Raw genomic sequence first — 72,089 nt, 5'->3', positions numbered from 1 at the left:
TAGGAATTAGGAGATGGCTTTTCTTAAATAATTGGAAAGTTAGTTTAAAAAGGGAGAGAGGGGATAAAGCGAGAGATTTTATGAATGTTTTAAGTAAGGAAATTTTAAAGATTGATGACTTGGTAGTTTGGGAGAGGTGGGAAGGGGGAGGGAGAGAGAATCAAGCAGAGCACTATGGTGGGTTTTCATAAGTATTTCATACTACATTTATAATTAATATAATTATTGAAACTATATTTATGGGTTTGGCATGGGTGAATTCGGAGCAGGGATCACACTCCCTGTCCCAATCATGAATTTTACATTAATTCTTATCTTTGACCCCGATCCCCGTGTAGAAAGCGTTAAAACCAAAATACCCCACTAAACTTTCTTTATTTTCTTTTTCCTATAATTTTCTCTTAAATCCTAATTAACCCAAAAATACCTTCAATATTGTTCACTTGTGACGGGAGACGACTGTGAGGCGTCGGATGTGAGAAGCAGATCCGGTCTCCGTTCATTTGCTGACTCTTTGCTTCCATTCATCTCCGCCATCCCTCGTGGTTGATGTTGTGGTTTGTTACGAAGGCCAACATCTGACGAAGTCGGTGAAAGGGGTCTTTGTACAAGGGACCCCCACCTCCAATCCATCTATATCTTTCTCTTCGATCTCTATCTCACTCTTTTCTTTCTCGTAGATTTTTTTTCTCTTTCTCTCTCTTCTTCTCATCCGCTCCCCTGTCACTATCAAACCAGCGTTTGAGCCTTTATCTTCTTCCTCTCGTCCTCTCTCTCTCTCTCTCTCTCTTTCTATTTTCTCCATCCCCACCATTTCCCTCTCTCTTCCTCACCCCATAGAGGCAAAATGTCAATACGAAGCATTGTGCATTGTCCTCAACCCTAAATCAAACAAGTTGTACCGGCGGCAATCCCTCCCTCATTCTAACCCGAATACAACTTATATCTCTCCAATTCTCTCTTGCGCTCCCTCTCTTTTCTCTATCCTCACCATCCCTCTCTCTCTTCCACCTAACTAGAGCCGAATGACCGACTAGTCTTGCTAGTCGTATCCTTCCTTGATGCAGCAGTAGAGAGCGTAGCATTGATTAAGTCGGAACCAAAATCCGATTAGAATGATCATGATAGTGATCATTTGAAGCGTTGTTCCACTTGTTCTTAAGCAAACTTCACAACAGGAAATCCCCTTCCTCATTAGCGTCTTGAGTTCAACTTTTGTTATGGTCTCTGTCCCAATACGATCTGTTCAAAACAATGAAATCTCCCCTATTGCAGCACCTACTTCAGATCGGAATCGTCTAAAGCCATCCCCTATTCATCAATCATCTTTAGGCTCACACACCATCAGGTAAGTCTAGTTATCTTCCATCTGCATCCAGTCTTCATTTTCATTTTTTTAGTTCATTTCTCATGTATCACACTGCTATGGGGATGAGGTTGGTTATTGGGTTAGTAATGAGGATGATGTTGAGTCAACTCCTAAGAAATCTCCAACACCATATCAATCCTTCCAAGGTTTAGTTTTCACACTCACCCTTCATAAGCCAACATCCTATGAAGCTTCATAGGATTATATCAGCATCTCATCAACAATAGAGAAGATATGAGTGGAATGCCAACGCCCACCATCTATACTATTGTCGTTTCGATGACTTCAATGGAGAAGACAACGAGCAATACAAGGTGTAAAGAAAAGGGTGGATTGGGCATTTAGAAAACTTTAAAAAATTAGATGAGAATCTTTTTTGAAGTTAACTAATGGAACACTAACGAGAGGGGTCTTTGTCTAATGGCCAAAGTACAAGAGGGTTTTTGTTGCAAAAAAAGCGCAGGGGGTCTTTGTCACAGACCCATAGTACAGGGGGTCTGTGTAATTTATCCTTTATAATATATTCGGGTAGCTAAAATGGGTTAAACAAAAGGTAAATGGGTATTGTTGGGTAAAATAGTGAAGGATAGACATGTGTCTGAGGCTCTATGGAGATTTTGTGTATACGGGTCAATGAGATTATCTGAAATAGAATCTTTTTGGATGAGGGGCAAAACTAAGGAATTTTTGAACGAGAATTGACAAAGTTTAATTTTTGGGCATTCTAGATGTAGGTAAGGTGATAAGGCAAAGGGTGTTGGTGTCCCTTAAGGATAAAGGATGACCGGAGGTGTGCAAATAGGATGGGTCCTAGTGAGGAGGGAGGTATGACACTACAAGGGAAGGGAACAAGTACACTAAGTAGCAATAACTCTCTTAATACTCTTGAGATAAATCTCATAGAAACGCTTTTGAGTCTCTCCCTTTTTGTAATGGGAAATGTAGAAAAAGAGACTTTTCTTATACGAGAAGTGAACTTACCTAGGCTTGACCACGTGTCCAAAAAGGATCTTTTGGTATGGGGATTTCCCATCCCTTGGAACTCTCACGTGGTACATTTCTGGCTACAGCCTTTCGACGCTTACTCGCAGTCGCATGTTAAGAGTAAAGCTGTTCAAGCGATGACATGGCCTACAATGGTAGAGAGGTTATTGCAATTGCTCGTGAGGAGAGCTTTATTCATCGAGGCTTCGAGTAAAGAACATATTTGTAATCTCCGTATCTTAGGGTTTTTTTTTTGAAAGGTGAATCGTCATGGGCTTTCGGGGAGCCGCTATGCCACAACAGCTCCACACATGCGTCGTGCCGTTAATACACCCATATGTTGGACACTATAGAGTTGCTCTCAATATGGAGTGAAAGCCAAAGATCATGGGAAGGGTTTTTGGCCCACAGTTCCAATGTCTATGGGAGAGAGAAATACGTATGACTTAAATCAAGGGTTGGGAGCTTCTTTGCTTTTATGGGCGCTAGAATAAGCCCATTATATTTCCTTGCCACAAGCCGAAGATGGATAGCGGCAGTCAACTGCCACTAAAAGTGTATATATATATTCTCTTTATATATATTGTTTTAATTTGCAGCAAATAAAAATCATGAAAAAACTATTCCCGTCCATCCATCCATTGCGCGATCAGACTGCTCCCTGTTGGAGGATGATATGGCTTCCAGTCGAATGGTGAGCTAAGTTAATTTGCAAGAAATGATCAGAGAACCCGGGGTGGCTAACCCGGTGATGTCGCTCCGATGCTTAAGTTAGTAATCTGATGCGAGCTGAAGAGCTTTGAGAGCTTAGAGAGCTAGAGAGCAGAAAAATCACGCATACCTTATGCCATTGGGGTTGGTGCCTTTATATACTGGAGTAGTCGTGGGGCACACGAAAGAGCTCCGGGATATCTGGGGTGTGGAGATAGAGTTCACTCCGCTTCCGAAGGAGCAGTATACAGGTAAGGCTTATCTCATTCCACTTCCGATTCAGATAGAGTTAGGATAAATCATCATCTTAATCCCGAAAAAGTCGGGATTTGTTAGCTCATTGTGATCCCGAGAGATTCGGGATCCGTTGGAGAGACCTCTGGAGTTGGTTACGCGGGAGTCAGTTACGTGGCGATTCGAGTTGTTGGTTCTGAACTGGTACTTCAGTCTTTTAGTTCCGAACTGGCTTGAATACCGAGGTGAGACTTGCGCCGAGGTGGCCCTGCACCGAGGTGACTGCCTGAGCTTAATTGTTGCGAGCTAAACTTGTCAGGCTGAGCTGTCATCTCTTGGTCAGGTTGTGTCCACGTGTCCCCTCTTCGTTAGGTAGGGGCCAAATCACCCTTCATCAATTGCCCTCCACTCCTTGAGCCAAGGGCCTCAACCCGGTGCGGGGAGTTCATGACGAGTACAGGTGGATTTGGCACGAGGTCTAAGCGGTCTGACGAGCGAACCATTGGTCGGACTAGCTCAGCCACTTGGCTCAACCAGGAACAACCCAGGTCACGTCAGGTGTACACCCGGACGTGAATCCGTTTTATAAACTTCGTAGATGTCAAAACATGCGCTAAACCGATTTCAACCTCGGGGGTTGTGCAACCGATTTTCCTAAGAGTCGTTGGATCGTGATGATCTCGACCGTTGATTCCCGGATACAATGGCTATAAATAGGGGGCAAGGGACTCATTTTCTTCGCCACAAGTCTGATAATTCGCATTCTAAGGTCGCACTCAAGTCCTTCAGTTCGGTGTCTTCCCGAGGTCGTCTTCCTTTCTTCAGTTCGGTTCCTCTTTGGTGAGTCTTCCCTATCTCTCCTTTTCGATTCCGTGTCTTTCCATGTCTAGCTTTAGTTTCGATAGCCTTTTAGATGGGAGCGGTGAATCCGCTGGAGCCGAGGTGGGTACCTCGGCTCAAGCCGGTCTTTGTCCTACCGAGGAGGTTACTTCGGGTCAAGATGTGGTCCGCGGTCCTCCCGAGGTGGACTCACCCCGGGGGGAACGAGAGGCCTCTGGTGACCTGGCTTCCACCTTGCATTGAGGTTGGTTGCTAGATAACTTTGGCCCGTCAACGATGACGGCGAACATGCTCCTGTCCCTAGTAGCCCGGTATAAGTTTCCAAACAACTTAGTCTACAGTATCCCCCTAGGCAACTTCCCTTGGGAGCACGGTCACGATGAGATCATGATCTTCGAGGAACGACTTTAATCTGGTCTTTGTCTTCCACTTCACCCCTTGATAGTCAAAGTCATAAAGCTTTCTAACATAACCATAGACCAGTTGTACCCGAACTCCATCTGCAATGTAGTAGGAAATCTCCCTTTTCCACGACTACAACCTTCCTCTCGAACTTGACATCTTCTCCTCCATTCTTTGTATTAAAAAGAACTTGTCCTGTGTTCTGCCCAAATACAGGCGAACTTACTACCTGTCACCATGTCCGGGCTACAAACTCTTGCACGAGTTCCCGAACAAGGTCCCGATCTGGAAAATGTGTTACTTTGTTGTCCACAACACTGAGGGGTGGCCTTTCCCGACCCATTGGAGGGCGGCCATCCAAGACCCCGGTGTCAGGTTGGACTTGAAGACAAGGGAAGTGCTCCGATCTTGGGCGGAGATCGGCTTGAAGTTCGTGGACTATGTGACCAAGGAGAAGCTCGTGCAGGCCGGTCTGAGTCCTGGTAGGTTGCCATTTGTTGTATTTCCTTTGTTTTATCTTGGTATTGTTTCTGATAGTTTGCTTTGGTTGTAGCTATCATGGACATCCCCGTGACTGAACTCTTCGGGAGTATGAAGAAGGAGAAGAAGAAGCGGGCTTCAAAAAGAGCTCGCATTGAGACTCCGCCGGCTGCTGTTCCAGAGCCCGAGCAGCCATTTGTCACCGAGCAACCTCCCATGATTGACTTGGTCGAGGAGGAATCCGGGAAGCTTTCCCCACCTCGTTCACCCGAGGAGGCGATGTCTTTGGAGCCCGCCCTGCAGCTACCACTTCTTCAGGCAATGATGACACATCTCGGAGCATTCTGACTCTGAAATATGGCTTCCTCAAGAGCAAAAGCGCGGTGTATGCCGAGGAGGTTGCTAGCTGGGCCGAACTGCCGGTCACTCAGCTCGAAGCCCGAGCGGCTACCCACAATCCTTTGGCTCGAGCTAGGTGGACTTTTAGTCGACGAAGTATAGCTCTGTTGGTGACTTCCGCTTGCCCTTTTGCCTGGCGTGTGCCACCGAGGTGAAATTTTGCTGAATTCCCATTTCAACACACCAACTTTAAAATTTTATATCCTCGAACTGCTTCCTATTGTCGGAGATGAGTACCCGAGGTAGCCCGAAGCGACACACTATGTTCTTCCAATAGAAGTTTTGTACGTTGCGGGTTGTGATTGTTGTTAGAGGTTCAACTTCCACCCACTTTGTGAAACAGTCTACTGCCACGACCAGAAATTTCCTCTGTCCTATCGTTGGCGGGAATGGGCCAAATATGTTGATTCCCCACAGTGCGAAGGGCCATGGGCTGGTGAGGTATTTCAGTTCGGCAGCAGGTTGATGGTGGATGTTAGTGTGCCTCTGACACTTGTCACACTTATTGACGAGCTCAAGTGCGTCTGCCTTCATCGTGGGCCAGTAGTAGCCCCGCCGTAATGCCTTCTGTGCGAGAGCCCTGCCCCCCAAGTGTCCACCGCACAAGCCTTCATGGGTGTCGCGGAGAATGAACTCAGCCTCTAAGGGTCGCAAGCAGCGCAAGTAGGGGAGCATGAAGGATCTCCTGTACAGCTATCCGTCTATCATGACGTATTTAGCCGATTGGCGCTCTACCCTTCGGGCCGCATTGCATTCTGCAGGGAGGGTCCCGTGAAGCAGATAACTCACGAGCGGATCAATCCAGCTCGGCTCTGCTTGTACTACAGGAGCCACCTCTCCTGCCCCCCGCCCCCCCGAGAATGCTAGGCTGAGGTAAGTCCTCTATGTACACGGTCCACATGGTGTTAATGCTTGCGCTGGCTAATCGGGACAAGGCATCGGCCTCAGCATTCTCAGATCTCGGGATCTGTCTGATGAAGTAAGAGATGAAGCCGCATAGGACCTCCCTGACTTTGGACAAATAAGCAGCCATGGTGGGGTCGCGGGCTTCATACTTGCCACCGACTTGGTTGACCACGAGCTGAGAGTCGCTGCATAGGACAAGGTGCTTAGCTTTCACTTCCTTTGCTAGAGTGAGCCCGACAACCAATGTGTCGTACTCTGCTTCGTTGTTCGGTACTGGGAACTTGAACTGAAGTGCGTATTCCTGCTTCACCCCACTTGGACCGTACAAAATTATTCTTGCACCGCTTCCTTGTTGGTTGGACGAGCCGTCAACGTAGAGGATCCAGGGCTCCTCGTCCCAGGTTGGACCAGCTCTAACCGAGATTGGTGCCGCACAGGTTGAAGGTTCGACCGTGTGCTCAAGCTCAGTCAACTCGGGAGTTGTGGTGCTGAACGTACATTCTGTCACAAAATTGGCCAAGGCTTGGGCTTTAATTGCTGTCCGAGGTTCATACCGGATGTCGTACTCACTGAGTTCGATAGCCTACTTCGTCAATCTCAGAGGCTTGTTGGTGAGGATGACGATGGTGTGGGCTTGGAAGTATGGACAAAGCTTGCGAGCTGCTATGACTAGTGCATATGCCAGTTTCTCGATCTCCGGGTACCTTGTTTTAGCATCCTGCAAAACTTTGCTAACATAGTAAATGAGTTGTTGGACCCGATCTACCTCTTTGATCAATATCGAACTGACCACCTCGTCACTCGCGGAGAGGTACAACTTTAAAATATCCCCTTCCTCGGGTCGGGTTAGAACTGAGGTATTAGCTAAGTATCTTTTTAGCTCGTCGAAGGCAAACTGACACTCTGTAGTCCATACGAACTCTTTACTCTTTTTTATACCTTTAAAGAAATGTAGTCAACGATCCACCGATTTGGACATAAAACGGCTCAGAGCGGCTATCCGGCCATTCAGCCTCTGAACCTCTTTTAGTTTGTTGGGTGGTCTCATATCTAAGATGGTCTTTATTTTTTTCGGGTTGGCTTCGATGCCACATCGGTTGACTATGTAGCCCAAAAATTTACCCGAGGTGACCCCGAAGACACACTTGTTAGGATTCAATTTCATATTATACTTTCGTAAAATTTCAAAAACACTTTGCTATTTCGTTTAACAAAAATTTTGAAAATTGGGTCTTCATGACCATGTCATCTACATAACACTCAACTTTATTGCCGATTAACACTCAACTTTAAAAGGTTGCCCTGACATTTTTTAATCCGAAGGGCATGACCTTGTAGCAATACAACCCGAGCTCAGTTATAAAGGTCATCTTTTCTTCATCAGTGGGGTCCATCCTGTTCTGGTTGTAACCAGAGTATGCATCCAGGAAGCTCAGCAACTCATACCCCGAGGTCGCGTCCACTAGGCGGTCGATCTTGGGTAGCGGGAAATAGTGCCATTTACCGTTGGCCTTTTTTACCAAAACTAGTTTAGCTACCCAGCTCGGGTAATGGACGTCCTTGATGAAGTCTGCCGCTAAGAGCTTCCCAACCTCTTCATCGACTATGCTCCAGCATTCTGGGGCGAGGTTGTGCTTTTTCTGTCTAACTGGCCTGACTAAGGGATCAGTATTTAGCTTGTGAGTTAAAATTTTAGAGTCTATTCCGGGCATTTCTGCTGCGGACCAAGCAAATATATCTAAATTTTGAAGTAAAAAGATTACCAGATAAGAGCGAAGTGGCTCCTCGACCGAAGCGCTGATCTGGAAGGTCTTAGCTGGGTCAACGGGCGAGACCGGGATGTGAACCGTCTCCTCTATTGGTGTAGCTCGCTCTTCAGCATACTCCGTTGGTCGCTCGAGCTCGATGTCAGCCGCTAGTTTAGCTTTCCCCTTTAGAGCGGCTACGTAGCATTTGCGAGATTCGAGTTGGTCACCTCGCAAAACCCCTACTCCATAGTCCGTAGGGAAATTCATTGCCAGGTAGTAGGTGGATACTACCGCACGTAGGGCGTGCATAATGGGCTGACCTACTTTGGCGCTATAGGGAGAGGGGGTTGCGACTACAAGAAATGTGTGCTCGAACCTCACAACATTCGGCCACGTTCCAACCTCTACGGGTACTAAGACTTGCCCTAGAGGTCTGACCTCCTTGCCGCTGAAGCCTACCAGGGGGGTATCTATCGGCTTTAGGTCGCTTTCCTGGAGCTGCAACTTGTCGAATGTGTCCTTGAATAATATGTCCACCGAGCTACCTGAGTCCACCAGGATGCACTTGACTTCAAAGAAGTTTAGCCTCAGCTTTATCACCAGGGCGTCATCGTGAGGTTACTGAATCCCATGCGCATCATCCTCCGTGAAGTAAATCGGGTCTTCAAGTCGGGGTTGCTTTGGCGGGTTCTGCTCCTCACTTTCTAGTTCGCGGGCTGAGGTTCGTCCGGCTACTTAAGTGCACCCTGCGATGGTGGACCCACTGGTAATCATATTGATTATCCCGTGGATTGGTCTCTCCTCGGGCAGTTGTCATGGCGACTGCTCTTTCTGTCTATTGCTGGATTCGGGGACACTCCTTCTTTGGTTCTCCTGTTGGTCTGTTTGCCGATCTGCCTGGCTTCTTTCTTCTTTGTACGAAAATTTTCATATACTTACGATGGATGAGCTCCTCAATCTCGTCGCGTCGCGAAGATTCCTACAGTTCTTTGTACTGTGCCCGTGGTCTCTGTGGAAGTGACAGTAGACATTCTTGTTTCTAGTGGCGGGATCTCCCCTCACCCTAGGAGGCCACTTGACAAAGGAAGAGTCTTTGATGGCCATCAGGATTTCTCTTCGCTTAGTGTTGAGGAGTGTGTAGTTCGTCCTTTCAACAGGTGGGGTCCTGGAGAGCTGACCTGACTTGCGAGATCGCGAAGGAGATCAACTCCCAGACTTGTTTCCTCCCCTGGTCGGGGACTTACTCTTTCTTCTTTTATTTCCGTCATTACCTATGTTGTCACCATCTCCTTTTCTTTTCTCTGTTGGATTGTCAGTCTTCGGGTTCATCTCCTATTCGGTTCCGATGAACTGGTCAGCGAGCTTGAGGAATTCTATGATGTCTTTAGATTTGTTGGCCACCACATGTCATTTGAACTCTCTATGAATTATGCCCCTTTTGGCTGTCGTGAGTCTCACCGCTGGGTCTAGGTCGGGGATCTGTAGGCAGGTGTTGTTGAACCACTTGATGTAGCTTCTGATGGACTCCCCTTCTCTTTGCACTACGTTAAGCAGACTCCTCTGCAACCTCGGGCACTTCTTGCTGGTGATGAAGTGCGAGGTAAATAATTCCACGAACTGTGCCCAGCTCTTGATTGATCCTAGGGCGAGGTTCCAATACCAATTCCGAGCTACTCCCTTGAAGGTGGTGGAGAAAGGTACACACATGCAGGACTCGTCAGCCCCAGCTAGGTGCATTTGGGACTGGAAGGAATCCACGTGATCATTAGGATCAAAAGATCCGTCATACTTATCCAGGGGAGAGATCTTGAAGTCCTTGGGCATCGGGGTCGCCAAGAACTCGAAAGACAGAGGGGACGACCCGGAGAGTAGAGGAGCGGTCTTTGTAGCTACCGAGCTTGCCTCCTCTTTACCTTTCACCTGTTCCTATTTGTTCATTTTCGCGAGCTGGATGTTCAATACTGAAGTTCGACGTACCTTGTGACGCCTCCGTTGCTGCTTCTTTATCGGTTCTGCATTGGTGCTGCTAACCTCGGGATGCTCTGGTATTGTTCTGCCGCGAGGTAACTCCTGGTTCCTTATGGAATTCTGGGACTAACTATCGTGGGTGGAGGGGCCTTGCCTTGAGTTCGCACCCAGAAATCCGAACTGATCACCTGCGAGCGATCCACCTTCTTGATGCGAACGCCGAGGAAGAATGACCCTGTTGGGTTGAGTGTCCCCGGACTTGCTTCCGAGGTTGCCTTGTGAAGCAGGTCGAGTGATTTGACCGTCTTTCCTCCCATGAGGTGAGACTTGACTCCTGGGAGGAACTGGGACCTGGGAAGTCTCTTCGCCTCGGTGGAGAGATCGAGTGAAGTCCTGATTCACGTGAAGTCGGTTCTGGTTCTGCTGGAATTGTTGGACCTGCTGCATTTGGACCTGGATGGCCCACACGCAGTGCACAAGGTCATTGAACTGAGATTGTCCAACTCCGAGGGGAACCACAGACGGCTCAGCGAAGGTTCTGCCTACCACTAGAGGGAGTGGGGCGTTCATCTGCGTGGTGTTTTGTGGCATGGTCACTGTTGGGACCCCAGCCACAGTAAGCGGTATGTGAACTGGCCAATGCACACTGAAGGAAGCTGAGGTTGCCCCCCAGAGACATTCATCTCATTGCCCTGTCCGGCGTACCTGGAAGATGCCATTGATTTCAGTGAAAAGTTGATTGTGAGGATGGCTTTTTGATTGTCTTCCCATAGACGGTGTCAATTGATGTTGCGCGATCTGACTACTCCCTGTTGGAGGATGATCTGGCTTCCAATCGGACGGCGAGCTAAGTGAATCTGCAAGAAAGGATCAGAGAACCCGGGGTGGCTAACTCGGCGAGGTCGCTCCGATGCTTAAGTTAGTAATCTGATGCGAGCTGAAGAGTTTTAAGAGCTTAGAGAGCAGAAAAATCATGCGTACCTTGCGCCATTGGGGTTGGTGCCTTTATATACTAGAGTAGTCGTGGGGCACACGAAAGAGCTCTGGGATATCCGGGAGCATTTGCTGGAAGCAATAGATAATTTGGCCCAAGATGATGCCTCTGAGTATTAGAGTAGCATAATATCCGTGTTTGGAGTAACTTATCATCTGAATAGTAGACACCTGGGACCACAATGCTAGGGCAGAAAGCGAGCTCTTCATTCTCAACAAAGAAGTTGTCAATGTCTTGTTCAAGACCAAACAACCTATTGGTTGCAGGGGAATAATGTCATCCGGCTAGGTCTTGGTCACATCAAGAGGGTCAAAGTCATACATGTCCTCATGATCAGGATCTATCATCTGGATAAAGAGTTTCCACTCAGGATAGTTCCTAGCCTGGATTGAATCATAAAGGTCCTTGGTTGCATCGCTATGATTGTCTCCTCCAACCAACACAGCCTCATCATCCAACAAACACTTGACCCCACAAGTAGGCTTCTAGTGGAACTTCACATAATGTGCTTTCCCAGCCTTGTTAATGACGGTATAAGTGAAGGGATGAGAGATCCATCATATGGATGGCCGAACCCTGTAGGAAGGTAGGGCGAAATTTCAAAATTTTCTCTCTCTCCCATCTGGGAATCACATTCCCTGTTTTAGAAAAACTGCATTTTTCAAGGATCAATCTTGAACCATGAACCGAACCAAATCTGAACCAAAATAGTAGGAGAAGGGTATACCTGATACGAATAAATAATATCTTCCAATGGAGGTGTTCATGCCCAAGGAAGGATCCAAAGACTGCTCCCATTGAAGATGACACAGTGCAGGATGGAGCAGAATCAGTAGTCTTCTACCAAAAAACCAAATCCTTCACCAAGAATTCGCTGGAGGGTAGGTGAGCACGACTCCCAGTCGGTTTTTCACCAAAAACCAATATCAACAATGCTTCTTGATTGCTCCTATAACAATGGAGATCGAACTGGCTATGGCGGCAACTGGAGGAGAACGCAGGGAGTAGATGGCGCAGCCACACTGTTGTTGTCTTCTCTCTGTGTGATCTGAGATATGATCTCTGAGGTTTTGGGATGTGATGAATGGTTCACCCCCTCCTCCTTTTATAGGCTTAAAGAGATCAGCTCCTAATCCCATTAGGAGTTTCCTGATTCAAATCCTTATTTGAATCTGGACTCTCTTTAAGTGATAAGGATAAGTCCTTATCTTATCTGCAGATTAGATCAGCTCTCTCCTAATCTCATTAGGAAGTTTTCATATCTAAATTCAGATCTGGACTATCTGAGTGGATAGGGTAAGACCCTATCCTATCTGCTGATATAAGCCGGAGTCCCAGACTCTCCACGTGTTTCTCAAACACTTTCTGTGTGAGTGGTTGAGTCAATGGGTCTGCTACATTCTACGCTGACGCTACCTTCTGAATCAGGACGTCCCCTCTACCAACAATCTCCTACAGTACGTGGTACTTCCTCTCGATATGCTTTGACTTCGAGTGGGTCGTGGCTCCTTAGCCTGAGCGATAGCTCCATTGTTGTCACACAACAACGGAATGGGTGATGTGCTGGACGGAACTACTCCCAATTTATTAACAAACTTTTTCATTCACACGACTTCTTTGGCAGCTTCACTTGCGACAATGTATTCGGCTTTGGTTGTGGAGTTTGTCGTGGACCCCTGTTTGCTGCTTTTCTAGCAAACAGCACACGATCCTATCGTAAAAACATAACCAGATGTAGACTTTCTATCATCTGGATCCGAGTAGAAATCGGCATCAGTATACCCCTGGATTTGTAGTGAGCTACCATCGAATACCAGACAAAACTCTTTTGTCCTTCGAATGTACTTAAGTATATTTTTCACAGCGGTCCAGTGCTCCTGCCCTAGGTTGGCCTGAAATCTGCATACCACACTCACTGCCTAAGCAATGTCAGGACGAATGCACAGCATGGCATACATGATGCTCCCTACGGCTGAGGCATGGGGAACGTCCTTCACGCCCTCAATCTCCTCAGAAGTCTTGGGAGACATCTTCTTGGAGAGAGTGACTCTGTGCCTGAAAGGAACATTTCCCTTCTTGGAGTTCTCCATGTTGTATCTCTTGACAATTTTATCAATGTAAGCAGATTGGGGTAATCCTATTATCCGCTTCGATCTATCTCTATAGAGTCGAAGACCCAGTATATAGGAGGCTTCTCCAAGATCTTTAATGGAGAATTGCTGTGAAAGCCATACTTTCACCGTAGTTAACATTCCTACATCATTCCCAATGAGTAGAATGTCATCTACATACAGAACCAAGAATGTAACCTTGTCCCCACTGGAATTCCTGTAAACACAGGGCTCATCCGGATTCTGCTCAAAGTCAAACTTTTTGACAGTAGAGTCAAACCGAATGTTCCAACTCCTAGAAGCTTGCTTAAGTCCATATATGGATCGATTTAACTTACATACCATGTGTTCCTGACCCGCAGCTATAAAACCATGTGGTTGCTGCATATAGATATCTTCAGTAAGATCTGCATTCAGGAACGCAGTTTTGACATCCATTTGCCAAATCTCGTAGTCATGGTATGCTGCTACAGATAGCAGGATCCGAATGGATTTAAGCATGACCACAGACGAAAAGGTTTCCTCATAATCGATGCCCTCTTTCTGAGAATACCCTTTCGCCACCAGATAAGCTTTATAGGTCTCAACCATACCACTGGGGCCCTTCTTTCTCTTATAGATCCATTTGCAACCAATTGCTTTTACCCTGGGGGGCGGATCTACTAGAGTCCAAACTCCATTGGTCTTTATTGAGTCTATGTCAGGTCTCATGGCATCTACCCACTTCCAGGAATCTATGTCCAACATATCTTCCACATAAGTCACGGGATCCTCCTCACTAGTCATAGCTTCCACCAGGTAACTATCCTGCTCATAGCCAAAACGGACTGATGGCCTGAAAACCTAGGTAGATCTTCTAGGTTGGTCAATGCCTAGAACTTGTGGGACACCTCCCACTAACCCTGAGCTCTCTTCATCAAGAACAACTTCTTGACGATGATTGTTCAGGATATAGTCTTCCTCCAAGAAATGGGCATTCCGATAACAAAACACCTTCTGTTCTCCTGGTTCATAGAATAGGTAACCCATAGAGGCCTTGGGGTAGCTTATGAATAGGCAACGGTTGGTCTTGGATTCCAATTTATCCGCACTCGTTCTTTTAACGTGTTCTGGACAACCCCTAATCTTCAAGTGTCAGACACTTGGTTTCTTTCCGGTCCAAAGTTCATATGGAGTATTCGGAACCGATTTGGTTGGAACCCGATTTAGCACGTATATCGTAGTCTCTAATGTGTAACCCCAAAAGGATGTGGGTAACTCTAAGTGCACGAAAAGTGACGGGACCATATCCAATAAGGTCCTATTCCTCCTCTCTGAAACACCGTTAAGTTGTGGGGTAGTAGGATGAACTAACTGTGATACTATCTCGTTGACCTTCATGTAGTCCCTGAATTCGTTAGAGAGATACTCGCCACCTGAATCCGATCGAAGGGACTTAAATTCTCTCCCTAACTGTTTATCGACCTCTTGTCTGAACTCCTTGAACTTTTCAAAGGATTCGGACTTGTGTCTCATTAGGTACACGTAACCATACCGAGAATAATCATCGGTGAATGTAATGAAATACATGTGCTGGTTACGAGTCCTAACACTCAGGGGACCACATACATCAATATGTATTACGTCAAGCGTGCCTGTACATCTTTCAGGCTTACCGTTAAATGGCCGTTTGGTCATCTTGCCCTGAAGGCAAGGCTCACAAGTGGGTAATGCCACAGGCACGTGGGATTAACTGTATCATGGATTCTTTTCTTGGGGATATCAGCCGACGTAGTTTCGGCTATGCTAGTTTCTAGAGAAAAATGTAGAACATAGAGACCATTCTCAAGTTCTCCATATGAAATGAATCTGTTGTTTCTTTTAATAGTAATCGTATTATTAAAAAAAACAGAATATCCATCCGCACACAGTTTTGAAATAGAAATGGGATTTCTTCTCAAATTTTGTACATAAAGACAATCTTTCAGCACAATTGATCATTCTCTAAAAATTAATTCTACAGTTCCTATGGCCGCCGCTGCAACACATGCAGAAGTCCCCAAGTAAAATGTCACATCTCCTTCACTCAGCCTTCTGCTTACCTTGAACCCCTGCAGTGATTACATGCATGAGTTGAAGCCCCGGAGTCAATACACCAAGACACAGAAGTTACCAACAAATTGGTTTCTATGACACAGAATTCAAAATTACCTTTCTTAGATTCCAGGTATTGAAGACAGTTCCTCTTCCAGTGGTCGGTCTGCTTGCAAAAGTGTCAGGCATCTAATGCCTTGGGTTTCCTCTGTTTCTTGGGTTTGGTGGCCTTCTTCTGGGGCTTTTTCTTTGCCCTCCTCTTCTTGCCCTTTTTGCCAGATTCAACAAGCATGGCTAGGGGCTCATCCTTCTTGATCAGTTCTTTGGCCCTCTACAACATATTGATGAGTTCCTGAACGGTGACATTCAACTTATTCATATTATAGTTCATGAAGAATGGTTTGAAGGACGGAGGCAAAGAGTTGAGAATGGCATCTATCTAGGTCGTATGATCCAGTCTGGATCCAAGAGCCCCAAGTTCATTGATGTAACCCATCATCCGAAGACAATGGTCATGAACTTGCAGCCCCTTGGACATCTGCGCGGTCATGAACTGTTTCAAGACCTTTTTTCGAGTAGAACGATTATACTCTTCGTACATTGTCTTTAAACTATCCAATATGTCCTTCACAAGTTCTATCTGATCAAACTACCTCTGTATCGGATTGCCCAGAGAGGCACTGATATAGCACTGGGCGAGGTAGTTTTTCTCCTCCCATTCTTGATAGTCCCTTCTCCGTGCCTCAGAAGCCCTATCTCCCGGACGTTCCGGGGCAGGATTCTTAGCCTCCTTATCCAATTTTTCAGAGGTCAAGACCAGTATTAGGTTATGATACCAGTCGGCATAGTTTGGGCCCTTAAGCTTATTGTCGTCCAAAAGCTTTGCAAATTGTTCATCTTCCATTTTCTAATAAAATAGCAAACATTAGTCCACAACCTAATTTGATTCATGTTATCTACATAGATATGGCTTTTAATTAATGTTTCGTTCCCATTTGTTCATCTCTGAGATTTCCCTCCTATCTCAGTGACGGAGACTACAAATTGTCTCTAGAAATGTAGGAAATCACAAAGGGTGCATGGAGCCAACTATTTTAGCTGCATAACCCCACCACCTTTCTGTGAAGGATCATATCCACTCATCGTATGAGTTTTCCCTTTGGCCTCTGTCAAACAAGGTTCAATGCCATTTTAGGTTAAACTTTTCTATCCAGTGAGTGCTCACCCATTATATTCGTGAACGCCAAGGTACCGTGAGAGTCTTCTATTTTCTAGTAAGGTCCTCCCACATCGGTCTATGACGCCCCTATCATCTTATGAAACACTCAAACAGATCCAGCAGCAAATGGATAGCCCAATTTTATGGTGTTTCCTCATTATTGAATGACCCATTTTCATGCTAATGATGGAAGGCCTTTAGAGAGTTTATTATATGAATCTCCCTATCACATGCACTCATATTTCAGAAGGGAACAAAAGTTATGCTATAGTTTGATTTAGGTCAAACCAAAGTGGCTCCCACTGACTTTCATAAAGCCAGATTTCTGGTGGGTCCTAAACGGCTAGAGTTCTGCACGTATCCTTTTCAGGGGTGTGGGGTCCACCACTAAGGGAGATCATCCAATGATCTTTAGGGACACCATGGCAAGGATATGCATTCAGCCATAGTGTGCGCAAAAGCCACTGTCGTATCAGCATGGGCCAAGTACTTATGGCCCATGTACGTTGCACATCACACATCCATACATCACATGCAGGGATAAAATTGATCCAATCAATTAATATCTGTAAAGCCCATTATTAAAGACCATTTTTATCCATAATTTTACCAATTAATATTATCTAGGTATATGGGCCGAATAGGGTTAAGCAATTCGGCCCACATAGCTCATATGCAATTAGTGGGATTTTAGCACTTTTAACTCTTTAAAACTGGGCCTTACAGGTAGACCTATTCATGGGCCGGGCTAGGTCGGGCTCGAGCTGGGTCAGGCTTTCACTTGTCACTAAGGGAAATATGCTAGGCCCGAGCCTGAGCCCAGCCCGACCAACGAGCCTATAACTTGGGTCCGAGCCTGACCTTGATAAAAAGCCCGAAGCCCGAGCCCGAGCCCGAAGCCCGACCTAATAAAAAAAAATTCTCTATTCAAATTAGAATTAAAAATTCAGATAGTTTTTTTCCTATTTAAATGAACAATGGGCCTACAAGATGGTTTTTTTCCCATTTCTTTTATATTTTAAAACACAGTTTTACATTCTTAAATCAAAAAATTTATTCAAATGGACATAATCACATTAGTCACTTTAAGTCTAATATTAGGTCGGGCCGGGCTATTTTGACAAAACCCGAGCCCAGCTCGAATTTATTGCGGGCCGGGCTTTTTGTCCCAAATTTAAGCCCGCGGGCCTATAACCACGTTCAAGCCCGTCCGGGGGCCGTCGGGCCACCCGACACATGAACATGTCTACTTACAGGTGTGGGCCGAATTAAGTCTCTTAATTAACCATCAATCCCTTGACCCAAAAGTGGGAAATTAGGGCTAACATCAGCCCCCATCGAACCACAGATTCGGTCCAACCAGTTTGGACCAATCTGGTTCGAATGGGTCTAGGGTTTGATTTTTAATTAAAGAATTAATTCAAGAAACGATCTGAAATTAAAATTTACTGATTAAAGAATCAACAAGAATCAATCATAGGGTTGTTCGCACATCTCCATCCTCCAAAACAAATGTCAGATCACAGTTTGCAGTTTCACAAACTGCAAAACGCAGATAGCGATTTTCCTATCTGCGAAATCTTCTTCTCCAGCGCATGCAACTTTGATCTTGAATAAAATGAAATAGAAAATCCCTAATTTTCTATTAATATTACATCAGATCGAATACCTATACATTCAGTCTCAAAATTAAAAAAAGTATATATTAATTACAGACCAAAATGAATAGAAATGCGAAATCGCAGATTTCCTACGCCAATCAAGATTTCGATCTCCATTTGTACGAACAACCCATAAATCAAGAAAATAATAAATAACAATTCTAACTGAATTCCAGATTTTTGAAAATTAATTTCAGATCATTCGCCCTTTAAATGGGAACCGATTTTCAAGAAAAACCCTAATTTGCGCAAATCGGGTAGAACGCCTTTTGCCCATTTGTGCAGGTTCAGATCTAGTCTATTTCGGTTCAAGATTTGAACATGGATCTGATACCACTGAAATGATGAGAGATCCATCATATGGATGGCCGAACCCTGTAGGAAGGTAGGGCAAAATTTCAAAAATTTCTCTCTCCCATCTAGGAATCACATTCCCTGTTTTAGAAAAACTGCATTTTTCAAAAATCAATCTTTAATCAAGAACCGAACCAAATCTGAACCAAAATAGTAGGAGATGGATATACCTGATACGAAGAAATAATATCTTCCAATGGAGGTGTTCACGCCCAAGGAAGGATCCAAAAAATGCTCCCACTAAAAATGACACAGTGCAGGATGGAGCAGAATCAATAGTGTTCTATCAAAGAACCAAATCCTTCACCAAGAATTCGCTAGAGGGTAGGTGAGCACGACTCCAAATCAGTTTTTTTACCAAAAACTGATATCAAGAACGCTTCTTGATTGCTCCTATAACAATGGAGATCAAAGTGGCTATGGCGGCAACTGGAGGAGAACGCAAGGAGAAGATAGCGCACTCACATTGTTGTTGTCTTCTCTCTATGTGATCTGAGATCTGATCTCTGAGATTTTGGGATGGGATGAATGGTTCGCCCCCTCCTCCTTTTATAGGCTTAAAGAGATCAACTCCTAATCCCATTAGGAGTTTCTTGATTCAAATCCTTATTTGAATTTGGACTCTCTTTAATTGATAAGGATAAATCCTTATCTTATCTGTAGATTAGATCAGCTCTCTCCTAATCTCATTAGGAGGTTTCCAGATCTAAATTCAGATTTGGACACTCTGAGTAAATAGGGTAAGACCCAATCCTATCTGCTGATCCAATCCCAGATCCGCCCCTCTCTTTAATTAGTCCAACTAAAGCAGTTCGAAATGGGCTTTAGGCCCAAGAAGTCTAAGTGCTCATTAACCTTCCCAACTGCTGCCCAATTGAGCTTCTTTGTATGGCGGGGGACCCAAACATTGATCTACACATCAACCACATGGGTTCAACCCAGCCTCTGTTACAAGGCCTGGCCGAATTTACTGAAAAGATAGTGAACCCCCTGAAGCCCATCACATGGGCTCCTAATGGGCCCAACACTTACACTAAGTGGTCCCTGGGCCAACCCACCTTATAAAAACCCAGGGACTATGGGCAGATGCAAGATTAGCCCATCAGGTATTACCCTCAATGGTCTTACACTTAACCTCTCAGCGCATAATGATCAAACACTACCCGACAAGAGAGGACTTCTCCCTCGGCTGCAAGGAAAAGTGCTGCACTTTCTACTCACATGGATCCCGAGAATTAAGACCTTTTGCAAACATTTTGAAACCATAATATATTTATTTGTATATCTGTATATAAATATATTTTGCAAAACTAATTTCAACGATTGAAATCGGATGCCGGTAGTCTTGGTTTTCATCAGAGAGAGTGCATCCCTGATCATTACCTTTGTTCGACAAAGGGGTTGATCCTATCACTATGATCACCCACTCAGATGAATTCTCAGACTGTCCCAACATACCTTGGTTTTGACCCCCTCTAAAGATCTCATTGATTGGCATATCAAAGACAGCCCAATCCGACACCTACTGCAGTATCATAATCGAGTCTAGGGGTCAGGTGTAACTTTCCAGTTTTGCACACTAATTACCACGGTCCAGGGCAATACTAGAAATCCAGTCCGGTTCAGGGTTTCAAGTAAACCTACACTGCATGTACCTCAAGTCTCACCCTGGCAGCTAAGACAGGCCACCCCAACACTTGGCGGCACATTAGTGTCAGCATTGGCAGGATAAATCTCCACAGACTTATCCAACTGCTGTGAACATTCTAAACTAACACGAGTCTCATAAGTCTCCAGTTTAAGGGTATTACACAAAAACACACCACTATATATATATATATGCATCCCATGTGCAACATGCGTCAATCTTATTAGTTATTACCACTAGTATAGCAAGTAGCAACATGACTACTTCTACTTCTACTGGCTTGGGTCTATAAGTGTATTATTTTCCTATTATTAGCAGGCTTTTCAAAAGCACATTTTTCTTTCTTTAATTTTTTCTACTTCCCAAAACAAAATTTGAAATCCACAATAGATCCCTTGTTTTATATTAACTTGATAGTTATTGAACCTATACCTAACCCAAAATAAACAAAAACAAGCTAATAATGTACTCATGGAGACATTACAGTGTGCAAGAAAAAGCAATGTAATTCTCCTAAGAGTAAGAAATGACAGACATTGGTTTTCAGTCGATAATTAAATTAGGTTAAAAAATTCAAGCTCATGGTGTAACCAAGCACTCACTCTGGGTGTGAGTCATTATATTTTCTCAAACCCTTTATGGTATCAGAGCCCATCAGACCACCGTCTTCTCAAATGGAAAATTTAGTAACCTCTACAACTATTTCCCAAAGCCCATCAACTATTTTGTTTAGAGATCACAGTGGTTACCCATTTTGAAAAGCCATCGACTAATGGGCTTTGCTAATGGGACCTTTAATTTTCTCGTCCTTCCAAGCTTCTGTCAGGAAATACTATCCACTGATAGTTCTATTGGGACAACCTTTATCAACCTACAATACACCTCCTGGGAGATCCAAGACCAACTTCACCGAGAATGTGCTGATGCAGGTGATTGACTGCATCACTGCCCAATGCATCCAAGTCCTCAGTTCGCACAATGCAGCTTCATTATGAATTATGCACTCTGAAGAAAGGCGCTGCTACTATAGCTGAATACCTTGGAAAGATCAAAGGTATTGTTGGCAATCTTGCAGTAGCTGATCAACCATTGTCGGTGGCAGATTATATTCTTTCCATCCATGCTCTCTGGCCTAGGGCCTAATTTTGAGTCTTTGTAACTTCTTTTACTACACGTCTGGACCAAGTCTCAGTTGAAGATGTACAAGGCATATATGCTTATGAATCATGACATCCGACTTGCATATTCAAAAACATCTATAGATGCAGGTTTCGTATCTGCTAACATGGCAACCCGAGGATGTGAATCTTATGGCAATAAACCAAATCAAAGTAAGCAGCAATTCTTTAAACCTAAGAATGATAAGAATTCCTCTGCCCCAAGTGGTGGAAAGACATATCCACCTTGCCAAATTTGTAGAAAGATGGGCCACTTAGGCTATGTTTGGATAAGCTTCTGTTCTTGAGCTTTAGGCTGTGGTAAACAAAAATGTGACAGAAAATGTTTTAAGTGATTATAAATGTTTCTTTTAAAGACATAATCCAAAGTCAAAACACTTTAAGCCCAAAAATACAAAGCCTAAATTTGGGGCTTTGTGTGTTTTTTTTAATCAGTAACAGACCCAATGATTAATTTTAGAAAAAAAAAATTACTTTTCCTTTGTTTCCAAAGGCAGCCAGCCCCAAAACATCTATTTCAACCACAGAATGTCCATCAAGGATTGATTAACAATAGTGCAAAGTAAACTATAACCAAACTCCCTTGAGCTTAGAGTAAGCCACAAAGATGAGCACTATAGTCACATTTGACAAAATATTGTATCTACCAAAAAAATTGCTTCTCCACAGAATCGTTGGACTTAAAACCCTACACCTATAATAAGCTCTACCATTCTTTCACAAGTATCAAAAGGCCACAATACCTAATTTTGGTCACTGTTCACTATGAAAGTTGATTTTAATCCAACACACATCAAAGAATTTCTAGTCACAATGTCACATATTGGGAATACAGTCCTCCTGATGTTGGATTAAACAAAACTTTTAACTAATAAAATATATTTCTAGATCCATGACTCAAAACCAAAGGACCATAGACCTGGACTGAAGAGATATTATGAATAGCAATCAAACTTGAACAGCAACATGTGTAGAAGGAGATTCCCTCACATATACTACTTAACCTTCAACCAAAGAAAGGGTGAAAGATAATGCATACAGTGAGGTTCTAACATTGTCTGTGTTCAGCAAGTATATGAAACAATTAACGGTTTGAACACATTATTCAGTGACATGAACGCGACTCAGTTAAACAGGAACAGGAACGTGTCAAAGCATTTAACATTTTAGGGTTTCTTCATCATTCCATCTAACTATCAGAAACGAAAGCAAAAGGAATATGTAATATACGACTACCAATCTGATAGAAAACCAGACGCTACCAAAAAAATGAAACCCTACATGAATTCAATACCAACGCTTAAAACAATAACAACATTAAAGACATAAAAATGAATATGTGCTCAAGATCATTTACATACTTGCAAAAACGCTGAACAATAGAGACACACTCAAGATCAGCTGAATTCAAGCAATTCCCCAGCCAAGGAAGCTATGGGTGTCTTGGTAGGGTTTCTGGTCCTTCACCTATAGAATGGGTGGACGGGTCTGGAGGAGGTACATGAGTTACGATTCTCTGTTGTTTTCCCCTTTTTTAAGTTGTAGTTTATGTTTGTCATTGCTATTAACTATTATTGTTTGTGCAGGTTACACCACTCTGCTCTTCAAAATTTATTGTTCCCCTAGCCATTTTAACTTAGTTGATGGCGGATCTATGGTGGATAACCAACACAAGGGAAAGAAAGCTCCCACTTGAGCACCCTGCTTCTAGTGTCGCACCTATGGCAACATCCAGTGACCTAACAGATGCCTCTATAGCCGCTGTCCAGCTTCGAAGTGCCGATGACCTGCGGGAAGGTGCAACTACAATTCAGTATGCACCATGAGATCCCCTTAGTTGCAAGCAAAGGAAATCGAGGCCATGATGTTGTTGCGATGGGGCTAGAGACGAAGCAATTGTAGGAGTCGATTCCTCGCGATTTTGTAGAAGATACAGCGTCAAATGTTGTTGGTTGTACCGGCGAAGTTATCATCTGGACCATGTTGTAGTTGTCATCGACTACAGCAACAATGCGCGAAGATGGCAATGAAGTCTCATCATTGGATGATGAGTATTCTCAAGTAGAAAAGGAGCTTCAGGAATAGTACAAGAGGAATGAAATGATTGCCATGGCAGTCGGTATCAAAGATCTACTAATGGCAACGAGGCGTGGATCAGGTTGAAAGGTTAAGCCTTGTAAGGTGTTAATCAATTCAGTACTTTAGGGATCTACCATGTTCTCAGGAGGGTCTCTTAAGGGTCGAGAATCTCTGTGTTTAGGGTCTGCTTTTGAGAGTTTGAATATATCTAAGCATCGATTAGTGCAATTGTAGACAACTTAGTGTTGTGATTGAGCAAGGTGTTGTTGCGTTGCGAATTTTAGTAACTAACTGAGTGAGATATCACATAAGCTTATTGTGGCATTTATGTATTGCTCTAGTGTTTTGCAACTCATAAGGATGGTGGGATGTTGCAAGAGTTATCGCAGGATTTATGTGGTTTGTTAGATCATGTTGCCCTATGATTTCGATTACTAATGGCCTGGTTGTGGGCAATGTAGGTTCACTTGTGTTGTTGTGGTATGTATTGCCCTTGTGGCATGTTTTGTGATGGTGCACTTACACAGTCACTAAGGAGAATGACATCCCTATCGAACTTTGTTAGTTATTAGTTTGTGTAAACTGACAATCATGGCACACTTTATGGTTGATGCTATTTGTATTTGCTTAAGGTATGAGAAAGAGACAATTAATGCGTATTTTGCGGTGTCTAGGATTGGCTATGCAGGGCTTTTAAAAGCAATGTGTAGTGCGTAGGACCAGTTACCCAAGGATTTGAAAACAAATTGCGGTGCCTAAGATTGGTTACCCAGGGCTTTTCAAAGCAATGTGTAGTACCTGGGCTCGTTATCCATTCACTCATACCTCATAGCAGCCAATTTAAGCACAACTTTCAAACAAGTCCATTTGTTAAATCCAGGCAGAATGAGGACAACTCCCTACCATTTCCTCTGCTCTTTTCTTTTGATAATTTTGTTTTATTCATTTCTATATTTTCAGAAAAAAAAAACAACAAAGAAACAAATTAAACAATTGGGAACACATGACAATTCAAGCAATTCAAACCTCATAGTTGACTTAACACTTTACCTAAGCATTTAGGATCCTACTAGCCACAAAACGACTTGCTAAAGCAACAATAGCCTATGGAAGCCTTATTGTAAGCATAGTGTGCGGCCCAATGAACAACTCTAGCCACACAATTGGAACTGATCCTAGGGGTCCATAATCTCAACTCACAACACCAAGACATGATTGTGACCAAAACGTGCCCCATTCAGAGGTGGTTTCAAGTTTAAATGGGAATTATAGATTGGTCTATCAGAGGCCAAGATCATAAACAACTCTTGCTTATTTTTAAGTCAATTTCTCAACTCACCTCATGAGCTCAAGATCGATAGGAATGAAGGAAAAACTCAAAACACAAAGACACCTTTACAAGAGTAGTAGAGATAGAGGACCATAAGTCTTTTCCCATTTTCTTTGATAGGTAATAGGACAATGACTCGGAACCCAACCAAACACAATCTATCTAATGAATATAATCCAGGGCCATCTAGCACTCAGAAAAGTAATTCACATAGAGTTATGGGCAATATTATAATAGTAAGCCCCAACCAAAATCACTTACTAGAAATAGGAGTCCAACCCATGAGATTATTTTAAACTGAAATCAAAGCCATAATGGCTACTATGCATGAAAACGCCCTTGAAAGATGAATAAGATTGCAAGTCATGTTATTTGTTAAAATGCTAAAAAAGAAAGTCTCAATGTAGGCAATAATTTGAAACTTACATCCTTACAATCAAATCGAAATGGAGAGTAGCAACATCTTGTGAGTTTTAAGGCAATAATTTGAAACTTCTCCATAGTTCAATTTAAAAGTCTCAATGTAGGCTTGACACTATGAAAGAGATCTAAGTTTTGGAGAAAGTGAGTAGGATGCGATGAGAATAATGGAGTAGGGAAGCTCAAAAAGGGAACTTTAAGGAGTGATGAGATCGGGAGGTCTTTGTAAACACAAAGAATAACTAGTGGCAAAATGGTAAAGTCTCGGTATGATTGGCATTAGATGAATATCTCTCCTTATCACATTAGGGACCCTTCTATTTACAGGCAAAGGAGAGGGTCAATTTTGCACCATTGATATGGTGACATGTGTTAGGCTGCAATTCATGGAGCATATTCACTCTAATCCATGCTTACAGACATCTAGGGTGGGAACACAGACATTAATGACTTTTTAGTCACTTTTTCCATTTGATTTTGTAAAAACTGGGCCTAGTATTTATTAGGTATAAATGCCAACTAGCCCCCAAAATTCTAAGGAGTTTTTGAACAAAATTAGCCCCTAAAATTCTAAGGAATTTTTTAAAGAAATTAGCCCCCAAATTATGAGGAATTTTTTGAAAGAAATTAGCCTCTAAAATTAGGGCTGTTCATAAGAAGGCCCAACCCGATCAACCCGAGTCGGTCGGGTTTTCATCAGTACGGGTTGGTTTCGGGTTGTGCAAATTCCTAAATCGATTATTCGAGTCGGTTTCGATTTTCACACAAGAAAATCGAAACCGAGTCGAACCGAACCGACTTAGTTCCAAGTTCAAACATGAAGTTCAAAAGCCCATTAGGCCACCTAGTTTTTGAATGGTTGCAAGAAACTTTGGATTAGTGAATAATGATTAATGAACAACTTTTGTGATTAACTTTTCATTTAAATTTTATCATAGGAGATGGCTGAAATGATGTTCAATTTATGACTGTTTTTAAAATTAGTAAGATTTTATCACAGGGATGAACTTAGAACCGAAACCGACCCAACCGACCCAACCCGACTCAAACCGACCAGGTCGGTTTCGGTTTCTATGTCAGGTAACCCGACCAAGTCGGGTCGATTGAAAAACCACAATAAACCGACCCATGAACAACCCTATCCAAAATTATGAGGAATTTTTTTAAAAGAAATTAGCCCCCAAATGAGAATTCTTTTTAACAAACTAGCCCCCAAAATTCTAAGGAATCTTTTGAAGGAATTTAGCCCACAAAATTTTAAGGGAAGGGGGTCAGAAGGTGTGTTTCCTTGGTTACGGTTGTAGGGTTAATTTTGGGGGTTCCCATTTGTTTTGGGGGTGTGGTTGTGGGGCATGGTAGTTATCCTTAGAGGACTTGGAGGGTCACAGTCGCAGTTAGAGTTATGCTTAATCCTTAGAGCGTTTGTGGGGTTATGGTCACGTTTGTTGTAGTACTTAATTGTCAGAAGATTAAGGTCTTGGTCACAATCATCGTATGCAATTTGTTGGATCTAGGCAGGGTCGCAATCATAAATGTGTTTTTAGACTGTTTTGTTGGTCTATTTTCAAAATTTGAATATGCACATGTCTTCCTTGCTCTAGCCTTGCAATCCTATGATTTTTACTACAGATGGCCTTTCAAAGGGTAGGTTATAGGAGATTTGAGTATTTTCAACCCATTGATTCTGAGTATTCGTGGAAGCATAATTGAAAGCATTCTTTTAATGGTTGGTGTAAGTATTGGTTGAAGTGGGTGAAGGTTAATGACAACAAGCTAGACTTTTGGGTTTTGACTACCTTCCTTGCCATTCTTTTGTTACAGTTTATTTTTCCGTGCTATCCTAAAAATTTTGTTTAGAAGGGACATGTGATGGCCACGTGCATCTTGTGTTCGTTTCCTGGTTTACCATTTAGCTGTGTAAATTGTGCAATCATTTTTATGTTTGTTTGTAAACGGTTTGTTGGCTTGTGGGTTAAGGCTAGGAATCTTGTTTTTCACACTATGAGTTTTTAAAACTAGACTAAGAGGATGGAGAAGAAAATTAAGTACTATCGTGGGTTGACAATATTTCCAATATTAACTGTGAGAGGTTTACGGTTGTATTGGATGACCGGGAAAAGTTTATCACTCACCCTTATGTTTGTGCTGTTGAGTGTTCTTATTTTAGAGCACAAGTTACCGGGGATCAGCCACGAGTGATGGAGATGAAGGAGATGATGAGATACGATATGTTATGTTGTTGCCTTGCATCTTTCCTTTTATTAATTATACGGTTGGAGTTGGTAGTTGGGTTGGTTAGGTTGTTTATTGACCAGACCGTATCATGACTCAATTTGGATATGATTAAGCGGCTTTGTAGAGGTGTGACATTGTTTTTACTCCCTTCGTTATAATTTGCGATCAACTACAATGTTTTCCAAGTCTTTAGTCATTTTGGATGGTGTCAATTGCTCGTATTAGTTACCTATCTTTGCACTATCATGGCTACTGGGTTGAACAGGTTTTATTGCTATTAAGCAACCTGTGGTGCAAGTGACTGTTGATGCTATTAGACAGTTGTATGCCCTTAGCTCCAACCAGATTGATATACATTAAACATTTATTGTAAATGAATAAAAGTACATAATTGATTCATATTATATCTGGTATGTTTCTGTGTAATTACCCTTAAACTGGACACTTATGAGACGCGTGTTAGTTTAGAATGTTCTCAGCCGTTGAATAGACCTTGGGAGGTTTATCCTGCTAAGGCTAACACTAATGTGCTGCCAAGTCGGTTGAGATAGCTTGTCTCAACTGACAGGGTAAGACCTGAAGCACATGTAGTGTGTGTTTATTTGAAACACTGAACCTGGACCATTTTCCAGTTATGCCCCGAACCTTGGAGACTGGTGAGAAAACTAGAAAATTACACCTAACCCCTAGACTCGATTATGATACTGCACCGAGTGTCAGACTGAGTTGTCTTTGATATGCCGATCAGTGATATCCTTTGGAGGTCAAAACCTAGGTATGTTCAGAGTAGCCTGAGCATTCACCTAAGTGGGTGATCATAGTGACAGAATCAGTCCTTTGTCGAACAAAGTGAATGATCAGGGACTGCATTCTCTCTTATGGAAACCTAAGATGCCGGTAGTTTATTTCAAACAAGTTTGAGATTTGTTTTGCAATATATATATATAGGCAAAGAATTTAATTCCTGGGATTCATCCGCAGAGAGTGCGACACTATACCTTGCAGTCGAGGGAGAGGTCCTCTCTTGTTGGACAGTGTTTGATCATTATGGGTTGATACATTAAGTGTAAGACCATTTAGGGCTTTTATACCTGATGGGCTAATCTCACTTAAAACCATAATCCTTGGGCCTTCATAAGGTGGTTGGACTCGATGACCATTTAGTGTAAATGTTGGGCCCATTAAGAGCCCATGCAGATGGACTCAGGGGTTCACTGTGTTCAGTAGTGAATTCGGCCAGGCCTTGTAACAGAGTCTAGGCTGAACCCATATGATTTTTGTGAAGATCAATGTTAGGTCCCACACCATACAAATAGAGCCAAACTAGTCAGCAATTAAAAGGGAAAGTGAGCCCACTTACTTAATGGGCTTAGGGCCCAAGATTAATATGATTAATCAATATGGGTGAATCTTGGTTTAGATTAGGAAACTCCTAATCAAATCCAAATAAAGATTTGAATTAGGAAACTCCTAATCAGATCCAAATAAAAATTTGAGTTAGGAAACTCCTAATCAGATTAGGAGATAAGCTCTTTAAGATCTATTTAAATAGAGGAGGGTGAACTGCAAAAATGTTACACACTACTTTCAGTTCTCCCTCTCCGTCTAGTCTTACCGCCATATACCTTGTTCGATCTCCATTCTTGGACTAATCAAGATTGGATCTTGATTCTCATTTTTGCAAGAAAAAATCAAATCTGAATTCATGCTTACCTCCCTTGCTTGATCCTTGTTGAAGGATTGCAGTTCTTATTGAAGAACTACATTGCTAATCCTACTCCATCTCAAACTGCGTCATCTTCAGTGGAGGCAGGATTTGGTATCCTCTTTGGGTGTGAACATCTACTTTGAGAGTTACACGTGTGGATTCCGTATCAAGTAATGCTTTCTCTTATTTTGGTTTCAGATCCAATCCGGTTTTGATTGAGAACGATCTTTGAAAAATATAGTTTTTCTAAAACTATGAATGCAATTCTCGAAAGAGAGAAAGAAAATTTTTGAAATTTCGCCCAGCCACCCTGCATGGTTCGGCCATCCATATGATGGATCTCCCTTCCCTTCAAGTGAGAAATGGAATTCGAGCAACAAGGGTAGTAAGGGTGATGTTGTTAAAGTTGGTCTTTTGGAGGGTGAGGAGGCGACACTTACTAAGAATGTGATCAGAGATGGATTATTGGTGTTTGAGCCATGGGTCTCACAGATTGTAGAGAAAGGAATGTCTATTTAGTCTGCGTTCGAAGTTGCCATAGGTGAGGATCTCATAGCAAGAGTTGCAATAGGGAAAGGGAGGTCTGTGGTTAAGACTTTATAGATTATGATAGAGTCATTAAAGAGGTCGAAGAACTCCCTTGATGATGGGTGATGGATGAAGGAGATATTACTTTTAACAAATATTTAGCATTTGTTAATAGTTTGTTTGCTTTCCCAAGGTCCTATGTCATTCTTGTGTTCCTGTTGTCATGTTTCTATTGGGATGATTTCTTCTGTAGTTGTCCCTTGTGCTTGTGGATAATGTTCCAAATGTAGAATATGTTGTTCCTCTTTTGGTCGTTCTACGTGATGCAGTGGATTCTTTTGGGCTAGAGAGTGTGATGAGAGGTATGAGAAGTTTATTTCTCAACTAGAGTCTTATGGCTTTGAGAACTTGAGGGAATAGTTTGAAATAGTTGACATGATGCATCAACCTATGAGATGGTGTACTTATAGCTGTTGTTGAGGAACAGCTTATAGTCTTACAACTATTCCCTCAAGTTGTTGAGGAACAACATGGCATCACCTACAAAAGTTGTTGTAAGACTATAAGTTGGTGTACTTATAATGGCATCATGGCATCATTATATCGTGAGGTCTATTTGAGGTTTTGTTTGATCTCCTTTACCATTTGGTCATCGACTTGGTTTTACTAAATCCGATTGGTCATCATGACATGATTATTGGAGTTGTCCTCCAAGAGCTGAAGTCTACCTATGAGTTTGATGATATTACAGATTTTACATGTGACTTTGAGGATTGTGTATTGTTAGTATGATCTACGAAAAATTTTAGAGTGCTTTGTAGTCCCAAGGAGGTAGATTTGTCTCTACTTTTTGAAGGGTTTATCTCGGGTTCTATGAGTCGCATATTTTGTAGTTTGTGGTGAAAATTGTTTGACATATCGAATAGGGATTGTCACGAGCCAATGGGGGGACCTTCTCATTTTGGGTTTCTCTCTTGGGTTAGGGCTTTGGTGGACCTATAGTCTCACGGATTTAAGATGGATGATCTCCTTGTTCATTTGACTATTGCTTGCTTTCAAGATTATTTGGCGGATTGGTTGGCTTATTCTTTGGTTCAAGCGTTTCTTCTCAAGTAGAAAATGTACCTTGGTGAATAGATTACCTTGCTATAGGTTCGTTTGGGAGATGTTAAAGCAAAACTTACTCTAGAGTGTGAAAATTTGTCTGAAAAAAGGAAAAGCATGTGGATCAAGTAAAGGTCTTTACAGAAACTTGTTCATCCACAATTGGTCAAGGCTCCTGACTGTTGTGTTATATGTGTTGTATATTGTTTTGTATTGTACATTTGGATTTTACATTGCCATTAAATATGGCTTTTGGTTGTTATTGCATGTTATGAGTAAATTTTTGTTCAAAACTCATGTCGCATGGCATTTTGTTTAAGAACTTTAAGTGAAAGTTTTTGTAATGTGTAATTTGTGTTATTGAGAAATGTTTTTGTTACCTTATTTGTGAAGCTTGTCATTTGTTTTAGTTAACACATCGTTAGTGCCCAAAGGATTACTGTCGAGCTGACCCCCGCCCAAAGTTACTAAATGTTTATGGTAGCTTGGTGCCCTTTGGTAAATAGTGCTTAGAGGATTACCATCAATCCAAAACCCCCTAGAGTTGATAGGTCTTTGGCAACTTAATGCCTTTTTGATAACAATGCCTAGAGGATTACCATCGAGTTGGAGCCTCCCAGCATTATTGGGACTTTGGTAGCTTGGTGCTTTTTTGACGATAGTGCCAAGAGGATTACCTTCAAGTTGGAGTCCCCCGAAGTTAGTATGTCTTTTTGATAGCTAGGTGCCCTTGTGGGATATGTAAAACTGCAAAAGGGTAACACCCTCGAGTTGATTTTGTATGTAAGAACCCTGTATAGCACCACTAAAGGGTTTTGTAAAACTTTGTGCAATGCCACGGAGGGGTAATACCCTCAGGTTTATTTTGTATATAAGGGCCCTATGTAGTATCGTAGAGGGGTGACACCCTCGGACAAGGCTAAGTTTGTAAAACTTTATGCAATGTTACAAAGGAGTAACACCCTCAGGTTAATTTTGCATATAGAGGCCCTGTCGAGTAGGGCTAAGTTTCTAAAATTTTGTACATGGCTACAAATGTTAGTAAAATTCGATATAAGTATAATTGAACTATAGTACTATTGTGTGATACTTGAGGTTGCATATTCAAAATGTGTTTTCATTACTTATGATTAATACAATTCAGCCATTGTACACTTAGAGTTTCATCCTGTTATTTGGTGACTAGGTTTTGAAATACATAGTTTTCGATCCGTGTTACTGCTTCTCTGATGATGCATGGTCTCTGCCACCCTACGATGAATTTTTGGATGATTTTCCTTGCCTGATGTGTAGGGCCACTTTTAGGATTAGGTTTCCTTCTTTGAATTCTCTCATTTTCACCAACTTATTATAATGTGTTGCCTGTGTGTTATTTGATTTATTCAAGCTTGCTCTCTTCTTTCATTTGAGTAGGCCTGTAAACGGTATTTGGAAATTCGATTCAGAATTTGAGATTCAACTTAAATGAATCGAATTCGGATATTCGAATCAAATAAACAATCAAATTCGAATTTAATTTTCATACCGATTATTTAATCGGATTGTTTTTGAATTTGACTTGATTTGATCCGATATATATCCAAGCCGATTGTAATTACATATATTAATATATTATATAAATTTACATGCATAAGCCCATTGTACCTATGTTTCTTTAATAGTTTAAGGGAATAAAGGTAAAATAATTTTTCCCTACACACATTCCAACAAATCTTCTCTGACATTAAAAAATCTAGCACATCCTCCAACAAATCTCCTTCCCCAAAAAATCAGCGAGTTGTCCAATCCTCCAACATATCCCCTTCCCCAAAATATCAGCGAACTGCCCAAGAAATCTCCTTTCTCATTTGAAATTGGAAAATCCAATAACTCAAGTGAAAGTCCCTAACCCTCATAATTGCCTTCTTCTATATTTCTCCTCTGTGTATTCTTTGAAGAGCCAAAATAGCAACCGGAGTTGAGAAATCTTGCCATTGCAACATTCATTCACAAAGTTTAGTTCTAATATCTTTGCACAAGCAAAATGGTGAACGAACAACTTGGAGAAACCTCTACTGCTGCAACATTCTTCACAAATATTATTAGCAGATTTTCAACAAAGATCGATGTCCACATTGAGGTAATTTTTGTCTAAGATGCGATTGTTGTCGACGGAAACAAGGAGCATTAGCAGCAATGGTAGATCAACCAATCAACTAAGGCCAAATTCCGACTTTTTTTTTTGCTTTATCTTTTATAAATTTTCTAGTGTTTGTAGCTTTTTTCATTTCTTCTTTTGCTTAATCTTTACTATGGGAATGGTTGTCGAATTTAGGTTCAGTTTTGTCAAAATTGTAGCTACCATATTTTGATTCTAAAGTAATATTTTTGTATTTTATTTCACAAACAGAAATAGGTAGCTTGTTTTTTGGGTTTGGAACAACGAGATGTGCTCATCTTTCATTTATCCCCAATTTCTTTATTTTTATTAGAATTAGATTTTTATGTTTTATGCCAAACCTAAACAGTTGAATTCGAATCGGTCAAATATTCGATTATTCACTCAAATTTGAATTCAGTTACTGATTTTAAATATTCGATGGATTTTGAATCGAATTCAAATCTTTATTTATGCAATCGAATTCGAAATCGGATATATCTTGATTCGCTTCGAATTCGATCCGTTTACACCCCTACATTTGAGTACTCTAGTTGGGCATACAATGCTTCACCCATGACTTCTGAGCAGTTATCCCTTCCTCAATGCTATGCAATTCTTATAGACATGAGTAATATTTCTACGGTAGGACCACCTTTTGCCCATAACAAAGGTTATAGAGTGAGGTACCTATTGCTTTTCCCTTTGCTTGTTTTGTAGGCCCATTGGGTGTTTGGCAATTGGTCTGCCAATTTCTCTAGTATCCATTTACTACATTCTTCAACATTTTCAGTATAGTCTTATTAGTTTCCTCTGCTTGGTCACTTCCTTGTGAGTAATAAGTGATCGGGTGCCTTAGTTTGGTGTCATATTGGTCTAGTAAGTCAGAGACTTCAGAGCTTTTGAAAGATAAAATAGTGTCTGCCAACAGTCTCTTTAGTACCTCGAATCTACATATGATGTTCTGTCATTGTGAAGTTTGACACATTGGAAGCGATAACCTTTCTAAGTGGCACTTTTTCTACCCATTTTGTGAAGTAGTTTGTAGCTACTAGTATCCAACAGTATTCACATGAAGGAGGTGTTATTTTCCCTATTAGGTCCACACCCCAAGTGTGGGAGGGCATGGTGTGATAATGAGGTAAGGGGGCTAGGGTAGTTTTTGTATTAGTGGTATATGGATTTGATATTGTCTACACGTGTGGATATGTGCCACAAAATCTTGTAGCATTGTAGGCTAGTAGAATCCCATTTGAAGGATGTGGTTGGTGAGTGTATGTTGGCCTAATTAGTGGCAAACCCCTAATTGTGTACTTCTTGAATTTCTCTTTTTTTTTATAATTAAAAAGGATCAATTTCATTAATAAAAACTAGTGCAGTTACAAGTTTCCTTTTGGAGAGGGTTCTTCTTGAATCTCTTCTCCACATAAGCATTTAAGAAGTTTGGTTGTGAAGGACTTTCTTAAGAGGACCCCATATATTAGGTACTATCTTATGGCTTTCATCACTAGATTTATCATGGCTTTTCTGGGGTGGATTTTATCGTTCTGTGGATTGTTATTTGTTATTTTGCTCCTTCAAATTGTATCCACTCCACAAACCTAGTGTTTCTAGTGAGTCCGCAAATCTATACTTTGCTTTGTTGATGTATTGGAAAGTGATAGTTAGGTCATGGCAAAGTTGGTTTATTAGGGTCTTGCAAGGCAGAAGTGTGATTTCTTTCATGGCCATATCTTCATTTGATTATTGGATTACTAGGGTTGAGTCTCCATGCATTGTGATTTCTTTGCCCCCATGTCTCATGCCAACAAGAGTCCTAGTGTCATTGCCTCATATTCAATGGTGCTTTGTGAGACATGGAATTGTAGCTTGATGGTTTTGGCTATATTTGCACCATTAGGAGATAGTAGAATTCCTACTATTCCAAATTTTGCGGTCACGGCTACATCAAAAACTAGTTTCCATCATGCTTGCTCTACTAGTGTGACTACGAGGAGGCCTCTAAGTATGTCTTCACTTATTTATTGGTTGTCCACAATGGGAAACATTGCTAAAAGGTCCATGAGATCTTTGAACTTTATGGTTTTTTGTTGCACAATTTTTATTAAGAACTCACTTAGCTGCATCAACCATATAACCATTTGCCTTGACAAATGAAGTCTCTCCACAAGGTACTTGATTGGGTCATTTTTACTTACTAAGATGGTATTCTGCCCTAGTAGGTTGTGTCTAAAGTTTTGAACAATGAAGATTAGGGCTAGTAGGTAGTGTCTGTGTAGTTCAACTCAGCTCCTTTCAGCATATGTTTGCATAGTATTGGCTTCTCCACTTGTTCTTCATTTCCCTAGCGATGAGGCACTCTATGTTTAGGGTTGGCAGCTATGTATAGTAGGAATGCTTTCCTTCTATGGGTGGAGTCATTATTTGGGCATTGGTTAGGGCTTATTATATTCTTGTAAAAGCTTGTTCTTTTTTCTCTTTCCATTCAAAGGCCTTATTTTTCTTGGTGAGTTCCATTAGTGGTTTAGGCCACAGTTGGCATCAATTCTCCATATTCTGATTCTCGAAATCCTTCCAAGAAAGAATGGATACTAAGAATTCTCATCTAGAGAATCTGGAAGATTTGTTTGGCATAGTTATTAGTTCCTGTTTATTAGAATCAGAATCACATTTGGCATCACCATTTTTCTTCAGATAAATTTTCTAAATGAAAAACACATAAAACCACAAGTCCACTAGAATTCTCCAAACTTATTCCATGGGAGTTTCCTTTTTAATGTCTACTCCTTTTGTGTTATTAAAAATTAATCTGATTTATGGTCTTACTAGAATTCTTAATAGTTGTTAGCATCTCCAAAAGGAATAGTTGTAGGAAAGAAGGATGTGGATGTTGGAAGGTATTTAACCATGTATAATCTTCTTTAACTCTTCACTTCCCTATCTAAGCCAACAATGTCCTTGTTTGGCATATATTTATTGCTATTTTGATGGCAAGATAGTTAGTTAACAAAATGATCTTGATATAGCACAAGTCTGAGGTTGTCTTTGGATTTGAAATTGGAGCTGGAATTTCATTGGTCAATTTTGTTAATCTTAGGATAATGTCATTTAGATGATTTTTTAAAGCATGGTATTTATTTAAGCTACTAAAATTCCTATTGTAACCTACTTAATGAGATTAAACTGAGAAAGAACATTGAACTTTGATTGGGAAAACTATACCCACTTGGGAGAGATTTTACACGGTGGCAATGTGATTTTTAGCTTTGTGAGGTGGAGCCCACCTAGAAACCAACAAGCAATGATAGATTGTCTGGCAAAATAATCTGGAGAGACAAATTTGATCATACAACTATTCTTGTGGCCTTAGTTGTAGGAGTTGGAGCTTAGAATATATTCAAATGCCTTAACTTTTAGCATGATCAGAAAGCTTTTAGATTATCCATCTGATGACCTAGGATCTATAATTGGGATGTGGCATGATAGAGTTAAGTTGCTAAAAATCTTTATGCTTGTTTTTTGTTTCTTGAAATTATTTATAAATATGGTTTAGTAATAGCTTGTTTTATGCCTTTAAATCCTTCAATTGTTATAGACTAGCAACCAAAGGAAGGAAAATACCCTAGCATACTAATATAACTTATCTAGTAACATCAAAAGCAAACAAAACAATCAAGTTTTAAGCCTTTAAAAAAGGGTAAAAGAAAATGTAAAAAGTTTACACATTCAACTTTTCAAAATTCTATAACATCACTCTTTGAACTACTTTATCCCTGAATAGTGGACATATTCAAAATTCTAAATATACTAGTATATTTCAGCTTAGTTGTCTAACAAGTGGATCTTGTAGTGTTGAAGGCATGAAAGCAAGTCTAATTAACCACCATTTGCTTCCACTTTTTAAAATTCCAAATGTTGCCATTAGTGTGAAAAAACATCAAACTATAGAATTCAATCTTGTTCATTTGGCAATAAAATCTTGAGAGGATCTCTCTCAAGATTAACCAATCACCAATTCTTCATATCAAAAATACATTGTATGATTTTCTCTTGATTGTTCAATTGTGCATGACCATGCTCCCATATGTTGTATAATCAAAGGTTGCCATGTAAATAATCAGTCCTATAATTTTTCTCTTTGTTTTGGTGATCAATTGATCATGTCACCAATCTTCACTACAGAGGGGCAAGGATTTGGCTTGTTGTTATGGAGGACCTGTTAAAGATGGGGATGCAAAATGAAGTCTCAACAGTTCTTTTCTTTGCAAAATACTCTTCAACATATCTTTCTTTTGCCCGGCAATATGGTAAGAGAACAACCAATGTTACATGATTTGTCTCTATTCTCATTGTAGCTGAAGCGTTTATAAGGGCCAATTGGAATGTGAAATCATAAATTGGCGGATCCATCTCCATGTCTTTTTCTATTTCATTCAGTATCCAATGTTATTGTGGTTAGGTTTCTTTGAACTTCAAAATATTCAGGCGGTCATGCCTTAGGGCTCAAGGTCAGGGTCATCACTCATCTACTATGTGTTTGGTATAGCTTCCATTTATTAAATAAGCGTTTGTACTTGAGTTGTCGTCAGAACCGAGAAAAAGTGGTTGAAAATGTTTTTATGGGATTTGTTGACAACTAGGCGCCATTAGGTGCTACATCAATGGAATAGTAAATAAGTTATTTTGCATTGGGAAGCTTCCCCTGGTTTGCACATAAATCAAGACAACAATTTATCAATGAATATGCATACGAAATAGCATAATGGGACAAATGCTGATTTGGCGATGACATGGTACTGTTTTTCAAGTAAATGGAAGCTATACCAAACACCGTCCTAATAATTTTTGTTGGTGCTGAATTCCCTAGCTACAGGAAAGAGGAAACCCTGTCAATGAACTGAAGTAGCTGCTGAAGCTGAACTGGTGGCTAGAAATGAGACACACGACAACTTTCTAATGAAGACAGATGAGGTCTGGATGAGTTGAGTAAGTGAGGCATCCACGCGAGACAATTTGAACTCAAATATATGCTATAGCTAATAAGTCCCAGCTGGTCATCCACTCATAACTCAAACAAAAAGTGGATGCTACAAACATTCGTGAACTTATGGGGCCTTCTGGCAGATATTAATTTGATGATTTGATTCACGACTTAAAACCAAAATAAATAAAATAGTTTCATTTGTTTTGTTTTCACTTTTGGGTGTTGCAGGAATATAGCCAGCTACCTACAACCTACCCATCTGTCACACATGATTTCCCCCAATTCTAGACCTTAATAAGTCCTATATGTGAATCACCTTTTGTTTTTGGATGAACCGACCACTAGTGAAAATTCTAATAGCATGCTTATAGCTAAGTTGCCACCTGGAATCAAATAAACCTCATTTCATTTGATTGCACACCACACCACTAGATTTCTTTGAATTGCATTTCAAGATTCCAATGCATTGCCATCACTCATCAACACCAAGGACCTGTAAAGCTGCAACTTCTAACTGGGTTTTGGGGCCCCCCATAACTAGCAATTTGTATTCCACATTGAAAGCAAAGGTTCAGTGGTTCACTTATCACTCTCTCTTCTATAGTTTATACCTAGCTCAATAATTGAGGTGGCTATCTCTACACCAAAACTTCTAGGTAATGGTGGCTTCTTTTGCCATAGATATGTTATTATCAAGTTATTGACTTCTAACTACCTGTTTATTTTGTTTTATTTCTAAGTAGCTCCTGCAGTAGATCAAAATAATAACAATGAAGATTTCTATGTTAGTTATGAGTGGCTTGCACCTTAGTTCAAGGATGATGATCTCTCAGAGCATTTGAGAGTTTGGTGTTAGTTATGTTATGTACGTGTTAGTTATTAAGGTACAAGATGAGGAGGCGAGAAGAGGGAGAGAGTTTGGAGACTACAATGTATAGTACACGTGGATTAATTAGAATAAATTTTAATATTTTGTTATTAAAACATTTAAATAATATTTTAAATTTTTATTATTTAAATAAATTTGTCATTGAAATTTTTTATTCATAAAATTATAACTTATATTGTTATTAAATAATTTCATTGTGAACTTCATAAAAATCTAAAATTATTAATAATCTAAACACTATTAAATCCATTATATCTGTTTCTTTTTTTAATAAATATTTTAAAGTTATCACATAATTTTGCTATAATATTTAAACAATTATTAAAATCTTTAATTCAAACTTTCTTTAGATAGATATAGATAAGTTTTTTTAAGTAAAATAAAAAAATAATTATTAATTATTGTTATTGATAAAAATAGTTTTATTAATATAATAAAACTAATATAAATTTAAAACTAATATAAATTTAGACTTAATATAAAACTAATACAAAATTATCAAATAATTATTAGTTTTATAATTAAATTTTATTAATTCAAAACCAACTTAGGTTTCATTGGAAAATAAAATTTTATATAGTTATTTAAATTTCAGAAGGAATTTAAATTTAAGAAAAACTTAATATACTTAAATAAATCAACTTTTACTATAATTAATAAAAATATTAATTTTAATTATAGTTTAATTATTTTAATATCAATTTAAATTCCATTTAAAGATAATAAAAATATAAAGAACTCCTAGTGTTTTGACCTTAACAAAAATCTCTTTTATTGTTTTGAAAAAAGGTGCAAATATCTTCCTTTGTTAGCATTGCAAATAACAAATGTTAATATAATGCATTAATTTTACTTCACTTTAGCCTTTTTACCTTGATTTGTCCAAAAAGAGAAAGGAGAATTGTTCTTTGAGAGTTGTTTGGTAAGATAAAGTTGAAACTTTAAATTATGTATGATAGTGCATTAACAATGATAAGAGTATTTTGGTAATTTTAATGTCTTTTGAAAAGCCAAGGGAAAGGAGTTATTTGTACTTTTTTTGTCTCAAAACTATAGGATAGTCCTTTGTTAGGGTCAAAACTCAAAGGTGGTTTTTTAATAAAAAATATTTTTCAAAATAATTAATCAAAATTAGCAATAGAATACAAAAAATAATACAATTTTATCTAGAGAAACCAATTTCTCACGCCGGTGATGTTTAGCGAATGCAACACCGGAAAAGTTGAGATCAACACTCGAATGCGACGCTGGAATTTTCCCTATTTATAATCTCTAACCTAAAGAAAATCTTGATGTAGAATGTCCTGTAAAGTTAGGGCTTCTAGTTTTTTGATTGTGCGGAGGAAGGTAAGAGCTTCTGGTTTTCTGATTTTGGGCCGCGACAACAGAAGTAGGAGAGCAACGATGCTCATGCGGAGTTCCAACGGGATTTGGAGGAGTTGATGCGTGGTCACTTGTCGTTGGTTCCGTGGTGGAAGAGTAGAGATTCTGGTTTTCTGGTTTTTTTATTTTGGGCCGTGGAAACAGAAGTAGGAGAGAAAATGCTCGTGTGGAGTTCCAGCGGGGTTTAGAGGAGTTGATGCATGGTCATTTATCGTTGGTTGCGTGGTGGAAGAGCAGAGCTTCTGGTTTTCTGATTTTGGGCCGCGACAATAGAAGCAGGAGAGCAACAATGCTCGTGTGGAGTTCCAGTAGAGTTTGGAGGAGTTGATGTTGGATTTTAATCTCATAAGAGATTAAACCCAATGGGTTTGATTGGTCAATTACATGAGAAATTGCACCTACACACTTGATTGAAAAATTAGCTTTTCTCTTACAAAACCCAGTTTTGAACTTGTCCCACATTGGAAAATTATAAGCTTTGTTTTCAGTATTTTAATAGGAGCTGATTTACACTCCTTAGAAATAGTAGAGGAGAGTATGGGGGTTTGATATCGCGCAAGGGTGGCTTTGGTTTTGGTGCGATGCTGACCGTTGATCACCGTTGATGAGATCAATGGTCACAATTCGATCGAGTGTGATCATGAGGCACAATTCAAATTTAACAGTCATTAATTGTTAACTACTTTTTAAACAGTCACAATTATTGTGACTGTTTAAGGTACCTTCTTTGAACCAGCACCTACCTTTGCTTCATACCTCTTCATAAACTATTTAAGAAGCATGAATCAGACTTCAAAAACACACATTTTCGAAATCCACTTTCTCTCTTTCTCAGTTCGATCTGCTACAGTCTCACAAAAGGTTTTTCAGAGATTCTTCAACTTTGCTGGTTGCATATTCTCGCCCAAGGCTCTGTTGTATCCTGGGAACGGATTTGCCTGTAACCCAACAACCAACTCAGTGAAACTGAGTGGGGGCATATAATGTTCTAAAGACAATGTCTTCAGACGCGCCTCATAACTTCTCCTCTAAAGTTACAGTGACCTCATTTTCCCAACAGTTGATGTGTGGTCATTTCACTCATTTGTCGTTGGTTGCATGAAGGAAGAGCTTAGCTTCTAGTTTTCTGATTTTGGGCCGTAGCAACAGAAGCAAGAGAGCAACGATGTTCGTACGGAGTTCCAATAGGGTTTGGAGGAGTTGATGTGTGGTCATTTGCCATTGGTTGCATAGAGGAAGAGCAGGGCTTCTGGTTTTCTAGTTTTTTTATTTTGGGCCGTGGCAACAAAAGCAAGAGAGAAATGATGCTCGTGCGAAGTTCCAGTGGGGTTTGGAGGAGTTGGTGTGTGGTCATTTGTCGTTCCTTCAATCTACATGTGAAGTTGGTTGCAAGTGACACCAAAAATGAAGAGAAGTCAAATATGTTTGGAGTAGTGTTGTGGTCGAGGACTAGATCAGGCAAGTTGAACAGTGCTTCTTCGTTTGTGGATGGAAACATTGATGAGAATTCTCCTCGGTGTCATCTGACGTGATGGTGAGAATTGGGGAATGAGAAATTGGAAATTCTAGTTGGCTCTGCTTGCCCTGGTCTTCTGTTTCAACTTTGCAGCTTGCTGGTTGCTTGTCAAATGTGGTTGCGGCTGCTTTGGCAGCGGCAACATGGATGTCTTTGTGTGATAAGCTGGCCGGATGGGGAAGCTCATAAACCAGCTTAGGGAAATTGAGGAAAACTGAATTGCCTTTGATAGCAAGTGCAACAATATCATGGGCTCGGGCAGCCATCTCTGGAGTGGGGAATGTCCCAATCCAAATTCTTGATTTCTTTCTTGGTTCACGGATTTTCGACACCCATTTGCCCCAACTACTTATCCTCACTCCACGATAACTAGGGTGATTCCCGTTGTTACTACTAGTCTTCTGCCTCCTCCTAGTTTCATTTCCAATTTTCACTTCTTGGACTACTTCCTTCCTTCTGAGTTATGTTCAATTCCGTAAAGGAATTTAGACAAAAAAATGTCGTACTTTGAGCATATTCACAGTCTATCATTCATGACTGTTATTTCTAGAGGAGGGCTTCAGACTTTGGACTTTGGAGAAAGCAAGAGAGAATTTGTTCGCCGTTCACATGAACAATCCGATCTCTTTTCTGTCATTTCTTCAAAGAGAATGGGATGGAATGGGCTGCACTTATTACCTTTGTTTCGTCAATAAACAGTTGGGGTTGAGTGAAGCATGCTGGGAATGAAGAGCGGGAGTTAACGCCGAGTAAAACGGTTGGAGTTGAGTGAAGTCTCCTCTCCTCTCTCATTCCTTGAACCTAGATATCATGTGAAAATAGAAAGGGAAAAGGGTAAAATGATCCAATTTTTTTTATAAAGGTTAGTTTTGGTATTACAAAAATGTTTAAACTGCACTTGATATCACGTGATGGTTTTGACCGATGGTGAATTAATGCTGGGTACTGGATTGTCATAAATTAAAAGTTAGGGTACTAGATTGTCGCATTTTAAAGTTCGGGTACTAAATTGACACTTGGCCTAAAGTACTGGGTACCTATCAGGGATTTTCCCTTATTTTTACTAAAAACCAAAGAATGAGTGTCAATAAGTGAACTACCGAGAATGTGCCCAGCCTAGAAACTGTCAGCCTATCCTATTGGGCCCCAACAGCCAAAGTTAACCCCATTATGGGAGGACAGCGGTTCGGTCTAATTCTAATTCCGTCACAAAGAAAAAATTCATTGATTTGGTCAAAGAACTATCCACCCATACGGTTGAACCGCTGAATCGTTCAAACTGCAAATGGTGGCGGTTCAGACGATTGGGCTTAAATTTTCTTTTGGTGGACGTCGACCGGGGGGGTATGGCAACGTCCAACTTTATATGACACATTCTGAATTTGCCAAAACCCTAGAGACTGCAGAGTCGGGAGAGAACAAAGAGGGGGAACGGCGGCAGTAGAGAAATCAAGGGGGGAATTTCGATTCAATCTTGGGTTGATTCTCGATGGAGATCTGGAACCAGATCTAGTACAGATGCTGATTTTTGCCGATGCCAATGGAATTCCCGGAGAAGAGATGTTTTCAAGAAGCTAGAGGCAGTCAAGGGTTTCTGTTGCAGAGTTGACGAAGGTGGCATCTGGGCGAGCATCAGTGATCAAACTAGCAAGTTGGGGCGTTTCATCTTTGGATTCACAGGTAATTTGCTTTTTAGTTATGTTTTACAAGAACGCAACTTTTGGTGATATTTTTGGGCCTTTTGTTCTTAAATTTTAATACGATGCAAGTTTGATCAATGGAACTAATTTTCCCAATTCCATATTTCTAATATGACCTTCTAATTTGCTAGCTCATTCCTCTTTCTGTTAAGTTTTTTCTTGTAAATTTCACAAAATTTTTTGATGGTTGGTGAATCCTTGCTCCACCCATCCACTTTCCTGTCATTTCATTGTAATACCATGTACCTCCATATTCTGAACTGCTCTGTCTCACTTGCATGTTGTATGAAGTAGGAACCATGAAGGACAACAAATTTCGGAATCATGGAATGGATAAAAAAGTACTGAAATAGTACTGTTTTCTGTTCCTTACATTTTTATGCCATGCTTGTTGGAACTATGTGTAATCGAAAATAGTGTATTATAGTGTTGTTGCTACTCTGTTCTTTTACAGGAATGAAGTCTGGCTGAATTTGATGGCTAGCTTTTTTAATAATCATTTTTATTGAATGATATTCTCATAGTTTAATTTTTAAATTATTTGTTTATCCTATCATAGTCCGACTTTAACCTGGACAGTTGACTGGCTAATCCACCACCCGGAATTGCTTATAAGTTACAAACAGAGCCTACATTACCATCACAATATCATCTGACAGGCTTTGAAAAATTGAGTTTCATTTCCAACCTGAAAATCTGAACTCTCTCTTCCCCCAAACTTTTCTTTAGTTGGAGAGGTAAACTCTGTGTAAATTCTTCTGGGGCAATGCTTAGGGTTGTTACTCTGTATGTATGCATTCATGTTCAAAAGCGAAGAATCCACATGGAAAAAGCTGGGTGATTTGGTTGAAGGTTATCCACCGGACATCATAAATAGATTATTTAATGAATTATACAAAAACTCTCTTCTGTTACACGTTTCTTTTCCCTGCTTCCCTGTTTGATTTTCTTTCTTTACTTGATTTGATTCCTTGAGGGTGGGGCTTGGCACAATGGTTGGCTTGCTCCAGTTCAACTCGGGTGACCAGGGGTCAAATCTTGGAAACAGCCTCTCTGTCTATCTGCAGGGGTTGGCTGTGTGAATCTGTACCGCCCCTGACCCCACATTGGCTGGAATCTTGTGCACTGACTGGACTGCCCTTTTTACTTGATTTTTCTCTTCCATACATAACCATATTCTCAGGCTCATTTGCTTGGTCATTTCCTTTTTTATTTTTGAAGAAGGTAAAGTAAAATTTAAAAGCAATAAAGTACAACAAGTTCCTTGGGGTAGAATAGGGAAAACAAAACCCCCATGCCAAAGGAGCAGATCCCACATTCCCACATTATTTTATAGCATGAACACATTCTGATTGGAAAAACATTTTGAGGCTGAGACCCAAGATCCCAACTTGCTCATAGCATTCACCTTACTACTTTTTTCCATTGAACACTCTCCTGTTTCTCTTGGACCATATTGATCCAATAATAGCTGCAGGAATGGCTTACCACAAGCATTTGCCTCTGCTCAACCTAGGAATGTACCAGCTTAGTAATAGATCCTAGACAGAACCAGGCATTACCTGATTACAAAGTGTTTGCTTGGTCAATTCTCATGTTTTGGCTCTGCTTGTGGAATGTTATCTCTCTTAATCTCCATTCCATTAATCCTTGATCGTTAAGATCTCCCTTTACTACATGGCCTGTCTAGAAACATAATATTGGAATCATATTTTCTTATGAACATGTTGTTTCTTGATTGCCAACACTCTGCTACATATAACATAGCTGGCCTTACAACTGTTTTATAGAAATTTCCTTTTAACCTAAGTGGAGTTCACCTATCACATAAAACTCTAGATGCACCCCTCTATTTTGCCCATCACTCTAATTCTATGGATGACATCCTCCTCAATCTCTCTCTTTTTATGAAGTATCAAACCAAGGTACTGAAAAAGCAACCAAGATGCAGGTTACTATATTGACTAAAGACTCACAATAAGAGAAATTCTGGGTGTAGAGACTAGGGTACCACTAGGTTAAGAACCAGGAAATGGGATACCTTGTTGAACTCTTGCCAATCCAAATTCTAGTAAATTATTGGGTTGTGAGAAATCTTCATCTTTTAGGTGATGTTTGGCATCAATGGTGATTTCTTGAAAATCACTGCCATGTTGAAGCCATGTCAGCATTAGAGAAATTGGCGTTGAAATTTCTGTTTGGTTGGCTGATTTTGATGATTTTCAGAAAATCTGCCAAAAAATGGATTCTTGAAATCAGCCCTTTTCAGGATCACCTTTTTTGGTGATTTCCTGATTTATAGCTGATTCCAAATTTTTTTTTTTTTTTTTGAGGATGACATGTAACCCAACATGACATTGAACAATAACTCTAATGCAAAAATAATCGACCCTTGAGAATCAGTACCAAACAGATTCAAAGCCGATTTCTCAAAAATTGGCTTACATGGCAGAAAAGATATCAAATAACAAAATTTACCGATTAAAAAAAAACACTGATTTCAAAAACCATCGATTTTTGAAAAATCAATAAGGAAGAATCATTGATGCCAAACATCACCTTAATATCTAATTGAAGTATATGTTTCTGCTAGGTGTGCATGTATTTTGGGACATGGCCTGCTTTCTGCTAATTTGGTTGTTTTTCATTGTTAAAACATGAGGAAAAATAGAAAATTAATGCAAAAACAAAAGAAAATCTTATCTCAGGGCATTGTATTTTTTTAGGTACACAGAGATTGGTGCAATTTCTGTAGTTTCATGAGACTAGTGTATAGCTATTGACATGGCAAGCTATTCAGGAAAAGGGGGCCCTCCAAATGGGTCTGTCTATGTTTGTAACCTGCCCCATGGAACTGATGAAAATATGCTAGCTGAGTATTTTGGCACCATTGGGTTGCTAAAGGTAGGGAGTCTGATCAGGTATTTTTTTAATTGGCACTTGGTCATTGTTTTTCTAGTCCTTAATATGGATACTTTTACATATAAATATACTGTCTCTTCTGATTATTTTCCTTTTTAATTTCATGCTTCCTAGAAAGACAAAAGGACTGGTCGGCCAAAAATTTGGTTATACCGTGATAAGGTTACTAATGAGCCAAAGGGGGATGCAACCGTTACATATGAAGATCCACATGCAGCATTGGCTGCTGTAGAATGGTTTAACAACAGGGATTTCCATGGTAGTACTATAGGAGTATTCATAGCAGAGTCGAAGTCCAAAGATGATCATACGTATAACTCGGGGAATCAAATGAATCATGGGGAAGATCCAAATTTGACTGGTGATTTTGGTGGGCAAGGAGAAGATGCTAGGGATGTGAATGGGGGTGGAGGAAGAGGTAGAGGTCGAGGTGATGCTTCAGGGAAAGCATGGCAACAAGAAGGAGACTGGCTGTGCCCGAATACAAGGTCTGTGATGTGACATTGGTGAGCAGCTCTTTCTTGCACTTTATATTTTTCCACTTTCATCCTTTTTTGTTAGGATAAACATGTACAAGGCTTTCTCATGCTTTGTTTTGGTAGCAGTTGCTCCAATGTAAACTTTGCTTTTCGTGGGGTTTGTAACCGTTGTGGAAGTGCTCGACCTGCTGGTTCTTCTGGGGGTGGTGCAGGCGCTGGTGGTCGAGGGAAAGGTCGTGGTAACACTGACTCTAGTGGTCGTGGTCGTACAGTTGGTGGTCCTACAGGGCTTTTTGGTCCCAATGATTGGCCTTGTCCGATGTAAGACTATATTGTTTTGTTTAAGTTTCTTAGCTTCACATCTTTCATTGGGGATTTTTGGAAGATTTAGAAGTTCGGTTCATGCTTAGATAATAGGGAAAAATGGTCCATGTGCGTTATTACCATGCCAAGATGAGAATCATTCTATCATGTGTTTGAAATATGTCAGACCTTGTTGTAATTTGACTTCATTAACATATTCTTGTTAACACCTGCACTTTCATGATAAATTACAATGTAGTTAATGAGAAAACACTGTATGTATCTTTTGAGAGGGGGGTTGCTTTTAGGACTTGGCTATTCCAAGGACTTTTATACCTATGCTAAGGGCTATTTTGTTCATCATACAGATGGGGACCTGCTCATGTGCTTAGGGCACCATTGGATTCCTCTCCCCCACCCCACTATCTCATAAAGGGCTATTTCTTTTTGAAGAAGTGATATTAATTACTATACTAATTCAGTTGAATTTTTAAATTGAAGTCTTGTTAGCTTTGGGTTTGTTTTAGTAGGTCTTTGTATTTTTAAATTGAAGTCTTGTATTTTTACTATTTAGTATCCACAACTATCAAAAGTATTATAAATGAGAAATGCTATGAAACCCCCTGCAAACCAGAAGTGAATGAAATGCAGGATGTGGGGTGGGGAATAATACACAGTCGATTGATGGGAAACCATAAATATCACATGTTATCATACTAATTACCGAAAATACAATTTCATGGTAGTGGCAAAAAACAATTTCATAATTGCAGTAGAGGACTTGGAGCCAATGTTCTGAAAATTGCAAGCATATCATAAATCATTTGGAAAATAACTTTACCCCATTTTGAGTTGTAGAAATTTGTCAAAAATTAAAAACATAAATAAATTCTAAAAACTGAAATACATATTGGGAAATAACTTTACCCCATTTTATCCATTTATCATAAATGTACATTGACAGGATTTACCACTTGTACATTAGAATGTAAGATGATATAATTAAGTTTTTCTTGAAAGTCAGTTAACTCACATACAATGGCTCTTTAACCTTGTATAATAGAAAATAAACTCAATAAGGTTTCTAAATAGGTCTTCAATAACTTAAATAATTGTTAATAGAGTATGGATTTTTAAAACAAATGACGCTTGGGAAATATTAAAAAAACAAAGGAATGACAAGATATAGAGCTGTCTACTTGGTGAAAAGTGAAAACTACTCTTATTAAAGTATAAAGATGCTTCTAACCTCTTTGGTTGGTAAGTCCTTGAGGAGGAAGTTTTCTTGCCTTGCTTTCATCACTTTTTGCTTCAACATTTGATACTCCTAAGTTGGTACAGTAGCTTTTCCTAATATGTAGGTAAAGATGAATTTAGGGCTTTGTTGAGTTAGGAGTTCTAATATTGCAGTTGTCTATTTTTTGACGAATAATAATTCCTTTTATTACTAATTATAAAATGTATGAATTACATACACTTTAGATAACCTAGCTGCTCCTTGTTTGGCTAATGCATCAGCCATGCAGTTAGTCGACCTTTGCATCTATTGGGTTTTCACTATAATGTTCTAATTCAGTTACTTGAACTTCTTAAGTTCATTTCTATATGATGACATAGTTCTTTCATTATTTTGCAACCAACCAATTACCACCTTTGAGTCACCCCCTATGTTTAAGTGACTCGATTTCATGTCATTTTCTCGTTGAACTCCCTAAATTACAGCCATAAGTTCTGCCCTTATAGAATTTCCCACTCCAATTGGATCGGAGAATATTGCAACTACATGACCTTCATCTCTAAAGATGTCTAACCTTGGAGGCCCTTGATTCCCAAGACTACTACCATTGAAGTTAAGCTTTATCAAGCCCCTCTCTGGTGGTGTCCAATCCCCTATGAATCTAATATTTTTTAATGAGGTTCCAACCACCTTCTCCCATTTTCTAATAGATTCATATGTTGAGAATGGTGAAAATGCATCCAACAATTTAATCCAAAGTGCTACCCTAGTTGTGATACACTTAATTATTGCCTCCTTACTTCTCTCCTGCTTAAAAATTCTTGCAGTTCTCTCCTCAAAATAGCCAAATAATTCTTGTTTTAGTGCACCTCTGCATAATTCTCCTCTTCTATGGCTAAATGGACATTTAAGAAGAGAATAAGCTAGCCATACTTGATGGAATGCTTCACCTGCATTCGAATAAAAGGAAAATTCATTCCCAAATACAAGTACAAATGGTTATGTATCTTACTTTCACCTCAAGGATTTTGCCTCCTTGATTCGCATATCTAATATTCTAATTACTAAATCAATTTTTAATTAAAAAACTCAAACAATATCCATTTCCTGTTACCCAAAAATTCTGAAATTGTTTTAGGATTTACTTCATTCTCCAGAGATTATTTTCTTGCTTCCGTATCTGCATAAAAGAGCCATGTGTTCATGTATGGAGTGTTCTGGACTTTTTATGTTTTTTTAGGTACTAGCAAATGTGTATGTGCTTTGCATGTGGCAATTTTAAATGATGATGCTGATCTTTTCAACTTTTATTATTTTCTACATAGGGTCGACACATTTGATCCAACAGGTTTAACTATTGACCTACCTCCAATGATCAAACAGGAAGCCGGTTCCATTTTTGGGTCAATTTTAATTTTGTATTTTATTTCCATAATCAATAAAACAAATATTCTCCATCGTACTTATTTTTCTTTAATATGACTAACATAAAACAGTAAGATGTCCCCAATTTTTTTTTTCTAAAAAAATTATTTACATTTTGTAATTTTTGTTTTGTCTTTTTTTTTTATATTTTATTACTAATTATGACATCAAGGGTTGACTCATTTGATCTGAAAGGATGAATTGTTGACTTACCCCAAACAAGAAAACAATTTCTCTTTTGGGTTAGTTTTAAATTTTGTATTTCATTTTCATTAGCAATAATCCAAGTCTTATTTATCATATTATCTTTCTTTAATATCATTAACATAAAGATAGACACAATTACCTAAAAAAACATAAAGATAGACACCTTTGCTGACATGGCATAGTTGATAGAAGATTCCAGAAGCCCTTCACTTAAGAAAAGTGGAGAAAAATATAAATAGCATTCATTCTCTTGCTGGGGGGGAGGGCAATGACTCTCTCCTCCCTCTCCTTCTCCCACCTTCTCTTTGGGGAAAATCACTGGAACTATGTCCAACTTCATCTCTTTCTGAATGGTACGTTGCACAATGCCATTAGGGCTCCATTCACTTTCTTTCCTCCCCAACCAAATTCGACCATCTTTCCTTGGACTATTAGAGAACCTCCACTACTGCTGCTCCATGTTGAAATGCCATGTATTCACCAAAAGTCAAAGCAATATTCATAAGCCAATTATACCATTCAATTGAGACATTTTATCAATCTTTTATCAAATGGCTCATAGGATATATATTTTTTAAATTTATGTAGTCTAAGTGATCTTAATTTATATTTTAAAGTATAAGAATTCCTGGAAAATAAAAAGACATTGAAGCATAGAATAGAAATAGATGCAGTAAATACGAGAGTTCCAAATTTATTAATAATTGTTCTGTGCATTATTTTTTTTATAGAATGAGTTGGCCAATTAAAACATGTTTTAAAGCACCCTTCTAGCATCATTAGATGCATACATGTGCACCTTGGCATGGCCCTATTGGCGTGAGGTAGTGTCCTTTCTAAATTACTTGAGGTATTGCAATTTGGTGATCCCCCAAAAAACTAGTCGTCTAGTTGTCACCTAGACAAATATGTCTGAAACCTGATTCTTTTTCTATTGAATTTCCTATTTGAATGTTTTTATTTTTATGCCTTGGAACTATAAAACCATGTGCTGTTTTAAATCATGCCACATTAAAACCATAGTGAAATTGCATTCAGGATGAGAAATGTTATTAAAACCACTTCACTAGATAAGTTTTTTGAATTGGAAAGATTATGTTTTTATGTTTCCTGATCTAGTATATATCAGTGGAATTCTTCTTGGTGAATGTTTTAATTTCATACTAGTTTTTTGACACCCTCAAAGACTCAAAAGGTAGGCCATTGTATTTGAAGCTTTGCTATCCTTTCTGAAGGTCTAGTTTTCTCACTTGTTGAAATTAGAGCATTATTAATCAGGATTATTGTGCGAGGATACTTTTGGGATAATCTAATAGTTTAATTTCTGGTGTGATGAATACTTCTGTATTTACTTCCATTTCTTATTTTTGTTTCAGGTGTGGCAATATCAATTGGGCAAAACGCACAAAATGCAACATCTGTAATACCAATAAGCCTGGCCACAATGAAGGGGGTGTAAGGTGATAAGCTGTTTTTGCTAACTTTGATTTATCTAAAACTGGAATTTCAATTTCTGGGAGTAGCCTATTGAATATGTGTTGTGTATGCTTATTGTTTTTAATGTTTTAAAGCCTTTAAATACTAGTAACTAGTGTAGTATTTGGTTCTATTTCGAAATCCTTCATGGGGCCCAAGTTGGTGTGTGTGGCATATGAAACGTTTTATGAATGAAAATAGGTATATCAACCATGAACGGGTATTAAGGTGAGATACTGCCCTTACTCTAGGGTTTCTGGCTGATGTGTTTATTTGACATCCAATTTGCAGGTGGTAATCTGGGTGATGGGTGTGGAGGGATACTGGCAGATAGTGGCATCCAACTATAGAAGCTAATATCTTGCCACTAGAGTGAATATTTAATTCATTTGGATTATGATATCTGTAAATACCTTAACATGATGTCCTAGCCAGATGAAGAGTGGATACTGGGTAGAGCAGAAATATGTTGGGGGTTAGTGGTTCCGTAGAGACTATCACATTATATATAGTTCTTGTTCAAGTATCAAGATGATTTTAGTGGAAGACTAAAGTTTGGCCTATTAGTTGTGCTTGCCATTATTTGAATATGAATACATTGCTTTGCCACTGGTTAAAAAGGGAGGAAACAGAATTTCTGATAAAAAAGCTGTATCTTCTATACATCATTTGATCCCAGCTGATATTTCTCCTGCAACTCTATGTTTATGATAAACAATGGTTTTTCCCCTTAATGCCCTTTTCCAGCCAACTATGTTGAGCCAATAGATGTCTTTTTCTTACATCAGCCTTTTTTTGTTTTTTTATGGGGATATTTGAACTCCAGTTACTGCGTTTGTATTCTCTTGAGTTTTTGCATATTTTTCATTCTTAAGTAATATTTTCCTCTAAATATTAAGAACATTTTGTGTTCTTTGAAAGAGGAGTTAAATCTTCTAAGTTCTAACCAGTTGATATTTCTCCTGCAACTCTATGTATATGATAAACAATAGTTTTTCCCCTTAATGCCCTTTTCCTGCCAACTATGTTGAGCCAATAGATGTCTTTTTCCTGGGGGAGAAGCTGAACTAGGAGATTACATGGAGTTCGAGGAGATAACAACCTGGAGAAGACTTCAAAGAGCTGAGGCAAAAACAATCCTATTTGAGAGACGTAAAGTGAAAGGGAAGATCACACTGAAGATCAGGGAGTTGCGGAAGGCCATGGTTATGCTGGTTGGGACTGCTGTGGTTGAATGGTTCAGAAATTTCGTGGAAAAGGCACTTCAAACAGACACAGAAGCAGAATGGAAAAGTTCCAAAGGAGGTGATCGAAGGTACTTTGCTGAAAGAAGATGGAACAAAAGGGAAGGTTCTTGGCGTTGGTTGAATACTTTGGAAGAGGGAAGAAACAGCTGGTATGTATTCCCAAAGGAAAAAATGGATCAAGTTGGAGTGAGACTAAAAATTTGTTACTTTCTTGGAAGAAACAAAGAAAAAGATGGGGGGTGAAGCAGGGGTGTGGAGAAACAAGTGAACCTTACCCTGAAAAGGAAAAACAAACTGAAAGTCATCTCTTGGTGAATGGTCTTGGTATTGATAGAGTGGCTTACAAATTACAATACATAAAAGGTAGTTTGGGAAAAGAAATTGGTGGTTGAAGTTATAAAGAAACCAGAAAACTGAAGGCTTTATAGCAGAAGACTTGGTTAGAAATTTGAAGGTAAAAGGACCAATACTGTTTACACCTTTTGAAGATCGTAAAGCTCTTTTAGATTTGTTAGGAGAAGAGCTAGATATCAGTGCCTTCAGTCTAATATTGAAGACAGGGGCGGCTACAGTGATGAGATGGTCCCCTAGCTCCAACTCTAAAGATTTTTCAGTGGAGGATGGTGTAACCATTCGGATTGTTGGGCTCCCTTTCCACCAATGGAAGTGGGAGATCTTCCAGTCGATTGCCTCTTTGTGCAAGGCAAAACTTGAAAGTGCTTTTTGCTTAAGATCTGCGTTCAGTGGCTTTGAGAATGAACAGAGTGAAACCTGAAGAAATCCCAAGAAAGGTTCAGGTGCTAGCTGATGATGTTTTCTACTCAGCATGGATCTTGACCTCCATTGTAGCAGCTCTGTGGAGGGATTCCAGGAGAGTGGAAGACGAAGAGCTTGAAGATGAATACCTATGTGGGTCGCAGAGGTTGGCTGAATTCAAACTAGCTGAAATTTACTCAGAAATGGAAATTTTGGGGTTGCAGAACGCAAAAGGAAGGTACTATGAAAGTGGAAAAGTTGAGGCATGCACACAAAGATAAACCATTCGACTGTTGCATGACTTACACAGAGGTTCTGATAAGGGGAGAAAATGCAAAGATGAATGTAAAGGCTCTCATGTTAGTGTGGCTGACACATGTACTGCAACTAAACAAAAAAAGGTGTTTCAGCAAATGAGCTTTCAAATGGAATGGACCAGTGCCCAACTTAGAGGTAAGATCTACTGCAACTAACTTTCGTCCTAAGGTGTGTTCGATTAATGAAGGAGCTGGGCTTTTGAAGAATTCAGAGCAAGTTAAATCTGGGCCTAAACTGAAACAAGGTGTTTCAGTAAATGGGCTTTCAAATGGACCAGGGCCCAACTTTGAGCTAAGGTACATTCTCCTTTAACTGACCATGTGATGAGAGAGGCAATGAAAATAGGAGATGATAAAACATGTCTATCATTGTCCCAAGCTCAGCCCTGTTCAAATGTTCCCACTGTTAATGCTGCGGAAAAGCTGTCTTGGAGGCTGGGGCTGGTTACCTACTCCACCAGCCCTGAACGACCAAATCCGAGCTATAGCTGAAGCAAAGAGGAAGAGGATGAGTTTGATTCAGATTGGGTAAATTGTGAAGGGGAAAAGACTGATGAGGAAATTTCTAGAGGTTCCAGTATAGGCAGCATCAAAAGTAGGTGTGGCAAATTTTTAATGGAGGAAATGGAAATGGGAACACGACTTCTGTTCGAACCTTCTTCACCGGCCCCCATTGGACTTCCTTTGGACTCTCAGAAGAGCTATGGATCAATAGTTCCTCACCTGGGCGAGGATAATACCTCGGTTAAAGATGGAACAGATCTTATACTTGTCCAGAGACAAAGCCAAGTTGTTAATAGAGTGTCTCCCTCCTCTCTGCATTCAGCAAGCAAATCTACAAATCTATCCCCCTCCCTGGCTTGTGCTTTAAAGGTTGGTTTGGAGGAGAACCCCCAATTTAAAAGCCCTTTAGTCTAGTCTTCTGCGGAACTTAGTGCAGACCCTTCGAAGCCTGGTATGTTGTGCCAATCCTCTTTGGTTTCTTCTTGTGACTCGACTAATCCTCCTCTTTCTCCTGTTGTATTGTCTGTCCAGCCTGCAGGTGTTTCCAGGTTCTGCCCAACAGCTACCATTCCTAGTGACTCGGTGGGAGTAACAGAAGAGATAGGGGATGGTGAGGCTGTAGAAGGGTCTAAGGAGGAAGGGGAGCAAATCTGGGAATTAATAGTGATCCTTTTCGAGCAGTCGGTAGAGGTGGAAATTCATTCTAGGTTGGGATTAGAAGAGGGGGCTGAACTTATTGGGGCTACGTCTAAGGAAAAGGAGAGGGAGATTAATAAGAGTGCTGCTGGAACTAAAAAGGCAATTAAAAAAATTATCAAGGATCAGAAAAAAGGACAAGAAGTAACTCAGATAAAATCTCCATACAAGGGGGAGAGAGAATTCTAAAAGAAGAAAAAAAGACGAGTTAAGTCGAAAGACTTAGGTGTGGTGTGGATTATGAAAGAGGAGGCATAGGAAGGAAGGAGAGGAAGTAGTGTTAAATTAAGCTGAGTCTTTGGGCCTTTTTGCTTATTTTTCCATGAAGATAATTAGTTGGAATGTGAGGGGATTGGGGAGTTCAAGAAAAAGAAGTGTAGGGAAGTCCTTTGGAAAGAGAAATTGGCCATCGTCTTAATTCAAGAGTCAAAGCTGACAGAGGTGGATAGAAGATGGGTGGGGAGTGTTTGGTCAGCTAGAGGGTTAAGTTGGGCGTTTACACAATCATGGGGAGCATCAGGAGGCATCATTACAATATGGAAGAATGAAGAGATGGACTGTATTGAAGAACTAATTGGCAATTTTACAGTAACAATCAAATTGAGAAGGAAAGAGGATGGTTTTGAGTGGGCCTTAACCAACGTCTATGGACCTAACTTGTATAGGGAGAGGGATGATTTTTTGGAGGAGCTTGCAGCCATTAGGTGTCTTTGGAATGGCTCGTGGTGTTTGGGAGGTGATTTTAATGTCATAAGATTCCTAAATGATACTACCAATCCAAACCATAGGGTCACCTCTAGCATGAGAAAGTTCAACCTATTTGTGGACTCATATGAACTGAGAGAGCTACCCATGTTGCAAGCAAGCTTCACTTGGTCCAATGTCCAAGAAAAACCCCTATGTTGTAAATTAGATTCTTATTCTCTTTAGATTTTGAATTTACGTGGAGGGGATTGGTAGTAAGGGCTCTCCCTAGACCTACCTTAGATCATTGTCCAGTTAGGTTATCCCAAGAAGACTTGGGAGGGAGGCCATGTCCTTTCCAGTTTGAGAACACGTGGTTGCTTCATCCTGATTTTATAAAAAAGGTTCAACTGTGGTGGGAAGAAGACCAAGTGGAATTCATGTAGAAAGGGTACAAGTTTTATAAAAAGCTACATGCCCTGAAAGCTAGAATCGAAGCCTGGAATAAGGAGGAAATTGGAAGTGTGGAAGAAAGAAGAGAGTGGATTGCCAATAGGTTTCAAGAAATTGATGGAGGTGAGACAGAGAGGAGATTGATAGTAGGATAGAGGGAAGAGTATTGAAAGCTGAAACAAGAGTTGCAGGAAATCATAAGAGGAGATAAGTTGGAGACAACAATCTAGGTGTAAGTGACTGAAGGAGGGAGACAGGAATACCAAATTTTTTCATACCTTAGCAAATGGAAGGAAGAGGAGGAATTTTGTGGGGAGGCTGGAATGGAATGGGGAAGTGATTACAAGTGAGGAGGAGATAGCAAGATCTTTTGTAGAGCATTTCTAGTCCATTTATGGCAGCCCAAAAAGAGAAGAAACTCTTGACCTTGATTGACTTCCACGGAATAGAGTTTTGATGGATCGGCTAGAAAAGTATTTTGAGGTCCAAGAAGTAGAAGATGCTATTTTTTTCAATGTAAAGATCTAAAGTCCCAGACCCAGATGGTTTCACAATGGCCTTTTTCCAAGATTGCTGGGATATTATAGGTGGTGATTTAATGGAGGTCTTCTTGGAATTCTTTGAGAGATTTAAGATAAATTTAGGTGCCAATGCTACTGTCATAGCATTGATTCCTAAAAAGGTAAATGCAAACCACCCAAAGGATTTTAGGTCCATAAGCCTAATTGGTAGTATGTATAAGGTAATCTCAAAGGTCTTGGCAGGAAGAATAAAAAAGGTACTACTGTCCTTGATTTCTCTGACCCAAGGGGCGTTTGTGTTAGGAAGACATATATTTGATCATATCCTTATTGCCAATGAATATGTGGATTACAGAAAAAGACAAGGAGAAAATGGCTTGATTTGCAAACTAGACTTGGAGAAGGCCTATGATTTGGTGAATTGGGTTTTTTTTACTGGAAGTATTGAGAATTAGAGGATTTGGAGAGAGGTGGTGCATGTGGGTTAAGGGTTGTATCTCTTCATTCCACTACTCCATTCTAGTTAATGGGGTAGCTAAGGACTTCTTCCCGGCAAAGAGAGGTTTAAGACAAGGGGACCTTCTTTCTCCTTTCCTTTTCACCTTGATAGTTGATGTGTTGAGTGTCCAGATTACTAGAGTCGATGCTAGAAACTTGTTTAGAGGGTGGAGAGTAGGGAGGGAGGAAATAGTTGTAACCCACCTTCAATTTGCTGATGACTTGATTCTTTTTTGTGAAGGAGATTCGGAGGAGTTGGAAAATTTAAAGATTTTGGTAGAGAATTTTGAAAAGGTCTCCAACTTGAGAGTAAATTGGAATAAAAGTTGTGTAGCTGGAATTAATAGGCAAGAAGTAGGTGGAATCTTTGGCTAGATCTCTAGGTTGCGAGGTAATTGATTGGCCTCTTAAGTATTTAGGCTTACCTTTGGGAGGAAACCCGAGGTTAGATAGCTTTTGGTACCCAGTTTTGGAAAGATTCTCAAAGAGACTACCGGGTTGGAAAAGGAATTACATCTCTTTGGGGTGTAGAATCACTCAAATTAAGTTAACACTTGCAAATTTGCCAGTGTATTTTTTGTCTACCTTCAAATTGCTTGTTATGATTGCAAACCGGGTTGAAAAAATAATTAGAGATTTTCTGTGGGAACCTAGAGATACTAAAAAGGATAATAGGGTAAAATGGGAAGTGATGTCTAGAAAGAAAGACAAAGGGGGCTTAGGTATTGGAAATATTAGAATAAGAAACACAACTTTGTTGGGCAAATGGTTATGGAGGTTTCCTAAGGAGCAATAGAGTTTATGGCATAAGGTGATAAGAAGTATTCATGGAATGACAACAAATGGATGGGACGCTAGACTCAACCCAAGGGCTTCACGCTTTTCCTAGTGGAAAGATATTGTTGGTATCCTGCTTGTCTTCTCTCCTTTCATCATGTATGTTGCTTGCGTGGGTAATAAAATTCTTTTTTGGGAGGACTTGTGGATTGGGGAATCTCCCTTAAGGATAAATTCCTGAACCTATATTCCCTTTCTTTGAAAAAGTTTTAATTTATCTCTTCTTTTTGTGTTTCTGGGGATTCTTGGGATCTGGGACTAAGGAGAGGTTTGAGGGACTCAGAAGTGGGTTTGGTAGATGATCTTTTTCCTCTTCTAAGCTCAGTTTTTCTAGACCACTCTTCTCTTGACAATAGAATTTGGATTGAAACTTCTATAGGTAGGTTTTCTTGTTCTTTGTTTTTCAATGCTATGGTCCTTCCTTTTAACCTGGTTACCTCCTTTCCTGATAAAGAAGTAAGAAGCACCTCGGTACCCCCAAAAGTAAGGACTTTTTGTTGGGAAGTGGGTCTCCAAAAAATCAATACCTTGGAAGTGCTTCAAAGAAAGGCCAAATTGGTGCTTGTCCCCTCATGTCTGTAGCCTTTGCTTGAGGAATGGTGAGACGGTGAATCACCTATTAATTTCTTGTCCTTTTAGTGCTCTAATTTTGGATTGGTTCTCCTCTCTTTGACTGTAGGTGGACTCCCCCTACAAGCGTAGCGGAATTATTTGACCCTAGCCTTTTTCGACAACCAAAGAAGAAAGGAACGGTGGTGTGGAGAACAACGAGGGCAACTATCTTGTGGGCAGTGTGGGAAGAGAGAAATAATAGGATTTTCCAAGGGAAAGAAAAATCAGCTCCTGAAGTTATTGAAGGGTTCACCATCAAGACAGTACATTGGCTGAAAACTCTTGACTTGTTCAAGGATGTCTCCATAGATGATTTGACTAGAGGCTGGAGTATTTTAGCATGGTCTTCTACTTCATCACCTACCATACAAGCAGTTTGGTCCCCTCCTTTTCAATGTAATGTCAAACTGAACTTTGATTGCAGCTCTCTTGGGAACCCTAGACCTTATGGAATATAGGTTGTATTTAGAGTTGCAGAAGGAAAAATCCTAGCTATGTATTCTTGTCCAAAAGGTTTGGAGGACTCGCTTAGAGCTAAAGTGTTGGCTCCTCCAGGGGCTCAGATTGGCCAAGCAATTGGGCTTTCAACAGTGAGAAGTGGAGGGTGATTCAAAATTAGTAGTAGGTTGGCTGCAATCAAATAGTTTGGGAATGTGGTCCCTTAGACAACCTGTAAGGGAATTATTGAACCTCACAAGGGAGCTGGGTGCACAAGTTTATTGGTCTAGGAGGTTAGCAAATGCTTTAGCTGACAACCTAGCAAAGCAAGGAGTGAATTGGGAGGTTTTGTTTTGGGCAGTGTTGTAAGTTATTTTTTTGTTCAAGGGTCACCTTTCACTTTAGAAGGTGACAGTTCTTCTGGTTTTATCTAATGAAAGTTACCGTTTCCTATAAAAAAAGATGTCTTTTTCTACAGCAGCCTTTTTTTTTTGTTTTATTTTCATGGGGATATTTTCATTCTTAAGTAATATTTTCCTCTAAATGTTAAAGAACATTCTGTGTTCCTTGAAAGAGGAGTTAAATCTTCTAATTTCTAATCTTGCATTATAGGATTTAAACTTGTATATGTTGTATGTAGCAAAATAGGTCATATGAGAGTTCAAAGGGAAATGACAAGATGCTGAGGAGACTTGAAGGAAGCAAAAATTTAGCAAGTAAACCCAAATTTGAGGCATTATGAACTTATATACTAGTTACTAAAGAGGGAGAAAATGGAAATTAATAATTTTGCAAAGATAAAAGAAAGAAAGGATTATGGTGGATGATGATGCACGATCTGGCCGGTCTTAGCTATTGATGATCTTGCCTCCGAAATGAGTAACAGGGACCTGAAACGGGAGGAGAAGAGAGGCTCCGGGGAGAACCCGGCGTAAGGGCTCCGAAGCTTAAGTTAGAGTCTTTCAAAGGCAAGAATAACCAGATAGCGCGGAAGTTAGCATACCTCGTCCCTGGGGGGTAGAAGCCTTTTATAACCACCTCGCGCACTCACTTCCAGGCCTCCGTCAGGTCGGGCATGATTACTTCTAAACTCCTGCCAGTTCGGGTGTCATTTCCTCTGGTCGGACAGAACCGCCACTGTTCCTTTTGTCGTAGCCGTCTCTGCGGCTAGTGACGACGGTTGCAGGTGGCGGTGGCAGGAAGCCGTTTTGAAATGCGGCTGTCAGGCGTCAGATCCCAAATCAGTCAGGTACGTCGCCCTTGGATAAAGACGTACTTGGTGTCGGGTACATTTGGCTGGCCTGGTGCTTTTGAAGTGAAGTGTTGGAGTGGCGAGCGAGGTGCCTTGAGTTCGGTTTGGAGTGATCCGAGCTGTCACGGGTCAGCTCGGGTCAGCTTCGTGGGGCTTGGGGCCCAGTATAGTTCGTGCCCCTTGCAGGGAGCTCGGGTTCTCAGGGAGCTCGGGTTCCTAGTACCGAGTTCGGACTTGGGGAGCTCGGACCTTTGACAGGGGGCTCGCTCTTAATCAGGGGGCTCGGGCTCCTAGTACCGAGCTCGGACTTAGGGAGCTCGGGTTTTTAGGGAGCTTGGACCTTTGACAGGGAGCTCGCTCTTAACAAGGAGCTCGGGCTCCTAGTACCGAGCTCGGACTTAGGGAGCTTGGGTTTTAGGGAGCTCGGACCTTTGATAGGGAGCTCGCTCTTAACAAGGAGCTCGGACTAAGTATGGCGGTCTGGAGTTCGGGCTCGGTAGTGAGTTTGGACTTGCTTTCGATGTTCGCTTTGGGTGCTCTACTGTCCCGAGCTGCTTGCCTTTGCCACGTGTCGGGCGATCGCGAGGCCGGTCAAATTTCCCTTCATCAGTGGATGTTGGAAATCAACTATGGAAGCTATCTTTTTATTGAGGTGATTGCCCATAGAGGGATATTATGTTGGCCTTTGGAAAACAGAGGGTTATCAAATAAGTATGTTGTCCTAATTATAGACATGTATAATGGTGAAATAAACTGTTTTAGAACACTTGAAGAAGAAATTTTAGAGTTATCTGTTATAATAGGATTTCACCAAGGGTTAGCACTTGATCCTTGTTTGTTTGCAATAATCATTGCTAAATTGACTAAACATATCGAGGAAGCAGAATGGTGTATGTTCTTTACTAATGACATAGTATAAATTGATGACTTTGGAGAGGGGTAGATTATGGGATGAAGTTATAGCTAACATCCATGGTAGATTGGAGTCTGGTCCTGTCTGGATGGGATGCAGCATGCAGGTGTGTCTTGACGGGCTACTCTTTCTTCACCTTGTAAGGCGATATTCTTCATCAGTTTCTTAGTTTCATCAGGTATGATGTGGATACTGCCAAGTTTTGGGAGGATGTTTGGGTTGGCTCTCATGCCCCCAAGGATCTATTGCCTTCTTTGTAGTCTTTATCCTTGTATAAAAACAAGTTTTCTCAGGTTTTATTGCTCATATTTTTCCTTTGGGTCACAATTAGCACTTTGATTTCTAAAGAGGGTTGAGGGATGCCAAACTAATTTGTTTTATTGGGTTATTGCAACTTCTTGATTTTGTTTGCTTGGGTCCTTCTAAACTGGATAGGCATATTTGGATTCCCCACCCTAAAGGCTGCTTTTCTTTTGCATCGTTTCTCAAGTCTCTTTGTTTGTCTTCTCCTCCTCAGCTTTTCCTTGCAAAGGAAGTTTAATGTGGTCTGTTCCACTCAAAATAGGAGCTTTCTGCTGGTAAGTGTATCATGGGAGGGTTAACACTTTGGACATGTTACAAAAAGGTTCGTGTATTTATCCCCAAATTGGTGCATTATTTTTGAATATAAATGAAGAGAATTATTACCACTTACTAATATATTGTCCTTTTGTTTCTGATATTTGTGAATGGTTTTTCTCTTTGTTTTGGTGCAAGTGGACCATGTCAATAACAGTGGATAAGCTTTTTGACCCTTTGGCCTAAAAGAAATGGAAGGATTATGTAAAATATAAAAGCATTTGTAATATTGTTCTCAGGGGTATGCGTTTGATGCACATTGTGCCTCTGCCCAAGTGTGCACCTTTTTGCCTCTGCCCAAGTGTGCACCTTCTTAAATTTTTATGCTTTTTTTTTTGGTTTTTTGAACCTAATGGTTGAGACAAGGCCTCAGGGGCATGCGCTTGATGCGCCTTGTGCCTCCGCCCAAGTGTGCACCTTTTTAAATTTTTACGAGTAAAGATTATCTCAATATAGCTTACATAAATGTAACTTTTATATTTCCCAATTCAACGAGTAAAGAATAATAAAAAAATAAAAGTTTAATTAGTTATTAAATTATACATATAGTAATTTATATAAATATAAAATATTTAATTTATTAATTATAAACTTTACGTAATTATCTCAATATAGCTTACATAAGTGTAACTTTTATACTGCCCAATTCAACGACTGATTGTTTATCGAAAGAAGGGGTTGGATCATTTGTTTTGGGTCAAGTTGTAATTTGCATGGTTGTGGAGAGGCATAGGCCTATGTAAAATCTGAAAAATATTGGATGGTTAGTTGAGGCTGACCATCTTGTTGCTAATCTTCTACATTTTAATTCCTACTAAGCAATAGAACTGTTACTGTTACTAATATAAAACATTATGTAATTATATATGATATCCATATACATACATACATACATACATACATATTAAACAAAAGGCTGCTTAAAATATTGAGCATATCTATCATCATATTAAACAAAAGGTTTGGTAAATGATAATTTTGTTATTAATATCTATCATCATATTAAACAAAAGGCTAAAGAAAGAGAACACAAAAACTTTGGTATGTCGTAGGATTCTTTCTTGGTCAATTTTGTTTAACTTGACCTGTGCATTGCATGGGTCCAATGACTAGTTCACATATACAATGATCATGAGCTTAGCCTGCAGGTGTTTATGATACAAAACTCTAATGCAGTGTTTCAAAAATGGACTTGTGATGTCATATAGTATTCATTTATGACATTACAGGTTGATCCATTCAACCTAGATGGTTGAATTGCTGAACAGTAAACAGATCAATTGGTATCATAAAAGTGGTTACCAGTTGGTATTCATCAAAATTCACCCAGGGAGGGGGTCAAGGTTCTTCTGGTATCATGCACTTTCAGTATCCCCACATGCATAGATGCATGTGTATAGATATAGGTGTTATTAAAAAAGTTTAAACCTAAAAATAAAATAATATTTAATTTGTATCCATGACCCAGTGTTTGGGTCAATTGGGATGACTGTTCAACTGCCTGGGTTGCTTGGTCTTTGACCAAGTTAAATATTTTTTGAGTAAAGGCAGGTTAGTGGCTACCCAAAGTTGGTATTGTAATCAGATGACGGGTCCAATGTTCTTACTGGCCCGGCCAAAATTGGGTTGAAGAGACTGCTGTAATGCATCATAGTGAATGCAAACAGGTGTAAAGTGCATACATGATGAATGCAAATCTGTTTCAGCCTTGCCCTTGTATTTGTACTCACATTGTTTGTTTGTTGTTTGAGAGTGCTAGTTCGGGTTGTTTACATTAACATTCAGATAGTGCAGATGCGTATGGGCTGCCATTTGTTGGACAATCTGGGAAGAATGGAACTCATGGATTTTTTCTGGAAAGGAAAGGAGTAAAGAGGCCATAATTGAAGCAGTAACTATAAGAGCGGTGCAGTGAGTAAAATCACTAGAGCTGTTTGAAGATATCACTACAGATATGTTGGTTAGAAGTTGGAAGTGTCCAATTCAGCACCAGTCCAAATGAAAATTAGCCCCCTTTGGTCTACACCAGCTTCTAGATTTATTAAATTGAATTTTGATGGGAGCGGTGAGGGTAACCTGGGGCCTTCAGGTATTGGAGGAATGTTTAGAGGTGAAGAATGGAAAGTCTTAGTGTTGTATTCTGGGCCTATTGGGGTGGGTGATTCTCTTGGAGCTGAGGTTATAGCAGTACTGGAAGGGTTAAAGAAGGCTAAGGAATTGAATCTACAGAAGTTAATTGTTCGAGACTCAAAAGTGGTTATAGAATGGTTAACTCAGGATGTAGAGATTCTACTCCTATGGGTGAAGAGAAGTACCAACTCATTTGCAGATACACTTGATAAACATGGGGTGGGAAGGGAGCAAATGTTCTGGGCTGTGTTGTAATTTGTTTATTGTTTTTCTTGGGAGGGTTAAGTGAGTTTACCTCTCCCACTAACTTCATGTTGTACCTTGCTTTATTTTCTTTATTAATAAAAAGGTTCTGTTATTGATAAAATAACATTCAGACAGTGTAGAGATTCAGCTCCAATGGGTGAAGAGAAGTGCCAACTCATTTGCAGATACGCTTGATAAACATGGGTTGCGAAGGGAGCAAATGTTCTGGGCTTGTAATTTATTTCTTGTTTTTCTTGGGAGGGTTAAGAGAGTTTACCTCTCCCACTAACTTTGTGTTGTACCTTGCTTTATTTTCTTTATTAATAAAAATTTCTGTTCTGTTATTGATAAAAGAACATTCAGACAGTGCAGTTTGGGTGAGTGCAATAGCAGCAATTGCAACAAAACAATAGAAAAAGTTTGGAAGTTTGGCTTGTTTACATAGACCGTCAGACAGTGCGAAGTTTGTGTTCATATTTTGGAATTAAACTTCGCATCCATTGTAAGAGTGATATGGTTTTTGAAGCACATTTGCATTCTTGTTATTTTGTATGTCAAATGGATGCAAACCTAGACTAGAATGCATATTTCCACTGGTTCAGTCTTTGTACTTGGAGCAATACTGATGCCACCAAATTCCCTGAAACTCTCCTTGACATTGAATAAATATAGTTTGTCTTGTGTCTCATTGCCAACTTGCAATGGCTAAATGGATGATCAGGTCCTATCAATCTTGCTACACAAGATACCTTCATAATTTTTCCCCATTAAGTGGTCTATGGTTGGTCATTATGATTTTTTATTTTGCTGCTGCCCCTGAATGATAAGCAATCTTGGTACCTGAAGTATGAGGTTTTCTTGTTTGCCACCATTTTGGTATATAGTTCAAGTAGATTAAATAGCCAAGGTTCCCTTTCCAAACTCTCTTGTTGATGTTACCTCACTATTATAAAATTTCACAGTATAAAGCATAAACCAACTATATAATCTCTGAATTAGGATCTTATGTAAGCATTGTATTCAAAATAGCTAGTCCGGTTGGACAAATGTATCTATTGGGATAGAATAAGATCCTAGTAATGGAGTTCTAAAAAGTTTGTTAAGCAAATATTTGCATCTTTTAGTGGATAGATGGCTGTCTCTGACAGTTATCTTCATTTAATAGAGGAGGGCGAGCTGGAGGTTATAAAGAACTTGACGAAGAAGAAATAGAGGAAACAAAACGACGGCGGAGGGAAGCTGAAGAGGTATGATATTCTTGCTCACACATCCCAAGTTTTCGAATTATTCCTCTGATATTAATATTTTGCTTCAAATTTTAGGATGATGGGGAGTTATATGATGAATTTGGCAATCTCAAGAAGAAGTTTCGTGCCAAAACACAACAAGCTGAAGCTGGACAGGTGCTTCCAGGTGCTGGACGTGCAGGGTGGGAGGTTGAGGAACTAGGTAAGTTTTTTGCCATATTATTTATTAGTTACCTGAAAAAATAAATAAAATTAGATAAAGCAAAATAAAATTCCAACCATCTATTTGAAGTCTTCAGGATATTTAAAGAACCTGAACCAATGTTCTTTTATTGAAAGAGTCGGATGGCTAGAATCCATGTTTGCCTTGGGAGATTGCCAATGGGAATTCTTTGCACATCAATGTGATTTCCATTTCTTTATTACTGCAACATAGCATAGAGGCAAGGCTCAATATAACACAACTTATTTCCAAAAAAGGAAATATAAAATAACTTATTGTAGCATACTGTAGATACATATTGGTTTACCAACTGATGGGTGGCTCAATTGGTACGGCTGCTAGCTCGTTCCACTAGTGTTGGGATCAAATCCTGCTGCGACCAGGGTTGGGGGCTATGTGGTATGGGGGATGGGCAACCCTATTGTGTGAGCCCAATGAGCAAAAAAAAAAGATATTTATAGGTTTTAAACTTTGTGATACTGAGACTAATATTTGGAAATAGGGACTTCTGTCAAGTTTAAATGGTATTATTGATGTGACAGAATGGACAGATGGGGTTGATAAAAAAAAGGACAGATGGTATTAACTCAAAATAAAACTTTGAGTATTTGTGCTTTTTGTTGCTCGATTCTGATTTTTTCAGCAGCGAGCATATGGATACTTAGAACCTTGCATAGAGGTGATGCCTTCATGTGTTGATGGTTCGTTTATTTGATCCATTTGGCCTTTGGTTATGTGCACTGGATGACGCACTTGCAGGTGTGACCGAGAGGGACGGTAGAGACAGAAGCAGAGATCGGGGAAGAGACCGTGACGAGAGAGATGGTAGCAAGAGTCGCGAGAGAGATGGTTACATTCATGAGAGAGAGAGGCGTCGGAGCAGGAGCAGGGAGAGAGAAAGGGACCGTGAGAAGGATAGAGGCAAAGACCGGAATAGAGATAGAGACCGAGATTATGATCATGATCGAGGGAAAGAACTTGGGCGGGACAGGGACAGGGACAGGGACAGGGACAGGGACCGGGACCGAGACCGGGACAGAGACCGTCATCGAGAATGGTAGTAAAACCGAATGGGTTCCTCTTCCTTGGATTTTTTTGGTGGTTGAGTCCGAGATTATTAAAGAAAACTAAACCTCTATTAACCTGGAAGTATCATTGGAATTGAACTAGTTGTCTCGTCTTATTCTGTGAGATTTTTCGCCGTTGTCTATGAATCCATCATTCCGTGTCAACTTTTAGTGGAAAGAAAAGTTTATTTTGCTTTACTTAAAACATTTATTTCTTTTTGGTACGTCTGAGAGGATTCTAAATTCTGTTTCTGCCATTTATGTATGTACCGCACAACCGAATTTGGGATAGAATCATAGAATCATTTATATGGCGGTTGTGTTCATTTTTGCTTTGTAAAAGCCCTTAGGCTGATTCATTTACGAAAGCATAATTAAAGCGGAATCCGTCTGGGAATGTTTAACTTTAACCCTTAATTCATTTTTTGATAATTTATCCATTCAGAAAAGACTTATTTGTGCGTTTATCCATGTTTTTTTATTTTTTCATATAAATAAATCAATAAAAATTTATTATTGAAGGGGGTATTTTTGTCCCATCAAGTGTTGACAACTTTTCTTCTAAATCGAAAAATTATTTTCTCCCTTTCAAAATTCAAAAAAAAAAAAAAACAAAGAATGGCCCCTACGCTTAGACATTGTTGTCTTGACAGAACACATGAATCGTAGTAATAATTGAATCACCTTCGATACACAATGACTAATTATGGGGGTCAGTCGCATTCCAGTTCTAGTTTTAACTCTGCCACTAGCATATCATCTCGTGCCAGGGCTCCCCTTAGAGACAGCTCTATCCACACTAGACGTTACTCCTTGGGGGTTTGGTCCAGCAGCTCCTGGTGCAAATCCCGAGTCTGAGCACTAGTTTTGCAGTCATGCACGAAGCTACCAATATGGCTTGGGAATTCAGTTGAACTTGGGCTCTTTTAACACCGTTGTTTGGAATCGAGGTTTGGTGGTCAAAGATGGTTTTGTTCATTTCTTCCATAGATGCCACATGCGGATGAACAAACCCTTCGAATAGAGATGTGAACTCTTCAGGGGAACTCGGGTTTGAGTTCCTCTTTTATAAGATTAACCAGTCTTTGATGGAGTGCTGTTCTCGTCCACCAACAGAAATGGAATTGATCCAAGCCTTGTGCGTCTGGCTAACTCACAGTTAAAAAAAGGATATATGTTAAATAGATTCAGGCTCTTTTGCTGCAATTTGCAAATAGGACTGTCAATAGACCAATTTTAGGTTAGACCCGTTCAAGTCAAAATCAATTTGGACGGACCAATAAGACATTGAATTAGACCAGTCCAGACTTAATGGCCCAAAATATTCATCGGATTAGATTGCACCTGTTCCATTTGTAATTGAATTCATATTGGACTTTGGACTAGATTAGATTGGACCAAATCCGGTCCAATTGACACCCTGTGCTTTTATTAGCATGTATTCTGAAGCTACTGAGAAGGAGCCTTCTCTATCCATTTGAAGTGGCTTTAGCCTTGAGAAGGAGCTGGAGCCACAGCAACTTGATCAAAGAAGAGGCGCACTGATCGCTCATTCCTAGTAGTGTTGCTTCTGTCCTCTTAACAAACTTGACGCTTGTCGAGTTAGTTATCAGTTATTCAATTAACAACTCAGTTCAGAATCCTGGTAACACCAATATTGCCAATCTCCATTGAGCGCCCATCGCCTGAAATTCCCTGCAGAGTGTAATTCCTCTCTCCCACCTCTCTTTTGCATCCCAGAAACTGCACTTCTGCAAGTACTTAGCTTCGAGAATTCGAACCCAGACGACATTGCTTTCTGTAATAATTAATGAACCTCCACCCGAGCCTAGTTAAGTTAAGAGAGAGAGATTGGCTTCCCCACCAGAAGTTTCCGGATTTTTTTTATACAAGTCTTGGTAAGGCAAACCACTCTTCGTTGTTTTAGCCCTGTATTAAATGCTGTCTTAGCGCTGATTGCTTTTGCAATTCAAAGTTCAATTAGTCGAAAAAGAATTATGATGCCTCTGTCAGAAAAATGAAACAATTTGAATTGAGGAAGAAAACTCAACGCACAATCTTCTGAGTCTATGATAAGCCCAGAAGGTCCACTCGAACCCCCAAGCCCAACCCAAAGTATATGTGGTAGCAACCAGTGCATAATTGTCCATTTGGTGTCCAGTTTGCTTAAGTTGTGTAGTTATGTATTTACGTGTTTAAGTTATAGTGGTATGTGTTTATGTGGTAGTGGGAAACTGGGTTTCCTAAAGACTCGGTTGTTTATTTGATGTAGTGTGTCGATGTAGTGGGTGACTGGGTGTCCTAAAGACTTGGCCATTAGCTTTGTTCAGTTTTTCAGTTGTTGGTACTGGTTGTTTAAAAAGGGGTGAGCAGACATGAATGAATCAGAGAAGTATTATCCCTGTTCTTGTGGTTTGTTCTCACCCAAAGAAGAATTGTGTTTATTTTTCTTGCTACTGACCGGGACCTATCATTGGTATCAGAGCAAGGTTTGAATGACAACTAACAAAGAGAGAATTGAAATTTTGGAGAAAGGACTTGGAGGAGTCCAAGAGGGGATGCAGAAGTTGGAAGTGGGAATAACGGATAAAATTCAATGCTTGGAAGGCACTATCGTTCGGCTATCTGAGGCTTTGCTTTCGAGCCACGGTTCACCAAGTCACAACAACGATAATCAGGAAGCGCAGAGTCGAACACGTAGAGATACCGACGATAGCAACAGACCCTTCTCCTCTAAGATCGCAAAGCTTGAATTTCCCAAATTTTTTGGAGATGACTCGACGGAATGGCTCAACTGTGTGAATCAATTTTTTGAGTTCCAGGAGATTTCCGAAGACCAGAAAATTCGCTTAGCCTCCTTTCACCTCGAAGGAGAAGCAAATCAGTGGTGGCAATGGCTGCGGAAGGCACTCAACGAGGAACAAAGGGTCATCACGTGGGAGATTTTTGAAGATGAAATTAGAGTTCGATTTGGACCATCTGATGCAGATGGCATTAGGATGTTCAAGCCTCAATCAGTTAAAGAAGATATCAGTTTAGCTTGAATGAGAGATGATCAAACCCAATGGCAAAGACGGTTTGCACGACCAAGTGCAACACGAGCTCCAGTTGTCAGTCCTGTTACAACACCGACAACATCACAAGCTGGGGTTAAACGCTTATCATGGGATGAGATGCGGAGGAGGAGAGCTCAAGGACTATGCTTCAATTGCAATGAAAGATTCACTCCTGGACATAAGTGTCAAGTGCTGCAGCTCTTGATATTGGGGCACACTCAGAATGATGGGGATACAAGTCAGGAAACCATGGAAGAGCCAAATAATAATGAAGAAGTTGAGGAGATAAAGGAGCCAGGAATTACGTTGCATGCATTAACAAGGTGGACCGTCTCAAAAACCATGCGCATTAAAGCCAAAATTGGGTCTCGAGAAGTGGTGGCCTTAATCGATAGCGGCTCAACTCATAACTTCATCAGTGATCGCATAGCTAGCTCGCTTCGCTTGCCGGTACATCCCACTGAACCATTGAAAATGCGAGTTGCAAATGGAGAACAATTATCATGCAAAGGAAGATATGAAAATGTTACAGTCGACTTGCAAGGTATCAAATTTCTGTTTGACTTCTTTTCATTACCGTTATATGGCGTAGACTTGGTCTTGGGAATTCAATGGATCGAAACACTAGGTTCTGTGGTTTGTGATTGGAAATAGTTAACCATGAGTTTTATTTGGGAGCAACAGTCGAAGTGTTTGCAGGGAATTGAAGCACAACCAATTCAAACAACTTCTTTGCAGGAGATAACTAAGGAATTTCGCCACCAACAAGCTGTATTTGCTCTATATTCTCAACCTGAAAAACAGCTCACTCACGAGGAAATTCATCCTGATACGCAAGCCCTTTTGAAGCAATTTTCAGGAGTGTTTGAGGAGCCCACTTGTCTGCCACCAGCTCGCGAAGTTGAGCAAACCATTCCCCTCAAAGAAGGAACTGAAGCCATAAATGTGAGACCCTATCGATATGCACATTTTCAAAAGGCAGAAATAGAGCGTCAAGTTCAAGACATGTTGAACGCAGATCTAATACGTCCCAGTACTAGCCCCTTTTCATCACCAGTGCTCGTGAAGAAAAAGGATGGAACATGGCGCTTTTGCACAGATTATCGAGCACTCAATGCTGTCACAATTAAAGATCGCTTCCCAATCCCTACCGTAGATGACATTCTAGATGAGCTATACGGTGCTGCATTCTTCACCAAGCTTGATCTAAGGGCATGGTATCACCAAATCAGAGTCAGTGCTCCTGATGTGCCAAAAACAGCTTTTCGCACCCACAACGACCATTATGAATACTTAGTGATGCCATTCGGCCTTTGCAATGCTCCCTCTACATTCCAAGTGGTGATGAACTCTATCTTTCGTCCTTATTTACGAAAGTTTATTCTTGTATTTTTTGATGACATTTTGATATATAGTCCTACATGGGAAAAACATCTGGAGCATGTTCAGCATACACTTAGTATTTGAAGCAACACAGGTTCTTTGTCAAGTTAAGTAAATGTGTTTTTGGCAAGCAAGAGCTGGAATATTTGGGGCATATTGTTACACACCAAGGTGTAAAGGTGGATGACACGAAAATTGAAGATATGGTGACTTGGCCGAGACCTGCAAACATCACAGAATTACGTGGTTTCTTGGGCTTAACAGGTTACTACCACAAGTTTGTTCAAGGTTATGGCATAATAGCCCGTCCATTAACAAACTTACTCAAGAAGGGAAAATTCCAATGGCATGAGGAGGCCGAGACAACTTTCCTTGCATTAAAGCAAGCCATGACTACCACAACCACATTAGCTATGCCCAGCTTTGCAGAACCTTTTACCATAGAAACGGATGCATCAGGTGATGGGATTGGCGCGGTTCTGACTCAAAACAACAAGCCTATAGCTTACATGATCAGGGCATTGGGAGTGACAAAGCAATCGTGGTCCACCTATGCTAAGGAGATGTTGGCCATATGGAAGCTATTCGATTATGGAGGCCATATTTATTGGGGCGGAAATTCTACATCAAGAACGATCAACGAAGCCTAAGATTCTTCTTGGACCAGCGGGTTGCAACTCCAGAACAACAAAAATGGGTGGCTAAATTACTGGGTTATGACAATGAAATCATCTATCGTCCTGGACACGAGAATTCAGCAGCAGATGCATTGTCAAGGAGGAGTGACAACCCAATCAGCCCCTCGACTTGCCTCCAGTGAATGATGATGGAGTTCTCATTTTAGAACCTCAACAAGTTCTTGATCAACGTTGGGTCAAACGCGGTGGTAATTTTGTCGAAGAATGTTTGGTTCGTTGGAAGCATTTGCCTGCTGAAGATGCCACTTGGGAAGCTACAGAACAGTTGCATCAACAGTTTCCTGACTTGGAGCTTGAGGACAAGCTCCCTCTCAAGGGGGTGGGCATTGATAAGCCCAGAAGGTCCACTCGA

At 40.2% G+C, this 72,089-nt stretch overlaps 1 protein-coding gene and 2 pseudogenes across 4 annotated transcripts; 1 reads left to right on the top strand and 2 right to left on the bottom strand.

Annotated features, from left to right (window-relative positions):
• Window positions 1-10,954: 10,954 nt before the first annotated feature.
• On the bottom strand, window positions 10,955-11,577 carry LOC109115796 (catalase isozyme 1 pseudogene; annotated as a pseudogene).
• Window positions 11,578-41,187: 29,610 nt separating this feature from the next.
• LOC148792262 (ethylene-responsive transcription factor ERF039 pseudogene) lies at window positions 41,188-42,127 on the bottom strand (annotated as a pseudogene).
• A 799-nt stretch (window positions 42,128-42,926) lies between these two features.
• On the top strand, window positions 42,927-66,982 carry TAF15 (TBP-associated factor 15). Of its 4 annotated transcripts, none has more exons than XM_088903985.1 (8): window positions 42,927-43,272; window positions 46,019-46,196; window positions 46,329-46,702; window positions 46,820-47,014; window positions 51,242-51,325; window positions 65,229-65,310; window positions 65,386-65,512; window positions 66,177-66,337. In XM_088903985.1, exons 2-8 carry the CDS (start codon window positions 46,077-46,079, stop codon window positions 66,230-66,232), a joined length of 1,038 nt encoding a protein of 345 aa, XP_088760111.1. In that variant the 5' UTR covers window positions 42,927-43,272; window positions 46,019-46,076; the 3' UTR covers window positions 66,233-66,337. The 4 variants fall into 4 exon arrangements, with proteins under 4 accessions (XP_088760111.1, XP_088760110.1, XP_010277300.1 ...); XM_088903984.1 differs by having other exon boundaries at window positions 42,928-43,272; window positions 46,093-46,196; window positions 66,293-66,982; XM_010278998.2 differs by having other exon boundaries at window positions 42,929-43,272; window positions 66,293-66,982.
• Window positions 66,983-72,089: the final 5,107 nt, after the last annotated feature.

Source organism: Nelumbo nucifera, chromosome 4, assembly GCF_055504915.1.
Source record: "Nelumbo nucifera cultivar China Antique chromosome 4, China Antique-T2T, whole genome shotgun sequence".
NCBI lineage: Eukaryota > Viridiplantae > Streptophyta > Magnoliopsida > Proteales > Nelumbonaceae > Nelumbo > Nelumbo nucifera.
Note: the sequence above shows the minus strand (reverse complement) of the source record. Positions and strands in the feature narration are given on the sequence as shown.

What these genes read in the sequence shown, in the direction of transcription:
- TAF15 (XM_010278998.2), top strand. Translation starts at nt 46,077, where the DNA reads ATGGCAAGCTATTCAGGAAAAGGGGGCCCTCCAAATGGGTCTGTCTAT. An exon ending in AATGATTGGCCTTGTCCGAT is followed by an intron (nt 47,015 to 51,241) that starts GTAAGACTATAT and finishes TTTTTGTTTCAG; the next exon opens with GTGTGGCAATATCAATTGGG. An exon ending in GGCGGAGGGAAGCTGAAGAG is followed by an intron (nt 65,311 to 65,385) that starts GTATGATATTCT and finishes TTCAAATTTTAG; the next exon opens with GATGATGGGGAGTTATATGA.